The sequence below is a fragment of the Triturus cristatus genome, chromosome 4_2 (assembly GCF_964204655.1).
Source record: "Triturus cristatus chromosome 4_2, aTriCri1.1, whole genome shotgun sequence".
NCBI classification, from domain to species: Eukaryota; Metazoa; Chordata; class Amphibia; order Caudata; family Salamandridae; genus Triturus; species Triturus cristatus.
Genome location: NC_140586.1, coordinates 95,267,887 through 95,339,975, shown reverse-complemented (window position 1 = coordinate 95,339,975; position 72,089 = coordinate 95,267,887).

Sequence of the window (72,089 nt, the reverse complement as noted above, 5' to 3'; positions counted from 1 at the left end):
TAAATTCATAAGCAGATTAAAATCCCCTCCGATAATAATGTCTCCTACCACCATCAATAAGGATTGGAACAAATCTTCGTAGACTGAAAAACTATCATCTACTGGGGCGTAGAAGCTAACAAACGTGATAGGTCTCAGTTTATTTTTAACTTTACAAGTGACCCAGCACCAGCGCCCTGAGCCATCCTCATCTGTGTGTACAATCTCAGCATAAATGTTCTTATTTATAAATATCGCAACCCCTTGCTGAGAATCAGAAAACAAGGAGAAACCACGATATGAGGCCCATGTTTTAAACATTGAAAATTGATCTAGTTTGAAAGATGGGATATGCGTCTACGGCAACAATATTACAGAAGGATTTTCAGACTTGATCCACATTTCTATGGCCCGCAATTTCTTTTTGTTATTTAAGCCATTCACATTGAAAGAAATAATTTTCAAACACTCACCACTAAGCATTTAAAATATATTACATATTTTCTGCGAATGTCTCTTTGTATATTTTATAAACCGAAAACCATCTATCCGAAGCAAAATATTTAATAAACATAGCACTAAAGACTTCATTTTGTAATTTTTTTTGCCCTCCTCCCCCACCCTGTGCACCCGTATCACCCCTACTCCCCACCACCGCCCACATGACTCCCACCCCCCACCTGCGGCCCTACTTCCCTCCCCCACACCGGCCACAGATCTAACCCCCTAAACCTTGGGTGTCCTGGTTTTACACCCCTCAGGTCCTGGACTCCACCTCCCCCTCAAAAGAGAATATATATTTTTTTTTAATTCAGCCATCACTTTTCACCCTTATGCCCCTGAGAGATTTCCTTCAGTAAGTCTTGGGCTTCATCCAGGTCTGACAGCATATACTGCTTGCCCTGTGCCAGAACTTTCAGTTTAGATTGTTGAGCAATCATGGCCTGGGCACCGTTAGCTTTAAACAAGTGAAGCATTTTCCCGAACTCCTTCCTCCTGCGTGCGGCAGTTGCCGACATATCGGAAAAGATCCGGTATTTAGTTGTCTCGTTGACAGAAAATTTTCTTAACTGATGTGCTTTAGTCAAAATAGCTTCCTTTATCCGACTATCTGAGAAATTTAACAGAATTGTACGAGGTAGAGTAGAGTGAAGAAAAGGCTGGGCAGGCACCCGATGTGCTCTGGTTATTGTTAAATCCCCCTCATGATCCGGTATTACTTTGTTTTAAAAAGGAGGTCGCGCAATGCACCGTATTGGATCCCTCTACCCCCTCAGGAACTCCTACAATATGCAGGTTCGATCTTCTGGTGAAATTTGCCAAATCATCGAGTTTTATTTCCAAAGCGCGTCTACTTCTATCGATTATTTTGACATCTTTTTTAACTGCCGTCATTTGATCTTCCAAGGTAGAGATTAGCATCTCAGCTTCTTGCAGACGGAGTGGAAAACTTGAGACTAAGTCCTCTATCTTCTCCGGGCGCTGGTGTATTGAGGCTAATTCAGCTTTTTGGAATATTTATATTTCCCGAACTTCATCCAAAATTAAGTTCAACATGTCTTTAACTGACATCTGAATTTCACCTATGGACTCCGTATTTATGTCTAAAACAGGGCTGAGGGGGTCGGCTGACCTTATGGAAGGAGTGTCCATGGTTGATGATGAAGACAGCTTAGTTGATATTAATTGGGCAGTATTAGGATCCATAGCTGTCGGAGAACCAATTCGAGGAGAATTTTGTGATGCGATTTCAGGTATCATTGTTAGATCATCCTGCTTTTGCGCAATCAGCAGGGATGAAGGATCATCTTGATAAAGAAACCGAGGAGGTACTAAAAAAGTACTTGGTGCAGACTCTGACTCAGACTTGTACGCTGTTTCTGAACACTGGATATCTGCCGAAGAAGTCACAGTTTGAAATCCCTCTACGCAAGCTAAGCTATTTAACGAGAGCATACTGGATTTCTTCTCAAACAGGGGGAACTGCTTACCAACCTTCAACCCATCATCCAATTTGGTTTCGATTTTAACTTCACCATCAGAGTCACACTGAGTGGGAGACAGTGATTCAGGTGGTTGAGCTGGTTGAATAGCACCCAAATTAGTGCTGAGCTTCCTTGTTCCGCCCCGCACCGAACTCTCAAGTGTACTGAGTTGCCCTGCTGGTACCGTAGAGGGTCCTTCTAACTCATCTGAGCTCTCTAGGGATTCCTTGTCAATTAACTTGCTCGCGTTCTTTATGTCCATAGGCAGCTGGCGGCGAGTTTTTGCTTTTGTATTAATGCGTGCATTTAATAGTTTGCCCATGACTTAAGGGAAGTTCACCAATTGTTATTCAGTCAATTAAATCCTTTTCCTCCTCACCTCCTTCACCTTTTTTTTCAGCAGGAACCGAAATCAGGGCGCCGATTCCCGACCACCTATTTACCAAATATATTTTCAGCTCAGAGCGTCTCGCTCACCTGCTCTGTGCTGTCCTGGCGTCCGACGGACTTGGATTTAGTCAATGGCGGGTGGTTTCCAACAGCAGCTGCAGCATCGCCCACTCCAAGAAACAACTCCAGCGCCGCCAGCAAAGCCGACCAACGAGAACAAAGCAGGAGGGAAAAATCATCCAAATTCAAAGCCCCAGCACAACGTTTCTTGCCGGGAAACGCCTGCAGCTGCGACCACGGTCAGCCTCCATGACCGCCGAAAGCTGAGAAGGAAGGAGGGGGAGGAGCCAAACGCCAGGTGACCGCATGGAGGTGTGGGCTCCGCCGCTCAACCCATCAGCAACCATTGTGAGTGATTCTTATTACTGTGTTCAAGTCTTCAATGACAACTTATTCTTTTGGTCTCAGAATGACTATCATGATTCCAAGGGCAGCGCAATTAAGCATAAGATGCTTTGGGTTAGAGTGGCAGATCTTAAACAACGTCTGCCACTCACACATGTTATACATACTCTTGGCCATCAATGTGTGGGCGCGCACGCTGTCGGCAATAGCTTGGCTGATGAAGCAGCCAAGTCAGAAGTAGCCACGTGTTCCGTTGCAGCCGTTACAAGATCCATGACTCAGATTGATAATGAAATCTTGGCAGCTATTAATGCTACAGAGAAGGGTGAAAGTTACCCTCAAGGGTTCCCTTCAAAGTATTCTTATCATTTAAGTCCCGACCGAGTTCCTTATGTGAGAATAAATAACATTGGTGACAGGTTAATTCCCTATGCGGACTGCAAACTTTCTTTGATAACAGCCGCAAACGAAAGCATGGCTTGGGCACATGCTGGTATGTCAGTGACTGTTTCTATTTTGCAAAAACAACAATTGATGGACAGAATGCAGAACAATGTCATACATTCACCCCAGTACAGAGATCTGGGCCTAAATCCATCGTTTTTTTGCTCACCATGCCGTTCCAGTTTGAACCCAGCCATATGCAAATCAGTCTTGACCCTGTGCCTCATGGGAACAGTCCAGCCCGAACTGCCAAGCCAGGTCCTCCCTGGACTGGAAACAAGCATCCTAGGACCGGTTTCTGGCATTTCAGCCGTCTTCAGCCAGGCTTGCTTGATTTCCAGTGGCATGGAGAGCAAGGGACCCACGTCTGGGCATACCCTTCCCACTCGGGGTGAAAAATGCAAAAACAACAATTGATGGACAGAATGCAGAACAATGTCATACATTCACCCCAGTACAGAGATCTGGGCCTAAATCCATCGTTTTTTTGCTCACCATGCCGTTCCAGTTTGAACCCAGCCATATGCAAATCAGTCTTGACCCTGTGCCTCATGGGAACAGTCCAGCCAGAACTGCCAAGCCAGGTCCTCCCTGGACTGGAAACAAGCATCTTAGGACCGGTTTCTGGCATTTCAGCCGTCTTCAGCCAGGCTTGCTTGATTTCCAGTGGCATGGAGAGCAAGGGACCCACGTCTGGGCATACCCTTCCCACTCGGGGTGACAAATGCAAAAACAACAATTGATGGACAGAATGCAGAACAATGTCATACATTCACCCCAGTACAGAGATCTGGGCCTAAATCCATCGTTTTTTTGCTCACCATGCCGTTCCAGTTTGAACCCAGCCATATGCAAATCAGTCTTGACCCTGTGCCTCATGGGAACAGTCCAGCCCGAACTGCCAAGCCAGGTCCTCCCTGGACTGGAAACAAGCATCCTAGGACCGGTTTCTGGCATTTCAGCCGTCTTCAGCCAGGCTTGCTTGATTTCCAGTGGCATGGAGAGCAAGGGACCCACGTCTGGGCATACCCTTCCCACTCGGGGTGACAAATGCAAAAACAACAATTGATGGACAGAATGCAGAACAATGTCATACATTCACCCCAGTACAGAGATCTGGGCCTAAATCCATCGTTTTTTTGCTCACCATGCCGTTCCAGTTTGAACCCAGCCATATGCAAATCAGTCTTGACCCTGTGCCTCATGGGAACAGTCCAGCCCGAACTGCCAAGCCAGGTCCTCCCTGGACTGGAAACAAGCATCCTAGGACCGGTTTCTGGCATTTCAGCCGTCTTCAGCCAGGCTTGCTTGATTTCCAGTGGCATGGAGAGCAAGGGACCCACGTCTGGGCATACCCTTCCCACTCGGGGTGACAAATGCAAAAACAACAATTGATGGACAGAATGCAGAACAATGTCATACATTCACCCCAGTACAGAGATCTGGGCCTAAATCCATCGTTTTTTTGCTCACCATGCCGTTCCAGTTTGAACCCAGCCATATGCAAATCAGTCTTGACCCTGTGCCTCATGGGAACAGTCCAGCCCGAACTGCCAAGCCAGGTCCTCCCTGGACTGGAAACAAGCATCCTAGGACCGGTTTCTGGCATTTCAGCCGTCTTCAGCCAGGCTTGCTTGATTTCCAGTGGCATGGAGAGCAAGGGACCCACGTCTGGGCATACCCTTCCCACTCGGGGTGACAAATGCAAAAACAACAATTGATGGACAGAATGCAGAACAATGTCATACATTCACCCCAGTACAGAGATCTGGGCCTAAATCCATCGTTTTTTTGCTCACCATGCCGTTCCAGTTTGAACCCAGCCATATGCAAATCAGTCTTGACCCTGTGCCTCATGGGAACAGTCCAGCCCGAACTGCCAAGCCAGGTCCTCCCTGGACTGGAAACAAGGATCCTAGGACCGGTTTCTGGCATTTCAGCCGTCTTCAGCCAGGCTTGCTTGATTTCCAGTGGCATGGAGAGCAAGGGACCCACGTCTGGGCATACCCTTCCCACTCGGGTGACAAATGCAAAAACAACAATTGATGGACAGAATGCAGAACAATGTCATACATTCACCCCAGTACAGAGATCTGGGCCTAAATCCATCGTTTTTTTGCTCACCATGCCGTTCCAGTTTGAACCCAGCCATATGCAAATCAGTCTTGACCCTGTGCCTCATGGGAACAGTCCAGCCCGAACTGCCAAGCCAGGTCCTCCCTCGACTGGAAACAAGCATCCTAGGACCGGTTTCTGGCATTTCAGCCGTCTTCAGCCAGGCTTGCTTGATTTCCAGTGGCATGGAGAGCAAGGGACCCACGTCTGGACATACCCTTCCCACTCGGGGTGACAAATGCAAAAACAACAATTGATGGACAGAATGCAGAACAATGTCATACATTCACCCCAGTACAGAGATCTGGGCCTAAATCCATCGTTTTTTTGCTCACCATGCCGTTCCAGTTTGAACCCAGCCATATGCAAATCAGTCTTGACCCTGTGCCTCATGGGAACAGTCCAGCCCGAACTGCCAAGCCAGGTCCTCCCTGGACTGGAAACAAGGATCCTAGGACCGGTTTCTGGCATTTCAGCCGTCTTCAGCCAGGCTTGCTTGATTTCCAGTGGCATGGAGAGCAAGGGACCCACGTCTGGGCATACCCTTCCCACTCGGGGTGACAAATGCAAAAACAACAATTGATGGACAGAATGCAGAACAATGTCATACATTCACCCCAGTACAGAGATCTGGGCCTAAATCCATCGTTTTTTTGCTCACCATGCCGTTCCAGTTTGAACCCAGCCATATGCAAATCAGTCTTGACCCTGTGCCTCATGGGTACAGTCCAGCCCGAACTGCCAAGCCAGGTCCTCCCTGGACTGGAAACAAGCATCCTAGGACCGGTTTCTGGCATTTCAGCCGTCTTCAGCCAGGCTTGCTTGATTTCCAGTGGCATGGAGAGCAAGGGACCCACGTCTGGGCATACCCTTCCCACTCGGGGTGACAAATGCAAAAACAACAATTGATGGACAGAATGCAGAACAATGTCATACATTCACCCCAGTACAGAGATCTGGGCCTAAATCCATCGTTTTTTTGCTCACCATGCCGTTCCAGTTTGAACCCAGCCATATGCAAATCAGTCTTGACCCTGTGCCTCATGGGACAGTCCAGCCCGAACTGCCAAGCCAGGTCCTCCCTGGACTGGAAACAAGCATCCTAGGACCGGTTTCTGGCATTTCAGCCGTCTTCAGCCAGGCTTGCTTGATTTCCAGTGGCATGGAGAGCAAGAGACCCACGTCTGGGCATACCCTTCCCACTCGGGGTGACAAATGCAAAAACAACAATTGATGGACAGAATGCAGAACAATGTCATACATTCACCCCAGTACAGAGATCTGGGCCTAAATCCACCGTTTTTTTGCTCACCATGCCGTTCCAGTTTGAACCCAGCCATATGCAAATCAGTCTTGACCCTGTGCCTCATGGGAACAGTCCAGCCCGAACTGCCAAGCCAGGTCCACCCTGGACTGGAAACAAGCATCCTAGGACCGGTTTCTGGCATTTCAGCCGTCTTCAGCCAGGCTTGCTTGATTTCCAGTGGCATGGAGAGCAAGGGACCCACGTCTGGGCATACCCTTCCCACTCGGGGTGACAAATGCAAAAACAACAATTGATGGACAGAATGCAGAACAATGTCATACATTCACCCCAGTACAGAGATCTGGGCCTAAATCCATCCTTTTTTTGCTCACCATGCCGTTCCAGTTTGAACCCAGCCATATGCAAATCAGTCTTGACCCTGTGCCTCATGGGTACAGTCCAGCCCGAACTGCCAAGCCAGGTCCTCCCTGGACTGGAAACAAGCATCTTAGGACCGGTTTCTGGCATTTCAGCCGTCTTCAGCCAGGCTTGCTTGATTTCCAGTGGCATGGAGAGCAAGGGACCCACGTCTGGGCATACACTTCCCACTCGGGGTGACAAATGCAAAAACAACAATTGATGGACAGAATGCAGAACAATGTCATACATTCACCCCAGTACAGAGATCTGGGCCTAAATCCATCGTTTTTTTGCTCACCATGCCGTTCCAGTTTGAACCCAGCCATATGCAAATCAGTCTTGACCCTGTGCCTCATGGGAACAGTCCAGCCCGAACTGCCAAGCCAGGTCCTCCCTGGACTGGAAACAAGCATCCTAGGACCGGTTTCTGGCATTTCAGCCGTCTTCAGCCAGGCTTGCTTGATTTCCAGTGGCATGGAGAGCAAGGGACCCACGTCTGGGCATACCCTTCCCACTCGGGGTGACAAATGCAAAAACAACAATTGATGGACAGAATGCAGAACAATGTCATACATTCACCCCAGTACAGAGATCTGGGCCTAAATCCATCGTTTTTTTGCTCACCATGCCGTTCCAGTTTGAACCCAGCCATATGCAAATCAGTCTTGACCCTGTGCCTCATGGGTACAGTCCAGCCCGAACTGCCAAGCCAGGTCCTCCCTGGACTGGAAACAAGCATCTTAGGACCGGTTTCTGGCATTTCAGCCGTCTTCAGCCAGGCTTGCTTGATTTCCAGTGGCATGGAGAGCAAGGGACCCACGTCTGGGCATACCCTTCCCACTCGGGGTGACAAATGCAAAAACAACAATTGATGGACAGAATGCAGAACAATGTCATACACACAGGGTCAAGACTGATTTGCATATGGCCATGTCTAAACTGGGGTGGTGTAGTGGGCAAAAGAACGATGGATTTAACCCAGATCTCTTGACTGGGGGAGAATGTCTGCATTGTCAGCATTCCGTCCATCAATTGTTTGTTGTAACGCTTTTCGCCCTAAGTGGGATGGGTATTCCCAGACGTGGGACCCGTGCTCACTACGCCACTGGAGTCAAGCTATCCTGGCTGATGACGGCTGATAGCCAGAAACCGGTCCTAGGATGCTTGATTCCGGTCCAGGGAAGACATGGCTTGGCAGTTCGGGCTGGACTGTTCCCATGAGGCACAGGGTCAAGACTGATTTGCATATGGCCATGTCTAAACTGGGGTGGTGTAGTGGGCAAAAGAACGATGGATTTAACCCAGATCTCTTGACTGGGGGAGAATGTCTGCATTGTCAGCATTCCGTCCATCAATTGTTTGTTGTAACGCTTTTCGCCCTAAGTGGGATGGGTATTCCCAGACGTGGGACCCGTGCTCACTACGCCACTGGAGTCAAGCTATCCTGGCTGATGACGGCTGATAGCCAGAAACCGGTCCTAGGATGCTTGATTCCGGTCCAGGGAAGACATGGCTTGGCAGTTCGGGCTGGACTGTTCCCATGAGGCACAGGGTCAAGACTGATTTGCATATGGCCATGTCTAAACTGGGGTGGTGTAGTGGGCAAAAGAACGATGGATTTAACCCAGATCTCTTGACTGGGGGAGAATGTCTGCATTGTCAGCATTCCGTCCATCAATTGTTTGTTGTAACGCTTTTCGCCCTAAGTGGGATGGGTATTCCCAGACGTGGGACCCGTGCTCACTACGCCACTGGAGTCAAGCTATCCTGGCTGATGACGGCTGATAGCCAGAAACCGGTCCTAGGATGCTTGATTCCGGTCCAGGGAAGACATGGCTTGGCAGTTCGGGCTGGACTGTTCCCATGAGGCACAGGGTCAAGACTGATTTGCATATGGCCATGTCTAAACTGGGGTGGTGTAGTGGGCAAAAGAACGATGGATTTAACCCAGATCTCTTGACTGGGGGAGAATGTCTGCATTGTCAGCATTCCGTCCATCAATTGTTTGTTGTAACGCTTTTCGCCCTAAGTGGGATGGGTATTCCCAGACGTGGGACCCGTGCTCACTACGCCACTGGAGTCAAGCTATCCTGGCTGATGACGGCTGATAGCCAGAAACCGGTCCTAGGATGCTTGATTCCGGTCCAGGGAAGACATGGCTTGGCAGTTCGGGCTGGACTGTTCCCATGAGGCACAGGGTCAAGACTGATTTGCATATGGCCATGTCTAAACTGGGGTGGTGTAGTGGGCAAAAGAACGATGGATTTAACCCAGATCTCTTGACTGGGGGAGAATGTCTGCATTGTCAGCATTCCGTCCATCAATTGTTTGTTGTAACGCTTTTCGCCCTAAGTGGGATGGGTATTCCCAGACGTGGGACCCGTGCTCACTAAGCCATTGGAGTCAAGCTATCCTGGCTGATGACGGCTGATAGCCAGAAACCGGTCCTAGGATGCTTGATTCCGGTCCAGGGAAGACATGGCTTGGCAGTTCGGGCTGGACTGTTCCCATGAGGCACAGGGTCAAGACTGATTTGCATATGGCCATGTCTAAACTGGGGTGGTGTAGTGGGCAAAAGAACGATGGATTTAACCCAGATCTCTTGACTGGGGGAGAATGTCTGCATTGTCAGCATTCCGTCTATCAATTGTTTGTTGTAACGCTTTTCGCCCTAAGTGGGATGGGTATTCCCAGACGTGGGACCCGTGCTCACTACGCCACTGGAGTCAAGCTATCCTGGCTGATGACGGCTGATAGCCAGAAACCGGTCCTAGGATGCTTGATTCCGGTCCAGGGAAGACATGGCTTGGCAGTTCGGGCTGGACTGTGCCCATGAGGCACAGGGTCAAGACTGATTTGCATATGGCCATGTCTAAACTGGGGTGGTGTAGTGGGCAAAAGAACGATGGATTTAACCCAGATCTCTTGACTGGGGGAGAATGTCTGCATTGTCAGCATTCCGTCCATCAATTGTTTGTTGTAACGCTTTTCGCCTTAAGTGGGATGGGTATTCCCAGACGTGGGACCCGTGCTCACTACGCCACTGGAGTCAAGCTATCCTGGCTGATGACGGCTGATAGCCAGAAACCGGTCCTAGGATGCTTGATTCCGGTCCAGGGAAGACATGGCTTGGCAGTTCGGGCTGGACTGTTACCATGAGGCACAGGGTCAAGACTGATTTGCATATGGCCATGTCTAAACTGGGGTGGTGTAGTGGGCAAAAGAACGATGGATTTAACCCAGATCTCTTGACTGGGGGAGAATGTCTGCATTGTCAGCATTCCGTCCATCAATTGTTTGTTGTAACGCTTTTCGCCCTAAGTGGGATGGGTATTCCCAGACGTGGGACCCGTGCTCACTACGCCACTGGAGTCAAGCTATCCTGGCTGATGACGGCTGATAGCCAGAAACCGGTCCTAGGATGCTTGATTCCGGTCCAGGGAAGACATGGCTTGGCAGTTCAGGCTGGACTGTTCCCATGAGGCACAGGGTCAAGACTGATTTGCATATGGCCATGTCTAAACTGGGGTGGTGTAGTGGGCAAAAGAACGATGGATTTAACCCAGATCTCTTGACTGGGGGAGAATGTCTGCATTGTCAGCATTCCGTCCATCAATTGTTTGTTGTAACGCTTTTCGCCCTAAGTGGGATGGGTATTCCCAGACGTGGGACCCGTGCTCACTACGCCACTGGAGTCAAGCTATCCTGGCTGATGACGGCTTATAGCCAGAAACCGGTCCTAGGATGCTTGATTCCGGTCCGGGGAAGACATGGCTTGGCAGTTCGGGCTGGACTGTTCCCATGAGGCACAGGGTCAAGACTGATTTGCATATGGCCATGTCTAAACTGGGGTGGTGTAGTGGGCAAAAGAACGATGGATTTAACCCAGATCTCTTGACTGGGGGAGAATGTCTGCATTGTCAGCATTCCGTCCATCAATTGTTTGTTGTAACGCTTTTCGCCCTAAGTGATGGTGTTCTGCTCGATTTTCCTGGCCTTCTTGTGTTAACAAGTGATTGGATGTGACTTCAGTCTCTTATCATTCAAGCCTAAGGGTTAGAGTAGTGAATGGAGCCTATTTACTAGGCACTTTGATATGATTCTGTGCTCTTCCCCATAGATCAGGGCTTGCATATATAGCCTAGGGGATAGATTCGTTAGTATTAGGGATAACCTGTCCTATAGTGAGGGTATTTCATGGAGCTGTGCTGAATTCAGGCCTGGTAGGCCTCAAACGGGAGAGACTCCATCTTTCTTTCTGCTTCGGCAGCTTGGGATGCTTCTAGGCCAAAAGATATGTTTTAGTTATGAGGTGTTATTCGCTTGGAGAGAACCGGTTCAGGCCGGCCCTTATCGAAGGATTGTATTTTTCTTCATGCCGAAGACACTACATCAGGCCGGCCGGCTGGGAACGTGTCCTTGGTACGGGGAGGTACAAGAATTTGGTGGGCGGCAGGTTACGGGCCGGAATTTTCCATGAGGAAATGCACCTCTATATTAGTGAAAGTCTGAGGCAGTTACATGTTCAGTCCGTAGGCGGCATCTGGCCGTTAGCAGTAAAGCTACTACTTATTCCAGGGAAGACAGACGCCATCTTGAAGGCGGAGAAGAACCGAGAGACAGATGCTTTCCTAGCAGAATAGCCAGAGAGGAGAGAGTAGCCGATAAGGAAGAGGTCCCAGTGACTCGAAGAAGGGTGATTCCAGGCGAGCCGAGATACAAACGAGAAGGGAACCTAGATGACCACTGAGTGCAGGCTACATACTACTAAGGTGATGTCGACCCTTTCTTATTAGAGTGTACAACTTAATCTTTCACTTTTCTTTGCAGGTTATGTGTTATATCGTAATGTTATGTGATTATGTATGTAATGAGTAATAAAGTATCCAGTTTGTAGTGAACCAACATGTGCTGCGTGTTCTTGTATAAGAGGGTAGCCTATTCTTCTAGTCAGCTGCGGCTACATGAACAGATGTTAACCCTGATCAGGTAAGTGGTAACTGAATAAGGGAAAGAGGAGCCCCTCGAACCTGAGAACAGGCTGTACTCAAACTGGCAATCCTTGTGTGATCTGATGAATAGTGAGCCCTTTTTGTATGTTATGGTAACCATAGGATGAACTGTCGTATGAGACTGCCATCTGGGTAGAGAGGTCTGGATTCGTAGGGGATCGCGAGGCCGCCGATTGTGCTGATACTGTCGTCTGGGCAGAGAGGTCTGGGTTCGTATGGGACCGCGAGGCCGCCACTTGTGATACTGTCGTATGGGCAGAGAGGTCTGGATTCGTAGGGGATCGCGAGGCCGCCGATTGTGCTGATACTGTCGTCTGGGCAGAGAGGTCTGGGTTCGTATGGGACCGCGAGGCCGCCACTTGTGCTGATACTGTCGTCTGGGCAGAGAGGTCTGGGTTCGTATGGGACCGCGAGGCCGCCACTTGTGATACTGTCGTATGGGCAGAGAGGTCTGGGTTCGTATGGGACTGCGAGGCCGCCACTTGTGATACTGTCGTATGGGCAGAGAGGTCTGGATTCGTAGGGGATCGCGAGGCCGCCGATTGTGCTGATACTGTCGTCTGGGCAGAGAGGTCTGGGTTCGTATGGGACCGCGAGGCCGCCACTTGTGCTGATACTGTTGTCTGGGCAGAGAGGTCTGGGTTCGTATGGGACCGCGAGGCCGCCACTTGTGATACTGTCGTATGGGCAGAGAGGTCTGGATTCGTAGGGGATCGCGAGGCCGCCGATTGTGCTGATACTGTCGTCTGGGCAGAGAGGTCTGGGTTTGTATGGGACCGCGAGGCCGCCACTTGTGATACTGTCGTATGGGCAGAGAGGTCTGGATTCGTAGGGGATCGCGAGGCCGCCGATTGTGAGATCTTGGTATACATAGTAGGAATCCCCTGTCCTTAGGTGATAGATATATGTGGTTGTAGGATTGTAAATAGGTTCTAGGGAGGGGGTAACGTTCTGGCTGGGTTAGTGAGGCCCTGATGAGTGGGTTCTATCTGATCCGAAAACCCAAGCAGAACATTTGGCGTCACGAACCGTTTACGAAACCTGTGTGCGTTGTGGTTGTATCGTGTTTGCTTCTGGTGCGTGTGTGGTTTCGTTTGTATATTATTTTTACATAACTGTGAGTGTAGTTTTCTTTTCTCTTTCTTCTTTTTCTTTTTCTCTTTTTCTTTATTTTCAAACATGTTTTCTAGAAAGTCGAAATCTACTTTTAAGTTGCCCGTTGATATTCCCGGCTGGGATTCAACGCCTTATGAGGCCTTAGCCCGTGAGTGGGCTGATTCTACTGGTTTGAGTGAGAATTGGAATTCTTTTTTGGAACTGGCGGAGCCGGCTGATGTGATTGCTTGTTTACAGAAGGCGCCAATATCTAAGGGTGATGAACTTCCCGTTTTGGGGCGCAGAGGTTGGATTGTTCTGTCTGCGTACAGGATCCTGCATGAGAGGTTGTTGAAGTTACAGAATGTGCATAAGGATGTGGAAGCGAATTTTGTTGAGATTCAGAATGCTCATACTTTGTTGCGGTGTCAAAATAAGTTGCTTGCCGACAAACTTGATACGTACCAAACTATTGCCGAGAGGGCGGCTGTGCGAATTGCTCGTTATAAATACAAAAATCGGCGTGGTCGGGTTTCGAAGCGAAAGGTGCGTCTGGTCGTGGCGAAAGCCGGACTGGATTGGAATCCTGATGAATGGGATGGTAATATCTGGAACTCCAGTGATTCTCCTTCCTCGGGTGAGGAGTCTGCCAAGCGCGAGTCCTCTCGCTCCGGCCGTGATTGTAAATCTGCTTCTTGCGTCTCTGATGGTGCACTCCATGATTGCGTTCGTCCTTCGAGTGGGGTCGATGCTTCTTACACTGATTGTTCCTCTACGTGTACTGGTCGAGCTCCTTGTGCTGCTCGTCCCGCGGTCTCGGTGCATCCGGTTTTTCGGCGGAAGTTGCAGCAGGCTCCCGGTGCTGCGAATGGTATTGCTTTAGACTCTTTGGAGGATTTTACTCAACAAGAAATTAGTGATATTTTACAAAGATTTCGGCAGCGAGCTGGTGAGTCCTTACTCACATGGATGGTGCGCCTTTATGAACTGGGCGCTGCTGGCATTATGTTGGATGCTGGTGATTGTTTGAAGTTTTGTTCCTTGAGTTCGGATTCTACTGTACAGGATCATTTTCGTAACTTTAATGTTGGTGGTCAAATTTCTTTGCTTCAATTGGCGACTGAGGGTTGTAATCAAAAATATCCTACTGAATCTGATTGGCCTGTGAATGACAAACCGTGGTATACTTTGCGCGATGCTACGCAACGTCTCAAAGAGGAGGTGATGAAAACGGCAATTTTTCTGAATACTGCTGACAGGTTGCTTGATGGTTTCTTGACATCTTCTGTGCGGAATCGTATTATTCGTTCTTCTCCTGTTGCTTATAAGCAGGTTATGATGACTTTATTGATTAATCAGACTGGTAACATGTTATCTGTGGTGCTGGAATCGGTACGCCAACTCGGTGAGTTGGGTGAGTGGTTTAAACCTGAACGGCAATCCCGGCCTGACACTCGTACTCCTGGTGACAATAAACTTACTAGACGTGATATGTTTCTTGGTCTTCTGGCCGATGGTGTGCGGAAAGAGGACATTGATGGTGAGACTACTTCTCGTTTGTGGGAAATGTTTCGCAAACGTGGCTTGGATCGGAAGGAGGGTGCCCGGCGTGTTCGGACGACTGAGTGTGATCGTGGTTTTTCTGACGGTAGCGGTGATGACGACCGCCGTGGGCGCTCTGATCGTCGTGATGATCGACGTTATGTGCGTGACTTGTCCCCCCGTCGTGAGAGGGAGAGAGAGGGGGAAAGAGAGAGGGGGAGAGATGATTATGTTAATAGCAGACGCAGAGATGATAGGGATCAATCCCCTGAGTTGAGAAGGAGAGAGGATCGACACACATTGGCCGATCGAAACCCGCAGTACAATGCAGGGAACAGTAATCCATTTCGTAATGGAGATGGATATGAACAGGAGGTATCGATACCTAGGAAACGTGAGAGTCTTTATCCTGATTTATCCTGGTACACAGAACGCAGTAAAGATGACTAGGAAATAGGTCAAGCTCCAGTACACAGATGGGCTCACAGAGATAATAGACCCTATGTAGATATTGATATTTATTGGAGACATCGTAATGTCCAAAGGGCCCGAGCATTGGTAGATACAGGAGCGGAGGCCACTCTTATTCATGGAAAATTGAAGAAGTTTAAAGGTCAGCCTTTTACAATTACCGGATTAGGCGGAAAGGAAACTCCCGCAGTTCAAACCTTACTTGAAATGAGAATAGGTAGAATTCCTAGAAAAGAATACTCTGTATTAGTGGTGCCACTCTTAGAATTCATAATTGGAATTGATATTTTGAAAGGAATGACTTTGCACTTAGATGATGGATGTTACCAATTTGGAACTAGGCATTATATATCGTCCAGGCCTGTACGGGTTGGTCGTTTAAGAATGCCCCCCATAAAAGTTCCCCAGGCGACAAAAGTGGTTCGTCAGAAGCAGTATCGTATTCCGGGTGGTCATGAAGAGATTAGTACCACTATTCAGGAGTTGGTGGATGCAGGTGTTATCACCCCAGTTACTTCTGCTTGGAATAATCCTGTTTGGCCTGTACGTAAGAGTGATAATTCTTGGCGCATGACTGTTGATTATCGAGAATTGAATAGACACACACCCCCTTTGACTGTTGCAGTACCGGATGTTATTACCCTAATTGAAAGAATCCAAAAACATCCAGGTACATGGTATGCGTCCATTGATATTGCTAATGCTTTCTTTTCGATTCCGATTGCCCCTGAGTGTCAGGAACAATTCAGTTTTACGTGGAACGGGCGTCAGATGACGTTTAGAAGTCTTCCTCAGGGCAATGTGCATAGTCCTATGATATGTCACCGGCTGGTGGCAGAGCATCTGGCTGAGGTACCGGTTCATCCACAAATTCAGATATGTCACTATATTGATGATATTTTGATCCAAGGCGAATCACGAGAGGAAGTTCAGACCCAATTGCATAGAGTCATTGAGTGCCTGCGTGAGAAAGGTTGGGAAATCAACCCGGATAAATTACAAGGTCCGTCCCAAGCTGTAAAATTTTTGGGTATTAATTGGCATGAAGGGCACCGAGAAGTGATCCCTCAGGTTAAACAGAAAATTCTTGATTTCGCAGTTCCGAGAAATAGGAAAGAAGCCCAAAGCTTCATTGGTTTGTTTGGATTTTGGCGCCAGCATATTCCTCATTTGAGTCAAATATTGGCCCCTTTGTACCGTGTCACTCGTAAAAAGAATGCATTTGAATGGGATAAACCACAGCAAGATGCGTTCAGTGTGGCAAAAGAAGCAATTCAGCATGCTCTGGATTTATGGCCTGTATGTGATGGTGATGTGGATTTGAATGTGTCTGTACAAGGCCTTTATGCGAATTGGAGTTTGTGGCAGAAACAAGGCAAGAGTAGAGTACCGTTAGGTTTCTGGACCAAAAAGTTACCTGATGCTGGTGAGCGTTATACACCTTTTGAGAAACAGTTACTTGCATGTTATTGGGCTCTGGTGGATACCGAGCAGTTGACTTTGGGACATGATATAGTTTTGCGACCTGAAATTCCTATCATGCAGTGGGTTATGAGTTCGCCGAAAACTCACCGAATTGGACACGCTCAAGAGGCGAGTGTGATTAAATGGAAATGGTATATACAAGATAGGGCACGTGTGGGACAAAAAGGAGTTGCATCTTTGCATGAGCAGGTGGCACGGGCGCCATCAACTGAAACTGAGAGTGAATGTTTCGTACCTTTAGTACAGGAATCTCCTGTTAAGTGGGGTAAACCTTTTGATGATTTGTCCGCAGAGGACAGAAACCATGTCTGGTTTACGGATGGTTCAGCAAGGTTCATAGGGACGAAACGGCATTGGAAGGCAGTGTCCTATAATCCGATCACACAAAAATTGCTGAGTACAACTGGTGAGGGTAAGAGCAGTCAATTTGCTGAACTCTATGCTGTTTATCAAGTTCTGAAACAAGAGTTACCTGGCATATGTCATATTTTTACCGATTCTTGGTCTACTGCCAATGGACTGGCAGTTTGGTTACCGACTTGGCATTCCCATAGTTGGAAAATCCATTCCAAGGAATTGTGGGGAAAAGAATTATGGCAGGAGATTTGGGAAATGCTCCCACAGAGTACTGTTACAATCTTCCATGTGGATGCTCATACCCCGATAGACTCTCTTGACAAATTCTTTCATAATATTGCAGATGAGAAATCTAAAATTGCTGAGGCAGTGGTGGACACGCAAGATTCTGATATTGCGGGATTGGCGAAATGGGCACACCAGAAAGCAGGACACTTTGGAGAGAAAGCCACTAGCAGGTGGGCTGCTGATCGAGGAATTTATATTCCCCTAGATTTAATTAAAAATGTTATTTTACATTGTCCCATTTGTCAGCATATCAGGCAGCGCAAAGTGCCCCAAATTGTTAAAGGTCATTTACATCGCGGGAAAGTGCCCGCTCAAATTTGGCAGATTGATTCAATTGGTCCACTCCCTATGAGTAGGAATTGTCAATATGTTTGCACCATTGTTGATACATACAGTGGCCTGTTGGTGGCCCTTCCCTGTAAGCAAGCTACCCAACTGAATACTATTAAAACATTGGAATTGATTATGATGTATTATGGTGTGCCATTCCAAATTCAATCTGACAATGCATCCCATTTTCGTGGAAGATTGGTACAGGAATTCTGTGTGGAAAACAATATTGAATGGGTGTTTCATATACCCTATTATCCACAGGCCTCGGGTCTTACCTCAAGCGCTATTGATTTTGAATAACCGTCCTTTTCTAAATGCTGAATCCCCACTTATGCGTCTGTTTCCTCCGAATGTTGTTGCTGAACCCAATGAGATCAGAGAGACTGTGATGTACTGGGAGATTACTCCCGGAGCTTTGGCTCCATGCAGAGCGACCCCAGGGTCGGCAGGTTTAGACTTGCATGCCATGGATGACTCCATTATAAAAAGTAAAGATCGAGTCATCATCGAGACAGGTGTTGGTGTTCAGATACCACCTGGAAATTTCGGATTAATCGCCCCTAGATCGGGGCTGGCTGTAAAAGGCATTCAGGTGCTTGGAGGAATTATTGATAGTGATTATCAGGGAGAGATTAAGGTGCTCCTGCTGAATGGCAGTGAGGTTGACTTACTGATACATAAAACTGACCGAGTGGCTCAATTGCTAATAATGCTTGTCTTCAGTGGTGAGATGGTAAAAGGCACTGCCCCAACGTTGCTAACTGTACGAGGTCAGAAAGGTTTTGGCTCTACAGACAATCCTGGGGCCAGAGTTTGGGTGCAGTCGCCTAAGAATCCCCCTGAACAGGCAGAGGTCATTGCAACCGGTCACGATAATACCATTTTAGTTATGAGACCAGGGAAAGATAGCTGGGAAGCAGTCCTGGCTGACAAATGTTACTTACGAGAATGAATAATGCCTGTATTTGATTCTCTTTCAGATCATTCTTTGGACTGTTGCTGCGGGATGTGTCGGCATCGGACTGTTTTTGGGCTGGTGCGGCGAGAGAGGAGGGATCCCATCAACCCGGGATGAATGGAGAACCCGAGTGTCGCGTTCCTTCGCTGCGTGGGATTCGTCATCGAACTTTTGGATTTCGCTTGCGACACGGGTGACTAGCGCCCCTCATTTCTGCCTGACACCGATGAGATCAGTGAATGATATTTTGTCAACTTGCTTGGTTGCTGTTCCTGCCTCGTTGGAAACTTTAACTCATATTTTCAATATATCAACCGCTCGCCCCAATGTTCTTCTGGGCGATTTCGCTACCCATCAATATTGCCCCTTGTGTACTGAACTGTCAGACCCGATACCCCCCATCCAGTCCCAAATAGTTACCTATAATATCACACAAGGTGATTTGTGTTTTTTCCTCACGTGTAATCCTAGTGCAATTTCGGAATGTATGCGTTTAAAATTGAAAGGGGCCACCTCATTCACCGCTCATGAACGAACTTTGTGCCTTCAAAGGACCCCGAAAATATGTACTTCTGTTCAAAATAACATGACTTGCAAGAGTATGGTAGTTGCCCCCAGTCATTATCGCACGATGTTACTACCTGCCGGATGGCTTTTCTCATGTGGTAATACTTCCTGGCCGTATGTCCCCGCGAATATTTCTGGAGGCCCTTGTGCCATTACTAGATTAAGTTTGTTAATGTTTACCTCGCATCCGAATGCCAACTCTCGTGTGATTCGAGATACAGTGAGATTACAAGAGGATTGTGACTCATCTTTGCATTTATATTCTAAGTCCGAATATCTTAGCCTGGCTGTTTCAATTATTGGTGTTCCTGCTTTGGCAGTTTATAATGCCAAATCTATTGAGAAAATGGCCTGCTGGATGGTGAAATCCATTAATAATACTTCCACAGTCCTGTCGGACATGCTATTAGACGCCCAGGGTGAACGAAGGGCTATCTTGCAAAATCGAGCGGCCATTGATTATCTTTTGCTTAAACATGGACACGATTGTTCTGATTTTGAGGGTCTTTGTTGTTTTAACTTGTCTGATCATACACAATCCATTCGAGCTCACATTAACAAGCTACATGACTTGACGGAAGAAGTTAGAAAACACATTGATCAGGGCTGGTTTGACTGGCTCTTTAATTGGTTACCTGATTTGCATTTCTTACGTCAAATATTAGGAGGTATTCTGATTACTATCGCCATTTTGATTTCCATCTGTTGCTTTATTCAGTGTGTTCCTTCACTACTTCAATTCTGCACACCTGGTACTCGACATAGATCAGTTAGTTTTGCTTCATATTATTCGTCCACAGATGTTAGTTCCATTTAATGAATGTATAATAGACTGAAGTCAAGGGTGAAATGTTCTGCTCGATTTTCCTGGCCTTCTTGTGTTAACAAGTGATTGGATGTGACTTCAGTCTCTTATCATTCAAGCCTAAGGGTTAGAGTAGTGAATGGAGCCTATTTACTAGGCACTTTGATATGATTCTGTGCTCTTCCCCATAGATCAGGGCTTGCATATATAGCCTAGGGGATAGATTCGTTAGTATTAGGGATAACCTGTCCTATAGTGAGGGTATTTCATGGAGCTGTGCTGAATTCAGGCCTGGTAGGCCTCAAACGGGAGAGACTCCATCTTTCTTTCTGCTTCGGCAGCTTGGGTTGCTTCTAGGCCAAAAGATATGTTTTAGTTATGAGGTGTTATTCGCTTGGAGAGAACCGGTTCAGGTCGGCCCTTATCGAAGGATTGTATTTTTCTTCATGCCGAAGACACTACATCAGGCCGGCCGGCTGGGAACGTGTCCTTGGTAAGGGGAGGTACAAGAATTTGGTGGGCGGCAGGTTACGGGCCGGAATTTTCCATGAGGAAATGCACCTCTATATTAGTGAAAGTCTGAGGCAGTTACATGTTCAGTCCGTAGGCGGCATCTGGCCGTTAGCAGTAAAGCTACTACTTATTCCAGGGAAGACAGACGCCATCTTGAAGGCGGAGAAGAACCGAGAGACAGATGCTTTCCTAGCAGAATAGCCAGAGAGGAGAGAGTAGCCGATAAGGAAGAGGTCCCAGTGACTCGAAGAAGGGTGATTCCAGGCGAGCCGAGATACAAACGAGAAGGGAACCTAGATGACCACTGAGTGCAGGCTACATACTACTAAGGTGATGTCGACCCTTTCTTATTAGAGTGTACAACTTAATCTTTCACTTTTCTTTGCAGGTTATGTGTTATATCGTAATGTTATGTGATTATGTATGTAATGAGTAATAAAGTATCCAGTTTGTAGTGAACCAACATGTGCTGCGTGTTCTTGTATAAGAGGGTAGCCTATTCTTCTAGTCAGCTGCGGCTACATGAACAGATGTTAACCCTGATCAGGTAAGTGGTAACTGAATAAGGGAAAGAGAAGCCCCTCGAACCTGAGAACAGGCTGTACTCAAACTGGCAATCCTTGTGTGATCTGATGAATAGTGAGCCCTTTTTGTATGTTATGGTAACCATAGGATGAACTGTCGTATGAGACTGCCATCTGGGTAGAGAGGTCTGGATTCGTAGGGGATCGCGAGGCCGCCGATTGTGCTGATACTGTCGTCTGGGCAGAGAGGTCTGGGTTCGTATGGGACCGCGAGGCCGCCACTTGTGATACTGTCGTATGGGCAGAGAGGTCTGGATTCGTAGGGGATCGCGAGGCCGCCGATTGTGCTGATACTGTCGTCTGGGCAGAGAGGTCTGGGTTCGTATGGGACCGCGAGGCCGCCACTTGTGCTGATACTGTCGTCTGGGCAGAGAGGTCTGGGTTCGTATGGGACCGCGAGGCCGCCACTTGTGATACTGTCGTATGGGCAGAGAGGTCTGGGTTCGTATGGGACCGCGAGGCCGCCACTTGTGATACTGTCGTATGAGCAGAGAGGTCTGGGTTCGTATGGGACCGCGAGGCCGCCACTTGTGATACTGTCGTATGGGCAGAGAGGTCTGGATTCGTAGGGGATCGCGAGGCCGCCGATTGTGCTGATACTGTCGTCTGGGCAGAGAGGTCTGGGTTCGTATGGGACCGCGAGGCCGCCACTTGTGCTGATACTGTCGTCTGGGCAGAGATGTCTGGGTTCGTATGGGACCGCGAGGCCGCCACTTGTGATACTGTCGTATGGGCAGAGAGGTCTGGATTCGTAGGGGATCGCGAGGCCGCCGATTGTGCTGATACTGTCATCTGGGCAGAGAGGTCTGGGTTCGTATGGGACCGCGAGGCCGCCACTTGTGATACTGTCGTATGGGCAGAGAGGTCTGGATTCGTAGGGGATCGCGAGGCCGCCGATTGTGAGATCTTGGTATACATAGTAGGAATCCCCTGTCCTTAGGTGATAGATATATGTGGTTGTAGGATTGTAAATAGGTTCTAGGGAGGGGGTAACGTTCTGGCTGGGTTAGTGAGGCCCTGATGAGTGGGTTCTATCTGATCCGAAAACCCAAGCAGAACAGATGGGTATTCCCAGACGTGGGACCCGTGCTCACTACGCCACTGGAGTCAAGCTATCCTGGCTGATGACGGCTGATAGCCAGAAACCGGTCCTAGGATGCTTGATTCCGGTCCAGGTAAGACATGGCTTGGCAGTTCGGGCTGGACTGTTCCCATGAGGCACAGGGTCAAGACTGATTTGCATATGGCCATGTCTAAACTGGGGTGGTGTAGTGGGCAAAAGAACGATGGATTTAACCCAGATCTCTTGACTGGGGGAGAATGTCTGCATTGTCAGCATTCCGTCCATCAATTGTTTGTTGTAACGCTTTTCACCCTAAGTGGGATGGGTATTCCCAGACGTGGGACCCGTGCTCACTACGCCACTGGAGTCAAGCTATCCTGGCTGATGACGGCTGATAGCCAGAAACCGGTCCTAGGATGCTTGATTCCGGTACAGGGAAGACATGGCTTGGCAGTTCGGGCTGGACTGTTCCCATGAGGCACAGGGTCAAGACTGATTTGCATATGGCCATGTCTAAACTGGGGTGGTGTAGTGGGCAAAAGAACGATGGATTTAACCCAGATCTCTTGACTGGGGGAGAATGTCTGCATTGTCAGCATTCCGTCCATCAATTGTTTGTTGTAACGCTTTTCGCCCTAAGTGGGATGGGTATTCCCAGACGTGGGACCCGTGCTCACTACGCCACTGGAGTCAAGCTATCCTGGCTGATGACGGCTGATAGCCAGAAACCGGTCCTTAGATGCTTGATTCCGGTCCAGGGAAGACATGGCTTGGCAGTTCGGGCTGGACTGTTCCCATGAGGCACAGGGTCAAGACTGATTTGCATATGGCCATGTCTAAACTGGGGTGGTGTAGTGGGCAAAAGAACGATGGATTTAACCCAGATCTCTTGACTGGGGGAGAATGTCTGCATTTTCAGCATTCTGTCCATCAATTGTTTGTTGTAACGCTTTTCGCCCTAAGTGGGATGGGTATTCCCAGACGTGGGACCCGTGCTCACTACGCCACTGGAGTCAAGCTATCCTGGCTGATGACGGCTGATAGCCAGAAACCGGTCCTAGGATGCTTGATTCCGGTCCAGGGAAGACATGGCTTGGCAGTTCGGGCTGGACTGTTCCCATGAGGCACAGGGTCAAGACTGATTTGCATATGGCCATGTCTAAACTGGGGTGGTGTAGTGGGCAAAAGAACGATGGATTTAACCCAGATCTCTTGACTGGGGGAGAATGTCTGCATTGTCAGCATTCCGTCCATCAATTGTTTGTTGTAATGCTTTTCGCCCTAAGTGGGATGGGTATTCCCAGACGTGGGACCCGTGCTCACTACGCCACTGGAGTCAAGCTATCCTGGCTGATGACGGCTGATAGCCAGAAACCGGTCCTAGGATGCTTGATTCCGGTCCAGGGAAGACATGGCTTGGCAGTTCGGGCTGGACTGTTCCCATGAGGCACAGGGTCAAGACTGATTTGCATATGGCCATGTCTAAACTGGGGTGGTGTAGTGGGCAAAAGAACGATGGATTTAACCCAGATCTCTTGACTGGGGGAGAATGTCTGCATTGTCAGCATTCCGTCCATCAATTGTTTGTTGTAACGCTTTTCGCCCTAAGTGGGATGGGTATTCCCAGACGTGGGACCCGTGCTCACTACGCCACTGGAGTCAAGCTATCCTGGCTGATGACGGCTGATAGCCAGAAACCGGTCCTAGGATGCTTGATTCCGGTCCAGGGAAGACATGGCTTGGCAGTTCGGGCTGGACTGTTCCCATGAGGCACAGGGTCAAGACTGATTTGCATATGGCCATGTCTAAACTGGGGTGGTGTAGTGGGCAAAAGAATGATGGATTTAACCCAGATCTCTTGACTGGGGGAGAATGTCTGCATTGTCAGCATTCCGTCCATCAATTGTTTGTTGTAACGCTTTTCGCCCTAAGTGGGATGGGTATTCCCAGACGTGGGACCCATGCTCACTACGCCACTGGAGTCAAGCTATCGTGGCTGATGACGGCTGATAGCCAGAAACCGGTCCTAGGATGCTTGATTCCGGTCCAGGGAAGACATGGCTTGGCAGTTCGGGCTGGACTGTTCCCATGAGGCACAGGGTCAAGACAGATTTGCATATGGCCATGTCTAAACTGGGGTGGTGTAGTGGGCAAAAGAACGATGGATTTAACCCAGATCTCTTGACTGGGGGAGAATGTCTGCATTGTCAGCATTCCGTCCATCAATTGTTTGTTGTAACGCTTTTCGCCCTAAGTGGGATGGGTATTCCCAGACGTGGGACCCGTGCTCACTACGCCACTGGAGTCAAGCTATCCTGGCTGATGACGGCTGATAGCCAGAAACCGGTCCTAGGATGCTTGATTCCGGTCCAGGGAAGACATGGCTTGGCAGTTCGGGCTGGACTGTTCCCATGAGGCACAGGGTCAAGACTGATTTGCATATGGCCATGTCTAAACTGGGGTGGTGTAGTGGGCAAAAGAACGATGGATTTAACCCAGATCTCTTGACTGGGGGAGAATGTCTGCATTGTCAGCATTCCGTCCATCAATTGTTTGTTGTAACGTGTTTCTATTTTGCAGCAGCGCTACTGGTGGCGTGGTTTATATAAACAGACTCGTAATTATGTACTTTCTTGTGACATTTGTCAACAGATTAAACCTTCTACAGTCACACATCTGCCACTAACACAACTATGCATTTCCAATAGGCCTTTTGGCTGCGTATATCTTTATCACTGTAGTCCATTTTCTTCAGATACTGCTTATAAGTACATCTTAGTGGCAGTTGATTTGTGCACACGTTTCGTGTGGCTTTGGCCACAACGCAGTGCTGATGCTCGAAATGTCATCAAGGAGTTGGGTGTCTTTGTGGGAATTTATGCATGCGGCACCTTCCATTCTGACCAAGGTCCAGCGTTCGCCTCTAAGGCTTGCAAGGATGCAATGAAGTCTTTAGGGGTGCAGGTGACATTTTCGTCTCCATACAGGCATGAGGGCAATTCAGTTGTGGAGCGAATGAGCCGTGACTTAAAGCAATCCTTGACAGCCCGAGTCTTAGGTACTGGCAGGAACTGGTTAGCACACTTGTATAGCATACAACGTGCACTTAATAATTTCCCTAGAAGATCTCTGGGTGGGCGGACCCCATACGAAATGCTCTTTGACATAAAATGTTTTGTTGCGGACCTTGATGGTCTAGACATGGCGACGACAGCTGCAACCTTTGACGTAGATAATCATTCTACTATGTTACAGGACTTGCAAGGGACCCGTGAAAGTCTTGCAAAAGAACATTTACCCTCTGCCACTGATGCTGCACCACAGATTCCGGTAGTTGGCTGGCTATACAAAGTTGGAGAACTGGTCCGATAGAAGGTGGAGAACAAAAACTAATTTGGCCCCTCTTATCGTGCACCGGTTTCAGTGCTTGGCATGAAGGGTACTCGTACAGTCATTTTACCACAGCTTCCTGTTCGCAAAGACAACAGATACATCTCAGTGGACAATGTCAAGCTACAACATCTGGCCGATTCTGAATAGTATTACACCTGCTGCATCGTATCCAGCACTTTCAAGGAATCCAGTGATTGGCGCGTCTGGCAGCGCACAACACGACACTGCCATCGAGATGGACTCTGTTACACATTCCTTGTTAATACCACCAACTTCACCTGGTACAGATGAAACTGAATAAGCTTATCCCACAAGCGAGTCGTTGCCTGGTTTGCAACCGACTACACTTAATCAGTCATATTTTTCCTTTGACTCCACTACTATTTCATCATTTGGCCTTACTACATTCAGTATTTTTGTCTCCTGGTTTAAACAGACGTATTTGGTCCCTCCTTGGACATACATCTGGTTGGTGCTAATCCTAATTTTTTTGTTTATGTCCATTGGTTTCGTGACAGTCTTTTTCTTACTCATCCATGGTCATTACTTGCCAGAACGCTCTGCTGTTCAGTTGGTGACTGGAACTTTGGCTCCGTATTCGTCTTCTCACATCATGAAGCGAGACTAATTAACATCTCCACCATTCCCGTGGCTGACGGCATTGTCTGGGATGCTGTGGATTACCAGATTCATGGTCCAACAGAGATCATTAATGTTCCAAATGTACTTCGTGTTTCAATGGGTGATGTAGTGAAACAGAACATTTATTCAGATGATTGGAATGTGTAAACTGTGCAATCTTTATTTTCTGATTTGAAGTTTTATGCAGCCTTTGATGCTGAAGATTTGTATTTAAATACTGCAAATTATGCAGATTTATATTGTTACCAGCATTTTGGCCACCACTACTTGCATAAGGCTAACACATTTAGAAATGTTGTTAATTACACACATTGGGAACATTGCCCAGCTCTATTGGAAGTTAGCTCCAAGACCCTGTCAAAGAAATTTACATATTTTCGGATTTCGACAGGTCCAACCCGAAGTCCTTTTATTTTAAGTTGAATATTTCATCTTCTACCAAGGTAATGTTAACCCACACAAAATTATTGTATTCCAATGCGTTTATTGATAAATTGTCCGTTGGGAGCTATGAACATTGGAAGGCCACCATTGATTTAAAATCGGTTTGATGTTCTAGATCCTGGCTGGTTCGTGGCACTGACGGACGCTTTACATCGCGTGTGCCTCATTCCAACACAAATTCTATTTTTAAATGATTCTATTTATCAAACTACCTGTTTTGTTTTAGCCACTACAAAATATATGAATGCCCCTACTATTTCTAAACTGGCTCTATATCAGAACTGGAGCATGTATACTAATTATTCCATTGAAGAACTGAAAGCATTATTTCACAATAAAACCTTAATGTCTCAGGTTTAGACCCCCCAAGGATGGTTAGTATGGCAGACGACTGCTGATGCCTGCCAACTACGTTTCCATAACATAGTCCCTGGTTACAAACAGGATAGACTAGATCCACGTTTTGCAGATACACATTTGGTTACCACGTATTCTGTGGGAAAATTGTGTCAAAATTGGTTACAACACTCATCCCTATCGTCCGTGAAATAACATTGATTTGGCCGGCGTGATCAAGGGCCCTGCTGGCCCAGAAACAAAAAGGTTTATCTATGCGGCCTATAATGAGATATGGAAACGTTCTCAAATTGAAGCTGCATCACGTTTAAGGGATATAGATCAGGCGAATCTAGAAAAGGTACTGGTCGTTGTTGACAACAGTATTAACACACTGTCTTCCCGCATTTACACATTAGATAATATTGTTTCAACTATCGTCGATATTGTACAAGATGATGTGTCTGTGTTGTATCATGGTCAGAATCAATTACGTTCAGCAATGCAATTTGCATGGACTTTACAAACACTGAAAATGGGAAAAGTTCCATGGGATTATTTAAACGCAACTGCTTTGTTTTTACCTTTTAATTAACTGACAAACAACAGTTTATGTCCATGAAGGATGCAACCTACACAGTTTTACATATTGAAAAGATTGACCCATTGCCCTTCTCTGTGGCTGAAACTAACTCTGCTGTCTGGCTCGTCTACGGGGTTATCCCTTTACCATTTTCTCTGTTTAAGTTTAGCTCCTGCATGAAGCATTACCCGATAGGTCGCTATTAACCCCTGGGCAGCTCTTTCCTCCATGAAGTGTGGTCCTTGCCTTTTACATACAGATGTTTGCGAGATGATAAGGAAGTATACCTTACAGGGGAATGCTGTGACTCTACATTAGGTTGTTCCCTTGTCTGCAAAAACATACAGTGACACAGGGCTTGTAGTGTTACCGCCCCAAATGTTCTGTGTGTTTTAAAGGGTATTCCAGTCCTGGCTATCAAACCCACTTTCACCCTGCTTTCTAATGGTAGCTATCTTCTTTTGAATAACGAAGAATGTTGTGGTTTGCTTGCTGGCGAACCGTACATTGTAACAGTTTCATAGCGCGTAGTTTGCTGTAAAAATGGGCTTTTCCCACCCCCGCATGGGAAGTTCAATACCTCGATTTGGCCTTGCACCCCAAATTTGAAAATAGGCTTCAATAAGTTGAGCACAATAAAAGCTCTATTATTCCAGCAGGAGGTCCCGCTCACTTCGGCGCATGAGACATTCGTCCTGCAGATACCAAGTACAAATTCTGAAATTCAAGCCCTTTTTAATACAAACTTCCCACAACATTTTGGTGAACTAATTCATTGTATCTTCAATGCGTCTGATACACATGGCCTGGTACTTTTTTTTTAAGTTGTGGGCTCTGGCCTTGTGACTTCTTTTCAGACTACATTTGGTGTAATACCAGCCTTTATTCATTCTATTTTTTCCAGCGTCTTTCGGAGATTACCTCTACTGGTTACCATGGCCGCTGGTGTCCTCCTTTTAATTTGCCTGCTACGCAATGGCTGCACCTCTTGTGGTCCTACGCAGCCCAGATCGGCTACAACTGCTCCATGACCGTATGCTTCAGTGCTATAGCACGTTGCCACTGGCAGCACTCAGCATGGCATATAGACTGTGTTTCCGCTTTGCGTACTACACTGGCATGCAACCCGTCTTTTCATGCTTGGACTGCTCCTTTGAATGGGCATTGGACCTCTGTCTCTCCAATATGTCATCTCCCAACCTCGATTACGACCTGTTGATCAGTCCCTTAGTGGCCCATGAGCAAGAATGCTCCGGGGTTGGTTTTATGGCATGCGCTGCTGCGCTTGAAGTGTTGGCACAATGGGATATCTGTGCGGCGGCGCAGGTTTTCCTACAACGTAGCTACATTGAATATCATGCAAGTTGTCCAACGATGGTGCTGGAGGCACCCACCTATGAAAATCATGAATGCTCGTTCTGCTTGCTAAATTGGATGCCATCTCTTTTCTCTACCGATGACAATGATTTCCTATTGGAAGCTGTTGCGGTTTACTGCTCATACACTGTTTGATTAAAAGGCTGGTGCTCATCTTGGTCAATTTCTTTTTTATATATATTTTTATGGCACCTACTTCAAAGCCCCACTTTTTTTCTCCTATTTCGATAACACTATAGACGTGCTTGAACTCTGCTCCTTCTTCTTGAACTCTGTGCTCGTTTTCTGCCAACATGCAATGGACTTACCAGAGGAGGGTGTAGTGAGGATATGGGATTCACTGCGTACATTGCTAAGTTAGCATAAGTTAGTATATGCTTGGCAGCCATGTTGCCGCTTTTGCACACGTTTCTACATGATTTTGTTTTCTCGAATTCTCTGCTTGTGCCATCTCACATGGGAACTGACTGCCTTTCACGTTTCTTGCTGAACTCTGTGGTCTTTGTCTGCACAACGTGTTCAAGGTCAAAAAACAGTGTGCTCTGTTAATCTGCCTTGCTCAGTCCCACACATGTTAGACATAATACAACCACAGCTGTACTACTGAAAATCAAGTGCTTATAATATGGCGGGGAAGGCATGTTAGGCACTAGAAGAAAACCTTTTCGAGGAGAAGAGCTGAGTTTGTCCGGCGATGTAAATCTTTGCATCTAAACCTGGAGGTATGGGGTCCCCCTGACAAAGCCCAGAGGTCTTCTATACTTATTATAAACTAGTTTCTAGCACGGGGAGGGTGGCAAGGCTCATTAGCCCTTTTTTCTACTATCTTTATAAAATGCTCTCCCCGTTCATATTTAATGGAATTGTAACAATGCTCACTATATTGAGTTTATGCATTTTTCTGCTAGTATTGGCTTGTGTACTGCATTATAGAGCACGTTATTAAAATAAACATTTTAAACAATACTGTGTCTCTGGTTACTTATGTTGTGGACAAGTATAAGTGAGTTGGCAAAAGAGTGTTCTTGCTCCCACGATTACTGAGTGTGAGTTACATGTTCTAGGATGTCTAATCATTGGTAGCTTTGCTGTAGTACGGAGAACGAATGAGACACTATAGCTAGTCGGATTGGGGTTCCGGGCACTAAGGTGGGCGGTTGGTACACCACTGTACACCGAGGTCCTTGTTTCTTGCGCATACTTCTGTATATATGCAGAATCCTTGCAACAATGACACATGACATTAAACTCTTTTAGCCTGCACACGATTGTATTCTGGTAGTTTCTGGTGTTTTACTGTGACTTGAGTGATGCCTTTGTATAGACATCAAGTTATTTGTAACTATTTTATTTGCCTTCATATCTTCCTTGCACATACTTTATCTTGCACCGTGTAAGTGGGAAATCATCTTGGAATTGTTATCTACACTGGTCTCCCTTAAGGGCTTGCTGCAGCACACCTCCCAAGGGCATGAAGAAATATGACCTTAACATTCCACCATGATGGAACTCAACAGGTTCCCCTTGCAAGGCCATGCCATCTTTAAACCCATCTGCAACATCTACAGAACTATCACAATGCATTAACATTCCACAAACCAGCTACCTTTCCTATCACTCCTTGACTTTATGCTTGTCATTGACCCTCAACAGTGCTCTGCTACCTTTTGCTTGGTTTGCACTATAGAAATAACATTTATTCTCACCCCTGCTTGCTTGGATGACATGGTCGCAATGTCCTGTGGCTCTTCACATATCTGCATGGAGGACTTCTTCAGACAGAAGAAGTGGTGCTTAAAAAAACTAAATAAGCAAAATGCCTTTCCATCTGTGCACCAATGATCTGCAACAATATGCCCATACCCATGCGGACAGCCCAAACCCAGCTCCAATTTCAGAAAAAGATGAATATGCAACTGATTAAAAAAACTACATCATGGGGGCCGTGGCATGGGCAGCCAACATGGTGGATGCAGCTTGATTGAGCTCCGCGCATCTACGCCAAAAACCCTACATAATCCGTCCGAAATCCTACCTAGTGCTGCCTATCGATCCTTGGCGTGCTGCTTGCCATGGCCATCAGTGGCATGATGCGGGTCTGGCATGGCCCGTCCGCTACTCGGCCTCTGGCTCGGTGCCTATGACTGATTGTGGGGCTGGATCGGACCCCGAAGGTGAGGCGAGTCGCCCGGAAGTGGGTGCGGGTTGCGGTGGTGCCATCGCCCACCCAGTCCCCTGGGACTGCTGTGAACCCGCTGAGGTGGTAGATTTCAAGATGGCGGCTGCCAGGTTTATGCCACTGTGCCGTCCAGATTGGTGTCTAGCTGGATTCCTGTCAGCGACGGAGCCGGCCTGGGCTTTGCGTCGGCATGGGGCAGGCTGCCCTGGCGGGCACTGAAGAGCAGGTGATGCTTCATGCCGGCTCCGCAGATTCCCCCTGAGCTGGTTCTCCCCACCGCCAGGGCACGCCCGGGCTCAGCCTACTGCCCAGAGTATACACTGCCTGGCTGCAGCGGGGGTGAGCGAAGCTGCACATTGGCCATATCCAGCACAGGTCCTGTGAGCCCCGGGGCCCCTCCTCTGCCACAGGCATGAGTGAAACATTGGGGAACCCAGATTGTGGTGGTGGGGGGTTGCCCCCTCCCCCCCGGTGGACCCCTGAATCTCCTCCCCACTTTGAGAACATAGCTGCTGGATCTGGCCCGGGCGCCTGAGCTGGGCACATTGAACATCCTACGATAAGACTGCATATAGAGGGAAGGCCCTCCCATTGTGCTCAGGAATAAGGGGCTGGGCGGGGCACGTAGCTGGCTGGTGGTCCGGCGAGTTCGGTTCCAGTAGGGGGGGCCTGCTTGGCTGGCCGTCGCGGGCTGCGGAGGCGGCTGAGCTGGGCTCGGTGCGGTTTGTGGCCCGGGAAACATCCGATTCCGAGAGGACCGGCCTGTGATGTCCCCTATGAGCTGGCTGACGAGACACATTTGCGATGCCTGGTGACTCGCACCGATCCTCCATTTGGGGTGTGGCCCCCCCAGCAATAGACTTCCTGAGACCCCCGGTCAACCATCTCACGGTGTGCAATTATGGGCAGAGATAAGCCAAGCGGGGCAGGAGTCAAGCAGAGCACCCTCTACCACTACACCCAGGGCCCGGGTGGAGGGGACGTGAGTGGAACTGTGCAGGACAAAGTGACGCTCCTGGTGGCTATCACAGAGGCGAGGGATATGCTTGAAGCTAAGATCAGTGTGGTTGGGTCCGAGGTCTCCTTCCTGTGCCAGGATCTTTGAAAGGCGGTCGACCCCATTACTGAAATGGAGACGCGGGTCTCATCCATGGAAGACACCATGACCACCCTGCAGAAAAAAACAATAAGTTGACAGTAGTGTCACAGGAGCTGGCGTCTAGGGTGGAGGAGGCAGAATGTCAAGCCAGGCGCAACAACCTCCGTTTCGTTCGCCTACCGGAGGGCTGCGAGGGCACCTCTATGATTTGCTTCCTCACCCAGTGGCTCAGAGATCTCCTACCGGAGGACATGCTATCCCCCTGTTTCGTGGTGGAAAGGGCCCACCAGGCGCTGACAAAGAAACTGCCCCCGGGGGAAAGCCCACGGCCCGATATTGCTAGACTGCTTCACCTTGCAGACCGAGCCGCAGTACTACAGTTCGCCAAGACGCACAAGAACAAACTTATAATGATCTTTCCAGATTACACCCGCCTAGTACAACAACAACGTCAATCCTTCACAGTGGCAAAACGTAAGCTACGAGATCTTAATATTCAGTATATGCTCCTCTATCCTGCCAGACTACATCTCATTTTTAATTCTAAGCCTCTATTTTTTGACACACCTGTTTTCATGTGGACGGATGAACATACCCACCTGAGGCCTCACACCCCGCTGCCGCTGGAGTCGAATTCCTCCTCTGGCTCGCAGAGGAACAGATCTAGAAGGACGAAATCAAAACCGCGACACCGGTCTGGTTCCGACCGGAGCTCTTCCAGTCCTGAATGAACATCCTGAGCTGAATCAGTCGTTGGGGCTCCTAGTTCACAGTCTCTATGGATGGCCCAATACCTGAACAATCCTCTTCTTACTAAGCACTGAGGTGGCGTAGACAATCATGCCACAAGGCTGCGTAGCCCAGACATTAGCACCCCATGTTGAAGTTTTATGAGAAGGTTGGGAACCATTGGCAAGGGGACTCTGGGCTCCACTGTTGGGGGCTTGGGGTGTCATTCACCGCTACAGATGCATCGTGTTCATGGCAGTATCGGGGATGTGGGAGGTGGGAGGGGTTGTTCACAGGGGTTTATTTCATTAGATTAGTATTGGTTGTCGCACGAGCGCAGACACATGATCCACATCCCAATATGCTTGGTCCTCAGAGGGCGTGTAGAGAGACTGGATGACTACTCATTTTGCCCCACTCCGGGACCTGACTGTGGTATCCTGGAATGACAGGGGGCTACTTAACAAAATCAAGAGGGGCGCCATTCTCCGTCAGGTTAAGTGTTACAGAGCCGATAGCCTTCTCCGACAGGAGATGCACTTAATGGGCACTAAGGCTCCCTGCCTGGCGAGTTTCGGATATAACTCAATATACCATTCAGGGTTCATTAGGGGTGCCCGGGGGTAAGCCTGGGCAAAGCACTACGCTACGCTCGTGTAGTTTGCGAAGTTTGCGCTACTTCGCACTACGCGAACTGCACGTAGCACAGTGCGAACACGCGTAGCGTAGTGTTGCGTAGTGCTGCGGTCATTTTTTGCTTGCTCACGGTCCTCAACATCAAGTTGGCGACTGCGAGCAAGCAAAATGACATCCCGGCGAGACTTTTTCCTTGTTCACGATCAGCAACATCAAGTTGGCGATCGCGAGCATGGAAAATAAACCTCCCGGCGAGATTCCCAATGCGAGGAGGTCAGGTTTCTCATTGAGAGTGGTCGCGTATGCTCGCGACCGCTCGCGATGAGAAACTACCAGTTCGCGTTGAGAAAGCTGCCGCTCGAGTAAAAATCTACTCGAGCAGCAGAAAACTACAGCTCGCACTGTGCAAGATGCCATTTTCAATGATTGCACAGTGCCGGTTGCTTGTCCGCACTGTGCAATTATTGAAAACGACATCTGGCACAGTGCGAACAAGGTACTACGCAGTTCGCGAAGTGCTACGCGTGGCTCGCATAGTGCGAACTGCACTTTGCGTAGCTTCGCGAAGTGCTACTTCGCGAGCTACGCCCAGGGTTACCCGGGGGACTGCTGTTCTCATTCATAGCCGTGTCCTCTTTGTGCACACGAAACATTGGCAGATCCAGGGGGATGATACATCCTAATATCATGTACACTATATGGGGAACATGTGAACATTGGTAGTATCTACGCCCACCCCCCCTTTAGGGAATACATTCATTGACAACATTTCCTACCTCTGGAGCGGACTCCCGGATGGACTGACCCTTCTGGGGGGAGACTGGAAGGATGCTATGTCAGCACTAGACAGAAAGCGTGAGTCCAAAGCAGGCACCTCAGTTGATTCCTCGAAATTAGGTCTCCTCGCCAACACATATGGTGCAAATACCACCCCAATGAGCTGAGCTACACCCATGTCCACAGTTCACAGCTCCCTATCCCGCTTGGACTACATGTTCACGCCGCATAGCTATATTCATAGATTCTCTCAAGCTCTCCACCATCCAAGGCGGTTGTCGGATCACTCACCTGTCTCTGTTAAACTCCATACACGCTCACAAAAACCTCCCTTTAGGTGGCATATGTGCTTGTGGCACCTTCGCAATCCTGACTACCAGGAAACCCTCACTAGGGCAATTCAGGAATATCTGTACATCAATGTTGCATCGGCCCCATCCAAAGCTACCCTATGGGATGCCCTAAAGACTACAGTCCCTGGGGTTGACATCAGCTATCGCTCAAACGAGAAACGCAAACATTCCACCCAACGGGACGAATTAGAAGCCTGCTACACATCCCTAGAAGAAACAATATGTGCGGAAACCCAGCCCTCCCCTCCGTGCTTCACATGCAACAACAGATACAACAACACCTCATGGGAGAAGGGAAAGAAATCTGGTTGGCGTTGCAGCATCGTATTTATCAATGGGGGGACAAATCCAGCAAAATGCTTCATAGATTATGTCAAGTGGGGAAGTCCCCGGCCACTATCCCATTTATCCGAGGCACAGATGGGGCACTGCATTCGTCTCCAGGGGCGGTCGTTAGGGAATTCGTGCATTACTTCTTTGCACTGTATGCGCGACAAGAACAGATATCTGAGTCGCTCATCGCAAAGTTCCTCAGAAATATCCCCCCTCGTAAACTTACGGACCAAATGCGAGATCACCTAGATGCCCCTATTACCATGGACGAGCTAAGTATGGCACTAGTAGCGATGCATCCAGGGCAGGCTCCAGGCCCCAATGGATTCCCCATGGAGTTTCTTTGGCCAGGAGTGTCCACAGGGTCCCCGGGATTGGAGGCATGCCGAGATTATCCTCTTCCTTAAGCTTGGTTGTCCCCCGTAGGATGCATCCTCATATTGCCCCATTTCCCTTATCAATTTTGAGCCCAGACTCTTGGGCAAGATGCTAGTCTATCGCCTGCGGGCTTGTATACAGGACTTGATCTATCCAGATCAAGCTGGCTCTATGCCGCACCGGGCCACCCGCCACAATATTCGGCTGGTCCACAACGCCATGGCTATTGCCCCGGAGTTAGGGTGCCCGGCAGCCATATTATTAGCTGATATCGACAAAGCGTTTGATTCTCTCAGCTGGGTGTACCTTTTCCAGCTTCTTGAAGCAGTCAATTTTGGCCCGCATTTTTTGACATATGTCGCCTACTATACATAAATCTCACTGCCTCGGTCAGCATGGCAGGACATTGTTTAGCTCCCTTCCCTAATTGTCATGGCACGCGTCAGGGCTGTCCTCTGTCCACATTCCTATTTGCCCTGACAGGGCAAATAGGAATGTGGACAGAGGACCGGGTCACCTCGTACCACGCCTTTAGCGGCGTGGGTATGTGGTGACCCGGTGCTTCGGGGCTTTGAGTGGCCACGGTCACGACCCGACCGAGTCGCACTGTACGCAGATGATGTCCTCTTCTTTATGACCGACCCATGGATCTCAGGCCCACGAATCTTGCAGATGCTCCGAGTATTTGGCCAGACTACCGAACTCTCCAACTACTTGGCAGAGATGGCAGTGCTTTCAGAGGAGCCAACACGACGGCAATTTCTCTGAAAGGCATTCAAGTTTCGCCAAGCGGCTGCCATGTTTCATGCAGCTGCTCAAACAGACTTTTTTGTTTTAGTAAAATAAACCATCAAAACAGGAGTTTGTTTTTGTAAAATAAAAAAAAAATACCAACACCTATTGCGTAGGACCACAGAGTTTTAGACCTTGGGAGCCCCTCCAGACTTGGCAGCCAGTCTTAGACTTTCCGCTGCCAGCAGAGCTGCAATCAGCCGGTTGTTTGGCCGGGCACTCATGGTTTCCTCGGGGTATTTTCATCCTGGTAAAGATTTCTGTGCTTCACTTCTCAGCAAATAGTCTAGGGTCTGCCCTTGCCAGGCCTCACCTCTTCAGTCCTGGCTGTGTCACGATAATCAGCATCTCTGGACAGGGGGCAACTTCACTGGGTCACCTCGTCTGGCTTTACAGAGTGTCCTTGCCTTGTTTGGCCACGTCTGGACAGTCCTTTTATTCCAGCTGGCATCTCTCCCATGGGTTGGAGATCTGTGAGGCCAGTTTTAGGGCATGGGCTGCTCCTGGGGCTTCTGTCTTTTTCCCCAGCTACCCAAGGTTAATTGTAGCAAGCAGAGGTAGGCTTCAAGAGAGAGAAAGAGAAAGAGAAGGAGGAAGGGAGGGAGAAGATGGAGAAAAAGCGATCAGAGACGGAGAAGAGAGGAGAGGAGACAGAACGAGTGAATGTGAAGATAAAGATTGGGTGAGCGATGAGGGAGTGGGGCTAGATTGAGCATTTTTGGCCACGGCGGCTTTGGTTCCCTTATCGGGCTCTGTGTTTGGTTTCCTGGACCCAGCGCAATGTGTGTAAGAAATGCTTCTTTCTGCATGATCATCCCCAAAGTTTTTGACTGATACTGCTGGTTTTTCGACTCAGAGTGCACTGAGGCCTGCTAACCATACCTCATTGCCGGTGCTCTGAACTTAAAATTATAATGTTTGATTGACTTATACCAAATTAGCACCACTTAATTTACCTATAAGTCCATGGATTCCCAGGCTCTATCAGTTAAGTTGTCCCTCATAGCTGCAGCACTTATTGTGTCACCCTGAGAGTAACAAAGTAAAACATGTCTCTGCCACTGCAGACTGGTATAGCAGTTTTAAACTGGTAACTCTACTTTGCCATTTAAACTAAAGTCCATAACTCCCTTTCTAATATATGTGTCACCCCTACAGCAGAACTCTCGAGTCCTAGAGCAGGGTGCTATATATTAAAACATAGGACAAAACCCTCAAATTGTAAATTTTACATTAGAGCCCACCATAGTACGGAGCTCGTAATGCTGTCCGTTCTTGACGAGCTCAGAGTTATGGCTGACAATAAATAGCCGAGTGCCCTAATTTTATTAGATCTATCAGCGGCATTCGATACGGTCAGCCATAACATACTGCTGACTCGCCTCACCAACCTGGGCATCAGTGGGCTAGCACGCCAATGGCTAAAGTCATTTCTGTCTGACCGTACTCAGAGGGTTCAGTTGGGTGAGCACACATCGGACCTGGGAACTCTTGCCTGCGGTGTACCCCAGGGCTCCGCGTTGTCTCCACTCCTTTTTAATATCTATTTGCAACCTCTTGTGCAGACTCTGGCTCAAATGGACTGTCATGTTTTAACTACGCCGACGATACCCAACTCCTTATCCGGATTAGCAACTCCCGTCAGGCTCTGGAGTCGGTCAAAATGCTGCTCAGATTCACAGTGAACTGGATGACGGCCAATTCACTGAAAATAAATCCCGATAAGACCGAAGTGCTCGTCATTTCAACAAGTAATAGCCCCTGGTGTGAGATTTTCTGGCCTCCAGAACTAGGTGCCGCTCCGGCACCAGTCCCGGTTGTAAAAAGCCTGGGTTTGAAAATTGACTCTGAGTTATCTATGTCCAGCCAGGTCACCACGGTGGTAGGAACCTGTATAGGACTATTAAGGTAGTTACGGAAACTTGCTCCTCTCCTATCAACATCTTCATTACAGTCAATTGTTTCCGCTACCATCATCTCTAGGTTGGATTATGGGAATGCCCTTTACATCGGCCTTTCCCAGAAACCTATCAGGAGATTGCAGGTGGTGCAGAATGATGCGGCAAGGCTTATTTTCAGACTTCCTAGAAAGACACGTGCTACCCCTCTGTTACATGAACTACACTGGCTTCCCATCAAACAAAGAGCTCAATTTAAGGGCTTATGCATTGCCCGCAAAGCAATCTACGGCCAGGCACCTAGGTATTTTAAAGATCGCCTAGGGAAATATGTTCCCAGCCGGACACTGCGATCATCTGAGGCCTGCCGTTTAGCTTCCCTCCGGTACACTACTAAATCTAAAGGGGGTAGAGCATTCTCTGTTTTGCTTCTGAAAATTTGGAATAACTTACCTGAGTACCTGTGTAGAGAACCGATTCTCCTCACTTTTAGGAAACAATTAAAAACCTTCTTATTTAGAGAGGTGTTAACTACAGTGTAATTTCTGCCACCACTGCTGATTTTCCATCTGCTCTAGTGACTTGCTCACTTTTCTCTATAAGCGCTTAGAGACCTGAAGGTGATTTTGTGCTATATAAAAGGCATATAACATAACATAACATAACATAACAAAGGCTAGTAGCCCCATTGGCAAGCACACAGTTACGTGCTGAGAACTCAGCTATGTTAACTTCTGAATGGGACTACTAAAGTTGGTGCTTAAAGGTATCAAAATGATCATCACATTGAACCCTACTTGATAACCAAGTCGAATTAAATGCAACTTTTAAGTGAAAGGCAACTTTTCGCCGGGACGTCTGTTTGGAATCTGCACCGATCAAAGAGTTGGGTACCAAGTGGTTTGAGAGTGGAATCCACTTCTCTTATCATTAGAAAGACGGTTCTACCAGAATAAATTATATATACAAAATAATTAGACAACCTGACCTTATACTAACCCTGGGCGGCCAACTAATGCTACGCTCGCGTCGTTTGCGTAGTGTGTGCTACTTTGCGCTACGCGAATTGCACGTAGCACAGTGCAAAAACACGTAGCGTAGTTGGCATTTTTTGCTCGCTCGCGGTCCTCAACGTCAAGTTGGCAACCGCGAGCGAGCAAAATGACATCCCGGCGAGACTTTTTCCTCGTTCGTGATCAGCAACATCAAGTTGGCGATCGCGAGCGTGGAAAATAAACCTCCCGGCGAGATTCTCAACGCTGGGAGGTCAGGTTTCTCATTGCGAGTGGTCGCGTATGCTCGCGACAGCTCGCGATGAGAAACTACCAGTCCGCGTTGAGAAAGCTGCCGCTCGAGTAAAAATCTACTCGAGTGGCAGAAAATGACAGCTCGCACTGTGCGAGATGCCGTTTTCAATGATTGCACAGTGGGTACAAGCATCCGGCACTGTGCAATCATCCCGAACAGCGAGCGCACTACGCAGTTCGCGTAGCGCTACGCGTATCTCGCGTAGTGCGAAGTGCACTTCGCGTAGATACACGTAGCGCTGCTATGCAAACTACGCCCAGGGTTACCTTATACACAAGAGGGATGCTCCTTTTCAGAACTCCAGCCTGGACCACAAAAGACCCCTTGATGAAGTATATGAACTCTTTTGGCCTTTATGTGTAGATTGCTTCTATTTTAGGAAGAGAGTATATGAGGTAAGAAAGGAGTTTGGGGAAAAGAAAGAAAGAACGAAAGAAAGAGTTTCAACAGACTATATTTCTATTATTCTCTATACGTAGCAAGTTCTTCCAACATTACCACACAATCAACATACAATCTTTTTTTCTTTCACAATTTGTTTAATCGAACCCTAATTATTTTCTCCCGATTAGCTTTTCACATTAAGCTTCACTTGTTATGTCTAAACAATAATAGTATTTCTTCTTGGAAAGAAGATTGGCCGTAAAGCGAGCTTTAACGTTCTCGACCAGTGCAGCTCCTGCAAGTGCAAAGGATCAACCTGAAAGTTATTTATACACCTAAGAAAACTGCTTCTAGTCTAAACTCAAGGTAGTGCAGTCGGTATCATGGGACTAAATGGCTGAGTTTAAAATCCGTCCCATTGTTCATGGAAGAGAAACAGACATGTTAACTTATTTCGGTGCAAGACCCTGCTTGGTGCCAGTGAGTGCGGGAAGGTTTCTCAGTAGTGTAAATCACTTCTTCAGTTTCTCCACTCCTTGTTTCTATTTGAAAGTGTCCCTCTTGGCAGAAACGGGCACACAGGCCAGATGTTTAATTCTTATCCCAATGGCTAGTGATGCTAAACTTTGATTCGAAGATTATCCTAAAAGACCCTAGGTGGAAATTGTGTTCATTTTGTAATGGTTATCAAGTTACTTTTCTCCCAAAAAATTATCAATTGCACAACAAACGTGCCCCCTGCCAATGCTGCAAAACACGCTTTGCCTTGCTATCTACTAATCAATGGATGCATTTTTTTGTAAGGCCCGGGTGTCATGAGCCTAATGCTGCGAAAAAAGCAGTAGTGCGATAACGCCCCCCCCCCCCCCAAGCAGGAAAAGTGGCCCACATGGTGGGTAATGCTCTGCCCTTTTCATTTATTTCTAGACTCTTGAATCTCGTTGGCATAATTGAAGGAGCGACTGAGTGCAGTGTTCTGTGCACGGGAGCTAAGCTGTCGCCACCTTTTGGAAACACTTTTGTGTACAGGGGAACAGCCAGTGCAGATGTTGTTGGACGCCTACCAAATCCGAGCGAGAAGGCTGAAAATAAAATCCAAGAAGGGCGAAGGCGGAACCTGCCACTCAGTTCAGCTGAATATTTGTGTAAATGAAATTGAGGAGGCAAACTTTCTAAAATTAGCTAACTTTTCTTTTTCTTCGTGACACAATAGGCACCACGGGAAGTTAATTACCTCCACTTATCTGCCAAAGAAGGAGACGCGGAAAGGCATGGGGCATTATTTACAGCAACATTAATGAGCCGTGGATGAGGGTTTATTCAACAGTGAGAATCGGCGAACTCACTTCTCTGCTGTCACATACAAAAACAGCATTCCTCCTCTGGCCAGAAGGGCATCCTGGGGCGCCCAAGTACCTCAGCTGTAGAGATAGGACGTGTAATATTAGGCTTGGATTTCAGAGCAGAACTGTATTGTATTGTCTACCTCCGGGCTCGCTATTGTGATAACTCAAAGCAAGTTGTAGTTTGGGATTAAGGGTGATTTGACTTTACCCAATGTTTGGCCCTGTGCACCACCGCTTTTTAAAAGCATTATGAAGTGTTTTTTTAGGTCTAGCCTGCAGACAGCTTTTAGCTGTTTGTTGTCAAAAATCTACTGTAGACAATACCAATACTTACAGTGCGCTTTGGGACAGCCTGTTGCTTACCACTCATTAGCTTTCTTGGCAGTCTTATTTGCTTGCTTCTAATTCAAGGGATTTCCTTCCTCTTCTTGTGTTTGTACCACTCCTGCAGCATAGCTTATGTACCATCCTTTAGATCAGACAGCATGTGTCCTTCCACTTCTTACATTCCTACAACTACTTTAAAAAAAAATCTTTTAGTCTAGATATATGTCAGGTGTGTTTGGCCATGCAACTATTATTACATGCATGTACATATGTATGCAGATATATAGAGATTAATAAGCATAATGTTTATACGAGTATATTTTAGATATATTTGTATACACATAGTTCGATTTAGATTTGTGACTGTATTTTACTTAGTTATGATGACTAAAAGGAAAACAAATAACCAACAAAAATGTCAACGCATTAAAAAAAAAATGAATCTATATATAACAATAAATGTATGTCTTTCGTATTTCGTATATATGTATGGCATACATAATACATACATCTTATTGACATAAAAAATAAGTGGATGAGTGCTATATACTTCTTTCTGTGAAAACACATACAAGTCAATGGGTATAAATTTGATTAAAGGGAAGGTACCCACAAGCATATTACAATATATTTACATTTAAAGAAATCTAAAAAATGTGAATATATATATATATATATATATATAAATATATATATATATATATATTATCTACTGGCGGTCGCCAGTAGATAGTTATAGTTAGGACCGAGTTTCCATAGGAAATCTGAAAATTCAATTTTGAATAACTTTGGCGCCGGTTGACGAATCCTCGCGAAATTTTCAAAACTAATGGGGCGCTCCGTTCAGCTCCTACCCTGAAAGTCTCGGGGTGAATCGTCAAGCGGGGGCCGAGAAAAAAGGGGGGTCCCAAAACACATTTTCCCCATGCATTTTTCCATAGGACCTTTAGTCGAAGGTACAGCACGAACGGCTGAACAGAATTACTTGAAATTTGGCAGAGAGGTAGTCCTCAGGTCAGGAAAGTGCCTTCTGCAGGTCTGGTGTCAATCTGTTCAGTAGTTCCTGAGAAAATAGCATTTAAAAGCATATAAATATCTATAAGCGCGCACCGTGCGCACACCGTACGAGCACCCTAACGTGCGCGAGCGTAATTCTCATTGGTGGTTACATGTTAGTCAACGTTCGAATCGGTCAAAATCAGGAAGTGTCGGCCGCCATTTTGTTTGTTTTCAGTGCGAGAGTGAAAAAGGAAGGTGGCGAATGTGAAAAGGGGGCAGGGTAGAGAGTTCCTGTCCCCCTAGCCTTTGTCAGGGGGTCCCTGAAGGACCCCGAAGGCAGAATTTAAAAAAAAAAAAAAAAATTTAAAAATCGCGGGAGTGCGCGCACCGTGCGCGCTCGGTGAAAAACCAAAAAAAAAAAATTTTTAATAGGTAGTTTATTGTAAAATAAATATATAAAAAAAATAATAATACATAAATAAATTAGCATTTAAAAAACCATACAAATTCACTGAAAAAACCATAGGTTTCACACATGTTATAGTTAGGTGGATATTTCACTCGTAAAAAACCAATGAAATTCCCCTGTTATAGTTAGTTCAGATAACTATAACTCGCGCGACTGCCACTCTATCACAAGGATGATGTCATCAGTGATGTCATGAGTGATGCCACTGACCATGTCATGAGTGATGTAATATGTGACGTCATGAGCAGGGGATTGCGGGCGCGCGAGTTATAGTTATCTGAACTAAATATAACGGGGAATTTCATTGGTTTTTTACGAGTGAAATATCCACCTAACTATAACATGTGTGAAACCTATGTTTTTTTCAGTGAATATATATATATACATATATATATATATATATATATATATATATATATATATATATATATATATATATATATATATATGTGCTTGGTTGATTTCCTAGATGTTAAGCTCTATGTCACCAGCCACACTTTGAACTCCACAGAAAGGACACTGCAGGCAACTCTACCCTCCACGCTTCCAGCTTTCACCCCAAACACCTAATTTCCAGCATCCCCTACGGGGAAATGTTGCACCTACACAGAATCTGCAGCTCCGCCACTGACTTGATTGCATGTCAAAGGGACGCACACACCAGATTCAAAGCACGGGGTTATTCAGACAAAGTCATCGTCGCTGCCACTACCAAGGACAACACCACCACCCAGAGAGGCCCTCCTATTGGGTAACAATCCCACTGTCCCAGAAGAAGACAATACACAACCAGACCCTCTCAGCAAAGGCACTATAACCACCCATCTAATCATCACACATAATATAAAAGAACGTGCCATCAGGTCCATCATGAACAGACATTGGGGTATCGTCAAATCAGACCTCACCCTTGGTCCCTTGGTTTCCCAACGCCCAGACACCACCTACAGGAGAGCTTTCTCCATAAGTGATGCCCTAATCAGGAGCAGTCCTGAACTCTCTGCCCAGACCAACTGACTTTCCAGCCTCACAGGGTTTCTCAAATCTACCAGTTGCAGAGCCTGCAAATTTGGTATCAATACCAGCCAGGTCACAGCCCCTTTTCGCACTGAAACTCTCAAAATCAAATACAGACTCTCCTGCAGAACGGAATACGCAGTCTACGTGCTTGCGTGTAGATGTGGTCTCAGATATGTAGGCAGCACTAAGCTGCAAGTGCACCAATGTATCTTGCAACACCTCAGGGCCATAGCCAACAGTGATGCCACTTATCCCGTGGCACGACACTTTAAGGAGGTCCGTAAAAACAATCTGGAACATCTTAAATACTTTGTTATTGACTGCATACCTCCACCTAGGCGGGGCAGCAACAGGGAAAGGCTTCTGCGGCAACTCGAGTCCAGATACATCCTTGAGCTTAACACCAAGACACCAGCAGGGCCTAATATGAACGAAGATTTTCACAATTTCCTATAGTAGTCATTATGTCCACACCCGCACTACTGACAGGCTCTGCTGTGTTGTCTCGCTTACTGCAACTGTGACCTCAACTAGCACTGTATATACTGTATATATTGTACATTGTACTCAAATTGTAACTATCAAAGTCTCGTCGGTTCTCTAGTAACTCTACTATCATATACTTCAGGAAGTTCCAGCCCTAAACACACTTTGAGAAACAGGTCTTACTGTTGCTTGTTTTTAACTCACCCTTACACGGATCGCACAGTTTTACATACACTTGAGGCAATAGATAGCCTCAGTCCTCACTATGTGAGCACTATATCTTTGCACTCCCACACCACCTTCACACCCATCCCACCTTCTCTCACTCACCCATCATGTTATGTTATAGCCCTAGGACTTTGGTGTAACTTTCATGCTGTTAGTACACCCCTCTCATCCTATGCCCTCTCATCCTATGCTGGCTACCTAGCTGACCCGCACTGCCAATCGCCGTGCTACTTGAACTGCAGCTCATTCAGTGAAATATGTGAATTCACGCTCACAACCCTTCTTCTCTGACATACCCGTGGCACCAACTAGAACTAACCCACCTTCCAGGCAGGCCCATCAGCACTCACGTAAGCAGATCCATGCCCTTGTGGCCACAGTTCCGCACTCATTTTGGCCATATCCATACTGGTCAGCTCACAGCTCGACATGACAAGATTTCCATCCTCCTTTGTGAGCATGTCTAATTCTTTCCACACCAGTGGTCAAGGTCTCCTCCGTATTCGGACACCAGAGGGCGTCAGCACACCAATCTGGGTTATCCACGTACACATCTTAGACATACATTACACTAGGATGCTTCCGTGCCCTATATTTACTATTGTCTAATTCAATGCTACATCAGCATGATGTGTATTATTTATATGTGCCTACATGAATTGTAATATTGGTATATTATATTATAGTTTATTGTTTAGAAGTCGGGCCATTACCATAATCAGCAGTCTTTCAATTATGTCTGTCACTGCTCTGTTTTGCGGTAGCCTGTGACGTCATCCTTCGTGAATGACCAGGTTATTTTTCAGCACTCATGTCAGCCTCGTCAGCATTAGTCAACAAGAGGGGGGACTGTGGGGCTTTTTATTGAGGTCCTGCATAGATGCCCAGTAAGATCCTGCTACCTAAAGGTATGCTGTTCCTCTTTAAGTGGTGCCGAGACAATAAAATCTCAGAGAACCAACCACCGTCATTAGTAATGATAGTTAAGGTGGAACCTGACGTAGGAGAGAGATTGGAGGGAATCCCTCTTTTTTGGAACTAGGGTCCTCACACACCCAGCAAGCTAGGTGTCATGCTTCATCATCTTTACCAGCTCCTTGTTCGGTCGGCGCTGCAATACCCAACAGGCACCTGTAAAAGGGCTGTTTATCGGAGATCTTTTGTTCCTTGCCGTATGATGAAGTGGAGTGGAAGAGTGATTTAAAAGAGGTGGGATAGTCTAAATAACATTTTTATTCTGGCTGGCTATCCACCGCAATAAAACAAAAAGAGTGGCAGCTTTTCTGATGTCAAGGTTCAGTTTCAGCTATGCTAATCTCTTTAGGTCAACATGTTTCTTTCCTAATGGTTAGTTCAATCCGTGGCAATTCATCAGGACCTAATCTGTGAAAAGTGAATCTATCTACACTTTATGGTGGGGCTATTTGCTACCTACCACATGTATGCACTACCGTTCAAATCCTCAGTATTGTAGTTCAGTAACATCCCTATATTGGGAATGTCACCTCAGTTGGTGTGTGGCGGTTCTAGCAGACACCTGAAACATGGTGTCCATTCTATCGGGGAACGAAGTCGAGTCACCTACCCCTCCTCGCTGGCACCGGATCCGAACTACACTACTGAGGATTTGAACCGTAGTGCATACACGTGGTAGGTAGCAAATAGCTGGTCCAGTTGAAGGCAGGAGCCGAAACGCGTAGACCGTCCATGCTTGCACTATTGGTGTACTAAAATAAACACTTCTCTGGGTTAAACTACCTGTGGACTCTTTCCTCCGAGGTGCCATGGAACTCTCGCCGTGCAGAGGTGAGGAGCTGTGTTTAGGAATATTTATATATATATATATATATATATATATATATATATATATATAGATATATATATATATATAGAGATATATGTTTTTACTATTTACAGTTCGGGCTGTGGCTGCGATTAAAGGTTCCTATGGAAAATTGCATGGGGAAAACACATTTTGGGACCCCCCTTTTTTCTCGGCCCCCGTTTGACAAATGACCCCGAGACTTTCAGGATAGGAGCGGAACGGAGCGTCCCACCAGTTTTGAAAATTTCGTGAAGATTCATCAAAGGGCGCCAAAGTTATTCAAAATAGAAGGTTGCGGATTTCCTATGGATAATAGGTCCTAACTATAACTACCTACTGGCAACCGCCAATAGGTAATATATATATATGTATATATTACCTACTGGCGGTCGCCAGTAGGTAGTTATAGTTAGGACCACGTTTCCATAGGAAATCCGCAACATTCTATTTTGAATAACTTTGGCGCCGGTCGACGAATCCTCGCGATTTTTTCAAAATAGGTGGGGCGCTACGCTCCGCTCCTACCCTGAAAGTCTCGGGGGGATTCGTCAAGCGGGGGCTGAGATAAAAGGGGGGTCCCAAAACACGTTTTTCCCATGCATTTTTCCATAGGACCTTTAGACAGGGCTACAGCCCGAACGGCTGAACAGAATTACTAGAAATTTGGCAGAGAGGTAGTCCTCAGGTCAAGGAAGTGCCTTTTGTAGGTTTGGTGTAAATCTGTTCAGTAGATTCTGAGAAAATAGCCTTTAAATCAATATATATATCTGAGCCAGCTTACGGTGCGCTTACGGTATGCTTACCGTACGCGTACGGTGGCGTGCGCGAGCGCGATTCTGATTGGCTCTTAGATCTTAGTAAACATTCAAATCGGCCGAAACCAGGAAGCGGCGGCCGCCATTTTCTCTCTCGCACTGAGAGTGATTTCTAAAATATAAAGCCCAAAAACATGTAAAGGGGCTGTTTAGACAGCTCCCACACACATAGCCATGTTGAGGGAGTCCCCAAAGATCCCCCAAGGCCAAAAACGGAATTTTTATTTTTTCGGTAATTTCGCCGATTATGCTTACCGTACGCGTACGGTAAAAAAATTTTTTTTTTTTAAAATTATCCACACTCTCTCCACCCCGTGTGCAAATGGTGCCCGCAGGGCACCAATTGTGCATGGCTTATTAGAGATGAGATAAAACTAAAATATTAAAAAAAATAATAATAAAAAAAAAAATTATCCACACTCTCTCCACCCCGTGTGCAAATGGTGCCCGAAGGGCACCATTTGTGCATGGCTTATAAAATATACGAAAAATTAAAATATTACCTTTCAAACCAAAGTGCATCATATGTCCTCCATGTGCGCACGGTGCGCGAAGCGCATCGTGCGTACATGGCCCATCTAGCGTAACGTGGGCACGCGGTGCGCGTAGCGCACCACGTGCCCACCGTGCGTGCACGGCACTAACTGCGTAAAGTGGGCGCACGGTGCGCGAAGCGCACCGCGTGCTCACTGTGCGCGCACGATGCGCGAAGCGCACCGTGCGCGCACGGAACGAACTGCGTTAAGTGGGCGCGCACGCCACGAATGGCGTAAAGTAACTTAGCATTTAAAAAAACGTACAAATTCACTGAAAAAACCATAGGTTTCACACACGTTATAGTTAGGAATTAACATTTAAAAAACCTTGCAAATTCACTGAAAAAACCATAGGTTTCACACATGTTATAGTTAGCGGAAATTTTACTGATAAAAAACCAATGAAATTCCCCCGTTATAGTTAGTGCAGGCAACTATAACTCACGCGACCGCAATCTTCTGCTGATGACATATGTGTCTTTATGAAAAAAAAATATTTGTAATATATGTATAGCTAAAAATGTATGGAAGAAGACATGGGCAAATAAGTGTCTAAATACAGTATTAGCATCAGCAGAGGATTGCGGTCGCGTGAGTTATAGTTGCCTGCACTAACTATAACGGGGGAATTTCATTGGTTTTTTATCAGTAAAATTTCCGCTAACTATAACATGTGTGAAACCTATGGTTTTTTCAGTGAATATATAGATGTATGTATAGTTATGTGTGTGTGTGTATACGTATATATATATATGTATATATGTGTGTGCATATTTGTGTGTTTATGTATATATATATGCTTCTCCCCAAGTTACGCCTGTCTGCATATGGGCATGTGGGAGGAGCAGGTTCTCTATGGCCAACATCATGTGGTCTTTACCCGGCATGTAATTCATTGGTATCGTTATATTGACAACATTTTCTTGATTTGGAATGGCACAAAGCAACAAGCCGTTGATTTTATCAACCTGATCAATGTAAACACACTTAATCTGCAGTTTACAGCAAATCTGAGCCAAGATCTTGTTTGGTTTCTGGATGTAGAGATATTTACCAAAAATGACAAACTAGAGACCAGGCTATTTAGAAAGCCTACGGCTGGTAATACCGTTCTACATGCTGCAAGTCACCAACCGGTACATTTGATACGCAGCATCCTCTATGGCGAGATGTTGCGCATTAGGCGCATTTGTAGTACTGAATCTGAATGTACTTTAGCGCAGCAAGCCAGTAAATTGAGATTCTTGGCCAGAGGATATGCTGCCTTTATGATTGACAAAGCCATTACCAAAGCCAATCACATCCCTAGACAGGTAGCCTTGGAAAACAAGACAACCAATGCTTCTTCGGCACATGGGAATGAGCCTACTAGACTAATTCTAACTTACAATCGCCAGCACCAGGCCCTTCGCAAGATATTTAAGAAAAACTGGAGTCTGGTACGCAATGACCCTGTCATTGGGGATCTAATGGCAGCTACTCCTGAGATTACTTTCAGGAAAGCACGGTCTACGTGCGATTTGTTAGTCAAAACCAGTCCAGAGTTAGTCGTTAACAAATCATGGCTTAACTCCAGTAAGGGTTTTAGAAGATGCACCAGCTGCAAAGCTTGCAGACATGGTGTCAATAAAACTGAATACAAGATTCCCTTCTGTGATGCCCCGAGGCCCATCTATAGGATGCTCACTTGCAAAACTGATTATGCCGTCTATGTGCTGGAGTGTCCGTGTGGCCTGCAATATGTTGGTAGTACCAAGTTGCAAGTCCACAAAAGGATACTCCAGCACATTAGAGCAATCAGTGGGAGTGATGCATCCTACCCGGTGGCTCGCCACTTCAAGGAATACCATGACAACAAGATTGAGCTTCTAAAATACTTGGTCATCGACTCAGTGTTGCCCCTTAGGCGTGGAGGTAACCGTGAAGCTCTCTTGCGAGCTCTGGAAACCAAATATATCCTTGAACTTGATACCAAGACACCATTAGGCTTAAATTCCTGCGAAGACTTTTTTACTTGCTTGTAACAGGGTTCCAACTACTATAGTGCTGCACTTTATTGACATGTTATAAACTTTTGGCTTTGCCCCTTGAATCCATGAAATCGTAAATTTTTTAACACCACTTTTTATCATCTTATGCACTTTTGGCACTTTATTTGCATCAACACTTTTTATGGTTATATGTATGGACATATTTCTTCATGGCCCACGGGGGCATGTATGGTTCTTCTCACATGCTACTGCAGCACTTATAATATTTCTGTAGATCAGACAGTTTTTTGTCTTTAAATAGTGTAATTAACAGCAAATCAGCTATCTGTGAACACAAGGTCTGAGTTCAAACTTTTGTACCAGAGACTTTAATAACCTTAGGCTACTTAGCATGCCTGTTCCTCTCAACCGCGTTTATTATGAATAGATGACAATCATTTGATGTCCTATTTTGAGTTGTGGGTCATAGATCAAGTCTAAACCCACTGGGGTTTATTTTTCTCTGCATATTTTGCACAACATTATTTGCACTATGTTCAATTGGATTTTTATAACATTTAAAACATTTTTTCTACTGTTTGAATCTTAAAATACCGATTACATGCATTAATATCATGTTTTCAATATGAAGTATTTTTAGCTACAAAGTTTATTGCTGCACTTCATTAAGACATTAGTCCTTGCATGGTTGAATTTCTTCTATGTCCATATGTTGGTGCTGTCAACCAATCACGTTGCGTATTACTTTGCACTTTAAATGTTGGCATACTACTCACAGGGCGCTATGTGAACAAGGCCTCTGGTAGGCTGAAATGCGTCATGGCAGGCATGCTGAGCTACTATTAAAACTCACTTTGCACATACAGCCGGGTCTGTTATCGTCTGTTCCTGATACCTGGGAGTTCGGGGAATCCTGTGGCGAAATTTTCAGTATATATATATATATATATATATAATACTTTGGACAAAGAAGCTTCCTTTGCACCCCAACCTCCGCAGGGGTGAAGCGCTATGACTGTGGGAGGTGCACCTGTCTTGTCAAATGAAAATAGTCCATCCATGCACCAGCGCTCATTCAGTTATGTCAGTAACAAGTTTATTGAAGTATAAACAACCCATTTCAGCCTCACAGCCTTTATCACAATACCACAAAACTCAATAACATGAACTTATAGTGAATGCACAGTAAACATAGAAAGTTTGTTGGAGAGTAAAACACCATCTTGGAAAGGTTATACTGCAATGAGACAGCTGAAATTGTTAACTGCAACAGAAACAAGAAATTTACAAAAATATAAAATAGTTGATGTTTCCGTTATTCCCAACTCCAACACAGAGCTGTATTAGCGTTGTCTGATACTGATTACGGTGCCGACCAGGTTCATGCTTCCTGGAGCAGAGCCAGTTTCTTCTTTATTTGATAGGCCTAGAGAGAGAGTGACAAATGGGAAAATTCCATGGACCTTTATGGTTACCAGCTCCCAGATGAGGAACAGGAACAGGACAACTGGTACAAGGACTTGGCAGAGGCCAGTGGGTTAGACACCTCTCCTAACACTGACTTGGTCTCTCCTACCGTGGCTACGGAGAAACGAGCCTCTTTTGCAATGGTGGTGCGTAGGGCATCTAAGGTATTGAACCTTGAATAACTTATGTCCAGGGGTCGAAACGTCGACGAACCAACATATGTGGACTGTGTTTTTAAGAATTTGATGGTGGATATTAATACTCGCTTGACGAGTATAGACTTCAAACACTCTATTATCCCTATCAGCCACATGTATATATTTTTGTACATAGCACGTATGCACTTTTTTCACTATTGATCACTCTCACTGCACGGTCACTTTATAGGAGCACCTTATTTCTTTCTAGATATAAGTAATGCATAATAATTGCTAAGAAATGATATATATATTCATGACTAAGAAGATACATAAGAATAAATACACTAAACGCATAGGGCCTATTATGTTGTCGTTTGGAAAGCCTCCGACCACAGGTCGGAGGCTTTCTGACCAACATCCCTGGTTTGATGTCTGACCACCTAATTACAATGTAGGCGGTCGGAAGTCAAATCGGCAGGTTATTCCGGCTGGCTTCCGACGGGCTCAAGAAGCCACTTGGAACCACAACATAATCCCTTTAGGACGGCGTTTCCACAGTCAGGATTACGATGTCGATTTCGCACAGCCTTTCCATGCTAACCTTTCCGACATAGAAAGGCTGTCGGAAAGCGACTTTGGCCCTTGCCTCCCCGGCCTACGGTTGTGAGCCTGAGGGCACCGATGTGCCACAGGGTGGAGGGATTTACACAAAATCCCGTTTCCCTGTGCTCCCAAAGGGAAATGGGAGTGTGCAACCGCACCATGTGTGGTTGCATTGTAATAATGCGGTCCGGACCGCCGACCAGAAGTTGGTCGGTCCTGATTGCGCAGCGATGTCGGTCGGAGGCAACTCCGACCGACATCGTAATCCGGCCCATAATTGTAAACCTACTCTTGTGAGAGGTTTTGTCTATCTCTGTTTTGACACTTTTGCCGTGGAAGTCAAGGGCTACACTTCCATCGTGGGGACCCCTTTCACATATTCAAAGTCATAATAAGGCCCTAAATATATTAAATATTAACATCAGTATAATGAAAATAAAATATATTTAATATTTGTTTAAACAATTATAACAATCAAACCAATTTAAAAAATGTCAAACACACATATATAATAATTTATATTTACATATATCTAGTTAAAACAATTATTAAACTAATAATTTTAATTTCTATTATGATTTAATAACTTTTTAAATAATGTAAACATATAAAAAATAATATGTATATATACACACATATAACCAATAAAATAACACATTTTAAAAACAAGCCATATTATTTACAAATAAAAAGGCAAACAACACACAAAATTACAATTTACTAAAAATATTTTATACATTAAAAACATTAACTTCTGGGCCACCTGAAAGGCGACCATGAGGGGATATGCCAAAGGTTGAATTCACTCACAGAAGCGTGCTCGCTTCCTCCCTATCACTCAAGAAAAGGCCGTGCCCTCTGCCTGGAGGAAAGCCGTGCGACAGACCTCCACGGTGAGGTCCCCTAATAGCGAAATCTCTTGCATGAAGAAATCCGTCTCCAGTCCCTGGAAGCCAACAAACATCTATGGCGAGCCACAACAGCCAGAGTCTATGAGTGGGGGGATGAACATAGGAAGAAGCTATATTGGTTGGCCTCCTGCCCACAGGCAAACAGAAGTGCGCCTGAAATCACTGATGAGCACAGTAACATTTCCCATACTCTCCCAGAGTTAGCTCAAACATTTGCCCACTACTATAATCGCTAATACACAGCGCCCCCCCTGAGAGGACCCTGACTCTGCCTCTCAGTTTCTTAACAACATACCTCTTCCTTGCTTGCCCCAGGCCAAAGATCAGTTGCTGAACAAGCCTTTCACGGCTGAGGAAGTAGGTGCGGCCCTGTGAGCGGTGGCCCCTGGGAAAGCTCCCGGCCCAACAGGGTCCCTGCAGATTACTTTACAACATTCCACGACATTCTGACTCCCCTATTTCTTGCCCTTTCTAATGAAGTAGCACAGAAGGGCGCCTTTCCCCCAGAGGTAGATGCCGCCACAATTGTGGTAATCCCAAAGATGCAGCCTCCCTCAACTACATGTGCTGACTACTGTCCAATGACCCTGATCAACGGTGAGGTCAAGATCTTTGCCACACTTCTGGCCACCCATCTCAAGCAGGTCCTCCACACATTTGATACATCCAGACCAATGTGGCTTTATGCTGGCCCGCAATATGAGACATTGCCTCCGGCTTCTTCATGTGGCCCTAGCCCACTCTTATCTCCTTCCATCCAACTTAGCCTTGTTTCTAATCGACTTTGAAAAGGCATTTGATACTGTAGAATGGGTATACCTGCGACTGATACTAATACATGCTGGGATTGGGCTCCATTTTTGTTGACTCATCCAGGCCCTATACTCTAACCCCACAGCGCGGGTCCAGAATAATGGTGTACTCTCCAGTGCCTTTTCTGTTGGAAGAGGGACTAGGCAGGGCTCCCCTTCACGCTGGTGATTGAGCTGCTGGCGCACCTCATTCTTAGCGATGCTCAACTGCATGGATGGAGGTGGAGTGAGGGTCATGAAGATCACATACTCCCTAGATACCGATGACATCCTTCTTTATCACACGGACCCCACTGTGAGCTGTCCTCGATGCTTCCGTGCCCTCCAATACTTCATGTGGGTTCTCGGGTCTCCTGGTGAACCTCTCTAAATCAGTGTAAGTGCCCCTGGCCCGACCCAAGACTGCTTTATCTGGCAGGACAATATCCCCATCCATTGTCTCAGTTTTAAATACCTGGGTGTCTGGGCAGCACTTCACCCTAAACTTACCTGGTCCCTTAATGTTGGAGCCCTGATGCAAAAGGTTAAAAGTGACCTTAAGAAAGGACAGTGCTTAATTTGTGCCCGTGCTTTCCGGTGCTTAGCACCAGCACTTACTTTTCAGGGCCGGGTCTACACATGTCTGCACGACTCCATGTCACACATGGCATGATGTTAGCTTACTGACTCGGCGCAGAGTGTTGTTCTAACTTCTCGGTCTCCCGAGTCCCGGTGAGTGCTTCGGTTAAGTCAGTGAGTGTGAATGTGAACCGGAGTCCTGGAGACTGCATTCATTGAGCAAGATTACTACTGCATTGATGATATATGTGATGGCATCATGGCGGCCCTTAATTGAGTGTTGCCATTGGTGGGTGGGAGTCAGACTGATTGGGCTGGGCTGGATGTAGTTGTGCACGCTGCGAGTAGTTTTATTTCTAATTGCCACGCCCCAGCACATCCGCTCCCCACTAGTCATCAGCCCGACCACGTTGAGGAAAGGCAGTGCAGCAGTAGCAGCACCAGGTGGCCTATCAGTTACTAAAGGCAGTGCTATGCAGCCCACGAGTGTAACCGTAAGTGGTACTAAGCAGTGAGTCATCATGCCATGCCCATTGCCAAACCAACTCACGCTACTTTTTATTTTTGCGTGGTGGCATGACCGCGGTAACTCCGGCTCCCTCCACAAGATTTGACCCACGGTACACATTAATACAGAGCGGAGCCCACATTCTGGGCCTTGGCACAAAGAGACAATTGATGGATGATAGGCAGGGTGGACAGAGCCGGGGAGAGGGGAGGCGGCTGAAGAGCAGTGTTAATCAATAGGGTGCTCAGATCCTACTGGCCCGCACACCTGGTAGCTTCAAACATGACTGGCATGCAGATTGGAGAAGAGCCAGTCACTAGTCGGGTGCCAGCCTCGCCCGTCACTGACTGCCCCACCCCTGCTGGCCTCAAGTGTCCCTGGCTTTCCCGCCCTTAGCGCCAGAGACAGGAGCTGTGTGAAAACGGCAGGTTGTGGGCAGAGGCCATCCGGGCGTGTAATAGAAGGGATGCAAACCTGCAGGATGTCTGTCAAAATTCTGTAGGAAAAAAATCATATTAATGTTTCTTAGAAAGAAATGTAAAGAGGTCAGTGCATCAAACTGCTCTCGCCACAATTATTTTCAACATTCTTGGATGTTTAGAAAACAAGATGAATTATATCTTGAACTAAATCGGGTCTCTGTGTCCTGCTCCGCACATCTGTCTGCAGCTAGGGTTTGTGAAGTCAAGTTCTGTGCCTCCCTCACACACTGCCCCTCCCACACATACATCTCAGCAGCATCGCTGTGGATGTTCACTGTAGCACCTCTCTCCTCGCCCCCTCCCATTATTAATTAAATATACAGTAAAAAATGACTGATACCTGCTCCCCAAGCCATTCTTATAGATTTGGTGGCCTGGAATAGTTTGTCCGGTGACACTTGTGGGAGTGTGATGGTTATTAGTTGTGTTGTTACTGTCATTGGCAGCACTGGCAGGCACAATGGGTAGTGCCAGCTGCAGTGGCCTCCTGACGAGAGCCCCGGCACTTATCTTATTACAAATTAAGCACTGAGAAAGGCAGTCCCTCCCACTGAATGTAATAGACCGCATAGTCCTATATAAAATGATGATCCTTTTGAGGTTTCTTTGTATCTTTCAGAATCTCAGACTCCCAATTCCACGGACGGGGGTCCGTGCCCTACATAGGGTTACGACCTCCTTCCTGTTGCACATATCTAGACCCGCCTCACCCTTGCTCACTGCCCCTGTGCCCTGTATGATGGTGGTTTAGGCATGGTCAATCTCTACCTCTATTACTTGGTTCTCACTTCTTGGTGATACACAACTGGTTTAACAGCGCTGGTCATATCCTGCCTACCAACTAGAACAATCTTTCTTAGAGTTCTCCTGAATAATTGCCATGTTCTACGGATCCCCGATTCCCCCGCACCACTCCCCCGGAGACCAAAAGTGTTCTCTTGGCCTGGAGGGCCGCCCTACGTCACACTCAATGGGACATAACAATTACACAGCAAACACCCCTCTGGAATGATACCTGGTTGCGTGAGGTGGCGGCGCTGTAGTGCTTTGAGAGGTGGGACCATATCAGTGTTTTTCAGCTGGGCAATGTGTGGTCAGGGACATACATAAAATCCTTTCAGGAACTCCAGGACACCTATACCCTTACCAACACACAATTCTACAAATACCTTCATTTGTGGCATGCTCTTCAAACCCATTCCTCTCAGACCTGCCCTCTCCCTGAGTTCAGCCCTCTGGAAGCTAAGCTCCTCATGGGTGCACTGGGTCAAGGGTATGGTCTCCAAAATTTACCGAACACTGATCAATAATTCCTCACAACTTTGAATTACCTTAGATACCGATGGGAAGGCTGGCCGGGTCCCCTTGAAGACGACGACTTGCGGGACACACTGATGACACCTAGACTTATTACCATCTCTTCCAGGCTATGCCTGATTCAAACCTACTACTTTTATTGTGCTTACCTTTCTCCTGCCAGGTTGGACCAGGCGGGTCTCCTCCCTGAACCAACTTGCCCATGCTGTAGTGGTGCTCCCGACGGTTTCTATCATATGGTGTGGTTATGCCCTAAGTTTCAAGAGTTTTGTCTGCAGTTGTGGGAGAGTTAATTGAAGTTCTGGGATGAGAGGTCACTCTTTTTCCCTTGATACTCTTGCTGGGAGTCCCTGAGGGCTACGGTGGAACTAGGCAGTTCGGTCATTCTTGGGTACTTCCCTCATGGTCACCAAATGGGACATTGCCCCTTGCTGAAAAAACCTGCCCCTCCCACCCTCTCTCAGTGGCGATGGGGGTGTGGACTGATGTGCATAGCAGCAGCGACTGGTCTATGGAGCCCGTGGTTGTCCCCTAAAGCATGGTAAAGTGTGGGGGACATGGCTGGGACAACTAACCTAGGGCCACAACCAATGACAAGTGTTTTGGTGTTGCTATGTGCTAAGCTATCATGCAATCCCATAGCCTGCACTGTGGTCAAACACTGTATTGTTTTCTGATGTACTAAATGTGAACCTTGTTATACTGTTTGTGCAAAATTCAATAAAGTCTGTTTATGAAAAAAATAAATTGAGTTCTAGATCAATGAAAAGTTAAAAGGGTTTATTACAAACATTAAAAATGAGTGGTACTGAGTCAATGCCACGGAGGCTCTCAGATGCAAATTTATACAGAGTATGTAAAAATCAGAAAATATTCTAAGTATGAATGGACAACAAAATCATAAGAAAATCGGGTAACATCCCTAGCAACATAGGAAAGGTTAAGAAAGTCTCTGGCTCATCCCCAAATGTAAAGGGATCTGATATACAATTCTTTCATAGTAAAGCTGCTGAATCATCTGAGGTGAGCAAGAGTATCATTTCTTTAGCAAATCAGAACACAAAAATAATACAGGTCATTACCTTAACGCATAAGCCCCATCCCATTTCTAGAAAACTTATTCAGCACCCCTATGCTGATGTCATCTGGAGATGTAGCAACAAATATGAAACATTTAAACAATACGTCTTCCTCCCTGTGAATGGACCTATTGAAGAAACCAAATGAGATGTATACTTGTTGCAATCTTAAATCCGCACCAGAGCAAGTTCAACACAAGGAAGACAACTACTACAGGGGAAATAAACCTTTCTGTGATCACCTTACTGTATGGATAGGTTTTCAACAGCAGAGGCAACAGGAGCACCACCATTGGATGACTCATAGTAAAGGGGGCATACAAAGAGAATGAGGGCCAGGATACCCCGTTTATGGCAGAGTGCCATGTCTGTCAGGCTCTAAATTGGGCCCTAAGTGTTTGTATGCTTTTCTGTTCAGTAGATACTTACTAGTAAAGATGGGAACCACTCAGCGTAACCCTCTTCCTAAGCTTTGCAAGTTCCTTAGTGCACAATTATGTCGCTTATATTGCTCAGCATGTATGTGGGTGAAGACAAGTGTGATTGCTTTCAGCTATATGCTAATGACATTCATTATGTGTGAGTATCTTATCTGTGACAGACCTACTTTGCCTAAGAATCTTTGCAGATACCATAGAGAACGTCAATCCTTCAAAAATCAAATACCATCTTTTTGCCTCTGTTACTCCTGCAGCTCTTCGACATTAGTTTTGTGCACCTTCTTTTCTGGGTATTTCGCAGGGGTCCGAGGTCTAATTGTACCAATCTTGATCAATGATTCAAGAGAGTTGGCAGTAAACGTTGGTTGCTTGCCTTCTTTCTTTCCCTTTTCTTCCACTGTTTTAGATAGAAACACAATTGATGAAGCCTAGCCTAGTACTTACGTATATCTAGTACATATCAACTGTGTATTCTGTTTTATGAGCACTAAAAAATACAAAAACATTCATTTGTTTTCTTTACACTCCTTCATATTCTCTTGCTTTTTCCTCCTCTTTTGGATGTTTTCTTGAGAAGAGGATACAACTCATTCATTTAACCTCGATACATCAAGAGGACCCTGTGAAGAGTTGTTTGGTAACCCAGATGATGACACTGGGCACTATAAGAGTGTAATGATGGGATGCTGATTATCCTTTGATCAAGCTTTTTTGCTTCACCTTCTACACCTTTTTTCTGTTGTACTGTTCTATTACATGTTTACCTTACTCTATTGGCATAAAATTTGTTATTAGCCAACTCTCTTGAATCATTGATCAAGATTGGTACAATTAGACCTCGGATTCCTCTATTTGTTGTTGTAGTATTTAGGAAGGGGGCTTCGGTATCCTTGTAGGTCTTTAAATATTTGCCCTCAGACCCTATCCGTTTTGATTATTTCGCAGGGGTGGCTGCTGCCAATCCGAGGTGGGGTAGTGAGAATTTTTTATATATATATATATATATATATATATATATATATATATATATATATATATATATATATATATATATATATATGTGTTAACTTACCTTTCCTGAGGGCTACCGCGATCTTCTGCTCCTGCGTTGCTCCTCTGCTGCCGTCCCGACACTACAATTCCCATGGGCACAGGTTCCCAGACCCCACCCAATCCCAGCGCTTCTCCAAGCATGAGAGACGCACTGGAATTGGGGAGAGCGGGCAGGTTTTGCGCTCCAGCAGGGTCTTGGAGCCTGTGCCCTGAGCACTTGAATATCTCCAAGGAACAGCCTGGAGATATCCAAGTGGGCATGACGGTTTAGGCGGCCGTGGACTGATGGCCAAACCGGCATGCACATTTTTAGTGTCTACCACCACTCCATCTGCTGTGTGACACTGTGGCCAGGTCCCACCTGCCCTCTACTCGGGGGCTAGAAGTAAAAATTAAAGGACAATACAATCGTTTTATTGTCATTTTATTTTTCTTCTGACTGCTGCGTTTCCATAGCGGAGTAGCCACCCCTGGTATTACGTCCACATTATCCCAGTGAGTATATCCTTTTGGTACAACCCCCGGCTCTACACTTTACATCAAAGTATATTTAGCAAGATTCACCCAATCTTGTTCTTATAAATTGCATCTTTTACTTAAACTCAAGGCATGAATTTCTTCTTCGGATAGGCTTTGCTGGTTGTAGGCTGACTAGTGTGAATGCACTTTTCTTGAGTTTACCTGCAGTTATGCTTTTCCCATTAAGGCTATGTTTAATGAATTTGGGCACTGGGTGGAGGAAGGTATGACACCTAGTCTCATCACTCGTGCCTGTTTGCTGTTTGCAGGCTTACCCTTCCATTTTTAGTCCCTATTTAAGTTGCCTTGTATTTCTTTGAAAGCACATATCTTTTGAAAGCTTGTCAATTCCTGTGCTGCTATCAGTTCTCTTTCCAAGTTAACTGAGCCACATTGTTCCAGAAATCTTGTAAAGCATCTCTACCTTTCTTGTGACTGGCTGGGTGGCTTTCTGACTCCTTAGCGGCTCGTTGATAAAGGGGGCGCCACTGGTATGGCTTAGCTCGCCATTGGATAATTTTGAGCCCTGAACAGCATGGGAATCTCGAGGATCAAGCTTGGTTGTAAGAGCCGTTTTGACATCAGTATCGTTCTTAATGTTGAAGGGAATCAACATTGACAAATATATTGATGTACATTGACCCCTCTAATGACGTCTTTGACATTGACTCTAAAACTTCCAATTTAACTGGCAACTGAGACTTACACAGATAGACATGATTCACAAATCGAGTAGCATCAGCAAGAGAAGCCTACTTCACCACCCTACACCTGAACGTAGGCCTATACACCTCTGAATATTCTGTCCGTCCACAACTATCACCCTAGGCCTTCTCCTTGGGTAGAGGAGCATTCAGAGTAGACGAGCCACTGAAATAATTTCTGTTCCATAAGACTAGTGGCTGGGATGAAAAGATCAGCGGTATTGAAAATGGGAAACAATTTTGAATTAATTCAGAAGACTGAATCTTTCAAAATATAATGTATGGTGTGAAGATGTTGCACGTTGAGTCTTGATACACCTGTGATTTTTTGGGGGAAAACATGTTTATCTTTAAATACCCAGATGCTTTCTTTCCAGGCACCAACCAGAGCCGCCTGACCCATCATGAATATGCTACACCGGTTTCGTCTATGCTTTCTATAAGCTTTCTGTGAGGTTCTTACCCCTTTTCAACGATTTTGAGATGTTCATTTTCATATGATGATCTATATATATTGTGGCGTGTGTGTTGGCAACTCCGCGAAGCATTGAAAAATGGGCATTAATGGGCATACATTGTAGCCTATATTCTGTGACTGGTGAAGCTGGTGATAAGGGGAATTTGGATAGGGTGTGCTTGCTTTGTGCGCCTGTGATTGTGCTGAGTGAGGCAGGCAGCAGGCACACACTCACGTGGGGTGGGATGCAAGGTCAGAGAAATCAAAAGCAAGGGCCTAAGGACCTTCGAAGCCATAACAAGACCAAACTTGAAGCTGCTCTTATTTTTATCCACCCTTAGCTGAGGATACCTAGGATAGAATACCTTGGCGGGGTATGGAAGAATTGGCCACAAAGGGTGGGAAGGCGGTCCGGTGCTTCATCCTGAGCGGCTGGACTGGGAGGCCTAGTGGTAATTCACATGACCTTCAGGCCTCATGCCGAACAAGCAGCTTGTGGCTTCCAATTGGGGTATTTAAATTGCCAAAAGGGGTTAAACTGTGCTTCTGCCTGATTGGCTGGGGACCTGGTCACACTACAGTCAAGCTATGGCGTACAGTGTGGGATCACTCAGCTTCTGCCCTCTTGAAACGTTTGATTGATGTTTTAAAATATAGAAACGACCCTCTTTGTGCTGCTGAGCACTGTGGGGTCATCAGACACGATTAATGACATCTGCAAGGTGGCTAAATTAGTGTTGTTATAAGTTTTTCACGGATATTACTGCCTTGATTCCAAGACTAACTTCTTATGCTCAGGGTGGTCAGGCTTACATGGTTGCCTAACTGGGCAGTTGCTGTACTAGGTAAAATATGGTGCGAATAAACCTGAAACTTACATTGTAGTCTTTGTGGGGCTCCTTCTATGGTCTGGCTAGGGGAGGAGGAAGAAACCTTAATCTGTTACTCAGCTTTAGGGATTATCGTGGCCCTTTTTTGATTTTATTTACCGTATTCCAGTGCACAGGATTCACTAAGAAGTGACTCCAGGCGATACTCCTACCATCAAAAATGCAGACGTCACATAGGCAATGGAGTCTAGCTCTCTTGCTCTGAAATGATCACACTGGTTACCAGCCAAAGGCAGAACTGTAAGATTCGTCCCATCCGCTCGAAACAATTTTACTAGTCTCTGCCCAACTCGGCCCTTGGTCAAACCCATCTTGTTAAAAAAAAATCCCTTTTCCATATAGTTATCCATGTTTGGCAACTTATCTGCTCCCATTTACCACCTTCTCTGAGCTGGCGGTAAATTGGAGTGGGAATGCCAATGGGGTGTGGGTGGTGTTAGCCATTTTTTGTGGAATGCTCCCCGTGGCTGCTGAGTGCATTCCATGCTCCGCCTGTGCTGAGTGGGGTTGGTGTGGGCTTGGTTGGGCCTGTGCCCATTACACTTACCATGAACTTCAAGGAAGTTTTACTGAGTGCATTTCTGTACCAAATAAAATTGGGGACGATAGTCCTGCATCCAGTAATGTTGGGTGCAGGACCACTAGGCTACATGGAATGAGCCGAAACGAGTATCCCTCTGAGGATAATGCTCACCCGCACTGCATCCTAGAATTGCTACGACTACAGTGCTTATAGTTCGTACCCTTGCCATGAACTGCTAATTATCTAACATATAACATCACTCATGATAAGTTCTATGACATCATTGATAGCATCACTGCAACATCTGAAATGATATCATTGATGACAACACGATACATGGTGGGGGTGCAAGTTAAAGTTACTTAAGATAACTATAACTTTTGCCCACCACAGCCTACAGCATGGGAAAATACCACTTCAGCCATTGACTCGCTTGACTGTGATTCTTGCACATGTGCACATCTCCCTAAAACACAGTCCATTTTAGTGCCAGAACACATTTCGACAACAGCACTTTTCACATTTTGTTACTTTTCAACTTTTAATATCAATTACACATGTTTGCAAAAAATACATTTTTAAAACACATAGCAGGTTTGTCAGGTCCTGCCCTATTGTCTTTCCCAGTGCTTGGTGTTTATTAAAGGAAGAAACTAAGAGCAAATTGGTTTGGTTTTAGATCTGAACATGGGCATCAAAACCTCAAAAATCCATGGGTAACGGACATTATATATCAGATCCCATGACCTTGTGACATCGCTGAGAGGCTTCCTTTCCCAGCCATAAGACCTCAACAGCTTCCAATCAGCCACTGGGTGACTATTTACAACAAGCATTGGCGAAATAGGTTTGGCGTTGGCCATCAGCCTTTTGCTTTGTCAATGCTTGTTTTTCATTGTTTTTGCAATCTTGCTAAACTTTATTGATCGGGAAAATGCCATGCTCTCATCAAGCTAAAACAAAAAGTCATTTGCTAACAGCTAAAATATTTTATTTCTCTCAAAAATGAAACATTGCCATTCTAGCGCCTGGCACATAACAAAACTATTTTGTGTGTGGGTATTCTCTTTTTGAAAGGGCAGAGTGCCCTCACTCACAATAAAGTTAGCCAATGTAACAAGTGGGCCAACCCATTGCCCTACGCTGTATGCAATAGTGGGCGGAAGAAAAATGTCATAATAGATCAATTTATGAAGAGGGCTGGCTGAAACCCCCTATAAGTATATTAAATATATACTTTTAGAAAAATCAAAGTGTCTTGGCTAACGCCAGACCTAAAAATCACACAAAAAAGCAGGGCTTCTAATACCCCCATTCAGTGGTTAATTTGTAAAAAAAAAAATAAGTGCCAGGGGTCTCGTCAGGAGGCAGCTTGCACCAGCCCATTTCTCCTGTTAGCGCCGCCTAAAACAGAGCCAACTACTAACCATGAAAGCCTACAAGTGGGGAGAAGATGTGGCGTAATTGCCAGAGCTGCCTACCTTGGAGCTGAGGAACCAGGTTCGAGTCTCGGTGTCAGCTCAACATCCTGTGATTCTAGGCAAATCACCTAATCTCCCCATGCCTACCAAAAATGAATGGGTTGAGTTTGCACTATAAGTGATGATGATTAAGTGTAGAGGTGGGCACCGGAAACTACCGGCTCAAATTAAGCACGGCCCCCATTTACTTTCTACTCCTGCGGCTGCCTTCATTAGCCTTGAGACCAGTGGTAGCAAGGGCATTGGTACAGGCACCAAAGGGCAGGCCTACTAGTAATTGACATCCATGGATCCGAACTGATTGGCTGCATGTCACACCCAAAGCAAACATGATAACGGTTATCAGCACCACTAACAGGCATGAATTGGGTGTGGTTTGGTACAAAAATGGATCATCGTAGGAGAGACATACACAAGTTCGTATTTTTGTCACACCGCTGATATTTAAGAACACAGGGAGGTACAGGTGGATACAGTACAAAGAGGGAGTAAAGCACAAACTTAACTCTCACTTCTGTGAAAACAAACAAGATGACGGATCGTATACAGAATGAGACCCGGGAAACAAATCCCAATGCAGAATGACAGGCACGTCAGGGAAATATACAGAACCATTTCAGAGTCTGCAGGGAAGCAGCTGGCATGAATCATTGACCAAGACTCGGCTTATTTGCAACCCAGATAAATGGTAAAGGCAAGAAAATTGGGAATACACGCAGCTTTTTGTCGCTCGGGTGATCTTATTACTGCTTCATGCCAGGCTGCCCTTCCATTGTGCGACTCTGCCTTCGTGCCACTCATTATGGCAAAAGGCTGGCTTTCTGGTCCAATGCTTTGCTTCACGCCAGGCTGCCCTGCCATTCTTTGCCTGACTCAGGGCCTGATTTAGTGTTTGGCAGACAGGTACTCTGTAGCTAAGCAGTAACATGTCTGCCACACTCTTGGCCTTATTTTGTTTATACAGAGAGGGTAAAATGTACTCTTATGGAAGCTGGGAATAAAATAAACACAGACAGCCATATCTCATAGATAGCTTTCTTCATGAATTCACAGGGGCAAGCTCAAAATGACCAGCGTGCCCAATTTTCACAACCTTTACAAGATCTTTTCTACCAAAAAACCACAAGAAGGCGTGTTAAACATATGTCCAATATCCAGTATCCAATGATCTTATAATAAAAGGTAATTTCTTCATTATTATGGACAAACACATGGTCCGTGACTGATTAGAAGTTGCAAGAATTGCACAATCATTAAGCATATGACCAATGAGAGCAGAGTAACATATAAGCGTGATACAATATGGCAGCCGGTGTGATTTCCACATGCCAACCACCTGTGGGTCAGCAGACAGTATTCACACAGTACCTGTCTAGTCAAATGCAGACATTTGGTCCTACCTATATTGGTCATTGCTAAGAATGCAAAGGATGACTGTTCTTTGGCTAACAAGATAATGCATGTCACAAGAGGTGTCCTCGAGCAAGCTTTGCAGTGACAAGCTCATCAGCAGGGTACATTAGTTTATCTGCAGTTATTAGAATCCTGCGCACTTTTGAAGGCCCTATCATCATTGAGTATCACCGGATAGGACACACAAAATTGATTAAATACAATACCAAAATGAATTCCACACTGTCAGTGTAAACCTTCCTCAGATGGCCTGAGTGAGTACTGGCAGTCGGAGGTAAGCCTTCAGACTGTCTACCCTATTCAGAGTGGGTGGTCGGTGACTGTTTTGTACTGTCCGTTATAGCCAGGAGTATTCAAGTAGTGAGGGGCAGTAAACAAATCAAAAAAAGCTTTGACAATGCTAGTCAGTCTAGCTTTTAAATGAATGTGTCTTCCCAATTAATTATGGGTTTAGGCATGCAATAAGTCATTATACTTGCACACTTCCACTGACTCCTTCTTGCAATCATCCACTTACACAATCACAATAAACGTACTCACAAAAGCAGCCACATACGCAAGATAAATTAAAAGAATAAAAGTAGAGAAAGAAGATATGGTGCTTCCTGCCTCGACAAGGACAGCATGTGCATGCAATAACAAATAAAATTAAACAGCTGCAAATGGCCATTTTTCAGTGGTATAGTACATGGCACTACATTGTTTTGAAGTTCTAGTATGGCCGCAACATTTATAATCAATATGTTGACATTTTGGAATAGTAAAACAGTGAAACTACACAGAATGACTGTGGCCTTGTCTAGAGGCTGCAGCCCTGCGGGATGCAATCCACTGCAGGTGAAATGAACAGGAAGCAAGCAACTTGTTAGCACTCTCTGGGGAGCTGTAGCATGCTATAAAAATAATGAAACAAAAAATATGAGCTGAAAAAATGAGAGATAAATATGGAAACCAGAAGGACTCGCATTGAAGTGCATTCATTTTCAGGTGGACGTGCAGTTGATCAGAAAAATGCTGTCACTCCTATGGCAATAGAACCAATGTTTGAAGTGGCTGACCCATTGCCTCATGTTGAGTGTTATCATGTTTAATGGCGCAGTGCTTCAGCCAGTGCTTCTATTGCTTTGGCTCTATTACCCTGAATTTTTATGATCTGATCAGTTTCTCCATGTTATTTCCCATAGGAAACTTTAGACACGACTACAGCCCGAACTGCTGAACGGAATTACACCAAATTTGGCAAAAAGGTAGCCCTTGGTTCAGAAAGAGACCTTTTTTTTTAAATGGTGTAAATCTGTTTAGTAGTTCCTGAGAAATTGAAAAAATAAAGGTGAAAAAATCAATTTCCCATAGGAAACTTTAGACACGGTTACAGCTGAAACTGCTGAACGGAATTACACCAAATTTGGCAAAAAGGTAGCCCTTCGTTCAGTAAGAGACCTCTTTTTAAATGGTGTAAATCCGTTCAGTAGTTGCTGAGAAAATAAAAAAATAAAAGTTTCGATATTTATGGCCGCGGTGCATCTGCAGAGCCTCCCGACCACGAGCTTTAATCTAATTGGCTGTCAACACTCCAAACCAGGAAGTGTTGGCAGCCATTTTGTGACTCGGTAGAACTGAGTCAGAAGAAAACAGGGAAACAAAGGTGACAAAAAAGAAAAGGGGGCAGGGTAGAAACACCCTGACTCCCTAGGCCTGCTCAGGGGGTCCCACAAGGACCCCCTGGGCCAAGAAAAGCATTTTGTTTTAAAACACAGTGGAATGTGTGCTGGGTGCGCGGATCTGGACGGAATATTTAAAACAAACAAAGGGAGGGCTTCCTCGCTTCGTTACTTTTAACCCCCCGGGTGGGCCAGGTCCTGGGGGGATTTGTACAATGTAAAGCGGGGGCCCGCGGAGGCCCCTGCAGCCCCGGGGACCACCACCTCCCTGGTGCACTAAATGCTAAAATGCCGGGGTCTTTTTGGGACCCCCGTGCCCCAGGGATCATCACCTCCCTGGCACTTTGGAATTGTTGGGAGGGGGGCTGCGCAGCCCCCCTCCTGGAGTCTGTGATGGCCCTGGAGATCGCCACCCCCCAGGGCCGGCTTCTACAGTGTCCCGGGGTGCCCACCCCTGGGACACTGTTGTTTGCTACGGTAGGGTGGGAGCATGGTCTCCCGCCCTATCGTAGCAAACTCTGGTTTGGATTTTGGAAGAGAGAGCAGGGAAACCGCATGTCAGCAGCTCCTCATGTGGAAAAGCAATGCTGGCTCCCGCAGGATGCGGGGAGCCGGCGTGACCTTGGGGGCATTGGGGTTCCCCCCACGGTCTCCAACGAAGAGGATAGGCCCTGGGGGATGGGGTCCCCTGGGCGAATATAAATTACTAGTAGGAGCCAAATTTTTTTCTGAAAAATTTGGAGTTGCGACCCTAGCGCGGTGCTCAGCGTGGCCCCCTGGTGTGAACGTGAGAGGTGCGTGACTCCCAGCGCAGCCCCCTGGTGTGAACATGAGGGATGCGTGACTCCCAGTGCAGCCCCTTGGTGTGAATGTGAGGGGTGCACGACTCCCAACGCGGCCCCCTGGTGTGAACGCGAGGGCTGCGCGACTCCCAGCGCAGCCCCCTGGTGTAAACACGAGTGGTGCACGACTCCTGGCCGCGCTGGGTGCGCGACTCCCAGGGAAAAAAATATAAGATTTTTTTATGATACATCTAGGTTGTATGTTTGGATCTTGGGTGGCTCTAAAAAGAGCCCTCGTGTTTATTGTGAGAAGATGGTAGCTACATGTAAGTGCTGATGCAGAGTCTGAAGTTGTTGAGAAAGACTCTTGAAGGGATCTCTGTAGGTAATCTGAAGATGTCTGTAGCTGAGGTAGGCAGGTGGTAGAATGAAATCTATCTAAAATGGTGGACAACATGCTGTTTTTAAGAAAGTAGAGATTTGATTTGCCGTTTAAGAACACTCTACTTTCAAATATAGGGTGCATTTTACTTTGTTTAGAAAGCATGTTTCTTATTGGTTATTAAGAAAAGTTTGAAAGGTACAGCAAAAAGGATAAGGGCATGCTTTGCAAAGCCAACCACACCTGCTGTTGTCATTTGCAACATTGTGTGGTGAACTTGTGACCTGGCAGCTAAGTTGAATGTTGCATGACCTGTTGCTATGGAAACTGATATTAAGGACAAGGGGTGAAGATGTTGATGGAGCAGGTAGTGCAAAATTTTGTGTACCTCCTCTATTTTGCATGAAAGTATTTACTGAATAACCTACTTATTATAATTTACTAATAGTGTGCTGTGATATATTAAAATTAACCAACCTGCATACACAAATTATACGTGGGAACTTGCTATTTGCATGGCAAAATAACTCTAAAAACTAAAATACGTACGCATATTAACAGTAGTATATGTAATAATTAGATATTGCATGCTTTATGTTGGTTTCGTGATGTTTGCACCTTCGTGGAGGACCGTAAAGGTGAATATACTGCTTTAAATGTCGCTATATGCTAGGAAAATACTAATACATAAAGGGATTAGTGAGGGTATAACAGAAGTGGCCACCGTCTCATGAAGCGCAAAGTCTACTGCGCAGAATCGGATGGCTCCGTGAACTTCCTAATGACCTCTGTACACGCCGTTCCTGTCAAGGATAGGTTATTTGTGGACTGCCTAAAGACCCCGGATATTAGAAACTGGTATAAATGAAAAATTGACCTTTTAAACTAGAAGGCGAAATATTGCAACAATCGGAATTTGGTCATAACCGGAAACATATCAGCAAGATCCACGTGAACGTGGACTGTACAAAATCGAACGTTTTCCCCCGACCAATTGGAACCTTTCTACGCCCAAAAATGTTTCATGTTATCCAGAAATGTATTATAAAAAGAGTAGTAGAATAGGGAGGGGCTATTCTATTCTTTCCAGACCTTTTCAATCACATTCGGCGGTTATTATGACTGCGTACCCTCTTTGACCCCACAGGCGATGACGGATGCTGGCACAATTTCTGGTCCTCTGACGATCTTTGGGACTGTAACGTGCTGAGCAAAGGACTTTTGGACTTTGAGATCTGGCCTGCTTTTGGACAAATTAACGACAAAATTTGGTTATATAGAGCCAATGAATTAGCGAAAACCAAGATAGCCAGAATAGGTAATGATGTTCTGTGATATGATTAAATTGATCTAGAAATTCTAAACTTTTGAAGAGACAAATGCTAATATTAATGAAATTTAGATAAACAAATGTTGATTAACAGAAATAATGAGTTTGTGGTTCTTCGTTAAAGAGAATAAGGATTCTGAGTCTTAAATGTGTTTTAGCTGGTTCTAAATCACCATCAACCAATCCAACTAATTGGTCCAATCGACCAAGTGGGCAGAGTGCCTTGATGTTTAGGATTAGGAATCTATAGGTGGCGAATGTTAATGTATATGATGTAAGATAACTTTTCTTCACCTATAGGTTATAAGGTACTCCCACCCACATGTCCAGCGCATCATTCCCCCTCCGGTGTGCAGACCTGTGAATGAGAAACGTGCGAGTGTCGGTGTTATGGGCCCCACCAATGAATGCGTGTGTGAATGAGTTAGTGTGACGGCAGGTCTGCTCTCATTATTTTTCCCCGAGTTGATGTTTGCGCTGGATCAGTTTTTCTGGTAGCAGAATTATGGTTTTATTGCATTGGTTTGGTGATTATTGCTTGTAGATTGTTTATTCATTATTGATTATTGATTGTGGATAAGTATTGGTTTATGTATTAACACTCTATGTTGAGTCACGTCGCGTTCCATGTTGTTTGATGACTTCTGGGATGTAGGAGTCGGAAGTTTGTAACGATTCCGTAGTAGAGCAGAGGTAAGCGTTGTTCTCGGGAAAGACGGAATTGTTGTTGTTGCCCTGTAAGTACACGGGGAAAAGGTGTGACGATTGAAGTTGCACGACGTATTGTCTGGGTTCGATTGGTAACATCGTCGTGTGTTGCCACTAGGGACATTTTCTCTTTGAGAGAGAAATGTATGGTAGCGAAAGGTCATCTGTGAAATTTTGGCCTTAAGTACCAGGAGTCCAAAAGGAGCTCTGATTACGCTTATCACTGGAAAGGTAATAGGTGTCCTTAAGCTTGTTAGAAGGATAAAGTAGCGGGAAGTGCTACTTTATTAACAAATGAAATATTCCTGTAGTAGGATAGAGGTAAGTGCTGCTCTCGGGAAAGACAGGATTCTGTGTGAATGAACTACATTTTCCGTATGAATGTGTGTAAATGAAATAGCATTCAGGCTAATTGTGAAACTCTGGTTGTAATTCTCAGGAGCATTGGGTCTCCAACAGGTGTTTTATTTCCGGAGAAACGGTTAGCTAATGCTTGCTAGAGGGGTGAAGTAGAGGGAAGTGCTACTTTATCAACGGATGTAACGATTCCGAAGTAGGACAGAGGTAAGCGCTGCTCTCGGGAAATTCTTGTGAAAAAGGTCAAGACTATCTCTTTTGTTAGCGAAACAGATAATGGTGGCGTTTTTATGTCGTTATTAACAGAATTTTAGTAAAAAGTGAATGTAAAAAGTTTGCAGATAAATTTTGTAAATGAGGAGTCAGTAGAAGCGGGAGTAGCGAGAAAAGCTGACGTCAGAAAGACCACGCTGGGATTGGACAGTCAGTAAGAGACGTAGACGCTCCGGATTGGTGCGTTAGCGTGCACTGCGCTAGGAGTGGAGAATTACAGGGTGACGTAGACGCCCCGGATTGGTGCGTTAGTGAGAATCACGCTGGGATTGGAGAATTGCAAAAGTGACATAGACGCTTAGGATTGGTGCGTTAGTGTAAGTCGCGCTATGATTGGATAGAACAAACAAAACAGTCGTAGAAGAAATCTAGCGATAAAGAAAAGAGAAAATGATGTATTACGATTAGGGCTCCCGGTTTTCCGTTTAAACGGATATTTACATATAAATACAGACGGGAAACTATTTTTCCTTTGTCTGTATTTATATTTAGAAGCGGTAAAATACCAGCAAACTTAGCGTGCTGCCGTGCTCCAGCTGAGTTGACTTACCACGCCCCTCACCTGCAGGGCTTACAGTTTGTGATTTGCCGGAGATATCTTCCAATTAGGGTCTTTTTTGACCTGCTGCCGTGCCCCTGAGCCAATCGTGGTTCGATCCAGGCATCACTGTGTGGGCGTGTCAATATTTATCAGGCCCGACCCTCATACCTTTTGCCCTTTATTTTGGGTGTCACCCCCTACTTGACCACCCGGAGTGCAGAAGGAGCCTCCCTGTCGCCATTTTTGTTGCTGCCCCAGCCCTTCTCTCTCCATCTCCGGGCTCCGCCACTCGAGTGAGCTCTGCGCCAGCCCGTCGCCATTTCAAGGTAAAAGTAAGTGTATTTATCCGACGTATTCACTATCGGGGACAGATGAATGGAGGTCCTTACATAATTAGTGCAGAAAGGTAAAGCGCTTCAATATCTCCGGGCCGAGTTCGCGCCATATTATTTAAATCAGCAACGTGTGGCTGCAAGAACAATCCGGCCACAAACACTCCAGCCACTGCGTCTTTAAAGCTAAGCGAAGCTTCATGGCAGTTTCACAGTCAGGGCCGGAGTGTTTGCCGAGTTTGTGGCCAGGTTGTTCTTTCAGTGCAGTACACAGTGTACTGTCACTTAATATTACCATGAAAACCAAAAATGAATGTGTCCTTACATAATTGGTGGGAAAATGTAAAGCGCTCCAATACCTCTGTGCCAAGTTCGCGGTATGTTATTTAAATCAGCAACGTGTGGCTGCAAGAACAATCCGGCCACAAACACTCCAGCCACTGCGTCTTTAAAGCTAAGCAAAGCTTAATGGCAGTTTCACAGTCAGGGCCGGAGTGTTTGCCGAGTTTGTGGCCAGGTTGTTCTTTCAGTGCAAGTAAGTTGTGTAAACTGTGTACATGTCACTTTATCTCCCCGTGCCTACCAAAAATGAATCTGTCCTTGTGTTACGTATTTGGTGCACATGC